At 46.0% G+C, this 71,204-nt stretch overlaps 1 protein-coding gene and 1 long non-coding RNA gene across 21 annotated transcripts; one reads left to right on the forward strand and one right to left on the reverse strand.

Moving 5' to 3' along the window:
- Window positions 1–22,566: 22,566 nt before the first annotated feature.
- TFAP2A (transcription factor AP-2 alpha) lies at window positions 22,567–45,157 on the forward strand. 20 transcript variants are annotated; one of them, XM_057493750.1, is made up of 8 exons: window positions 22,567–22,752; window positions 31,808–31,861; window positions 32,005–32,242; window positions 35,290–35,341; window positions 37,390–37,621; window positions 39,480–39,598; window positions 41,449–41,590; window positions 43,328–44,981. In XM_057493750.1, the coding sequence occupies exons 1-8, from the start codon at window positions 22,715–22,717 to the stop codon at window positions 43,614–43,616; spliced, it is 1,164 nt and encodes a 387-aa protein (XP_057349733.1). In that variant the 5' UTR covers window positions 22,567–22,714; the 3' UTR covers window positions 43,617–44,981. The 20 variants fall into 20 exon arrangements, with proteins under 20 accessions (XP_057349733.1, XP_057349732.1, XP_057349730.1 ...); XM_057493749.1 differs by lacking the exon at window positions 22,567–22,752 and adding an exon at window positions 22,759–22,906 and having other exon boundaries at window positions 31,808–31,865; XM_057493747.1 differs by lacking the exon at window positions 22,567–22,752 and adding an exon at window positions 22,759–22,906 and having other exon boundaries at window positions 32,005–32,343.
- LOC118914158 (uncharacterized) lies at window positions 26,107–28,410 on the reverse strand. Its single transcript, XR_005025501.2, has 3 exons — window positions 28,257–28,410; window positions 27,125–27,484; window positions 26,107–26,940 (listed from the first exon to the last, which is right to left on the reverse strand). It is a non-coding gene; the product is annotated as an uncharacterized LOC118914158 (long non-coding RNA).
- Window positions 45,158–71,204: the final 26,047 nt, after the last annotated feature.

The raw sequence follows: 71,204 nt of genomic DNA on the forward strand, positions 1-71,204 counted from the left end.
ATAACTGTCAAATCACTATGTTGTATACTTGAAACCAATATAATACTGTACATCAAGTAGACTTCAATTAAAAAATATTTTTTTTAAAGTTTGAGGAAAAAATACATGGCCTTGATTGGGTGTGAGGACAGAGAAGAATGGAATGAATCTGTCCTGTTTTCCTGATGTATCACAAATACCTGACACATGGTCAGTGCTAATAAATAACTTAACTTCCTGTATTTGTCAGGAGGGAAGGAAGGAAGAAGGTATGTAAGTTAGTTCATTCCTAACAGTGTGATTTAACTTACAGAGTATCAAATTTGAACCAGAAATCAGTTAAAAAAAAGAAAAATTTGAGACACCCTCGGGCGGCAGAAATCTCGCCTGATTTTCAGAGTCACCCTGCCCATTGTCCATGAGTACACCTCTCACCCTAGTAAAAGGCGTCTCTCTTGTCCACCGGGACTTCTCACACAGTAGAATTCCACTCTGTTACTAAAGAAGAAAGCCTAAGCTATTGCAAAACCAGGAAAGAACACAGCTTTAAGTGCCCAAATGTTGAACAATTGAAGAGCTTTAACTACTTGGCAGAGTCTTGACGTTACTTGCCTAGAAACCTATAAAAGGTAATAATAGGCCTTTACATTTCCAAGAAGTAATGCATTGGGAAAAGGAATGCCTGTTTACCCCACCCTCTGAGGATAACACACTTTCTATCCCGGATACCTTCCCAGTGTTAATTCAAATGCTTTGGTGGTGACACGAACATGGCACAGCTCCGTTTTCCCACCAAATGTTTGTGGCAGAGACAGAACAGACATTCAAGGATGAAAGGCCCAAGAAATAGAACAATTTCAACTCAAAGGCCTGTAAGTGAAGCTTGAGATTAGACATCATCCAACCCCGGGGAAATTGTCACTTGAAGGACTGACACAAGAATATGTTGGCATACAGAAAGGAAAATGCATAATCAAAAAAAAGAAAAAGATGGATAACACATTGTTATCATTATTTTCTATTTTCCAAGATGTCAGTGCCACCGTTTGTTCCACTTGTCTCCTGGCCAAACACCCGCATTTTAGAATAAGTCCCCTTCCCCACGTTGATACTGTTATGGTGAGGGCTCTGCCCCAGTTCAGGGCAGCACCTGTTGTCCAGACCTCCGCTCTCCCACCTTTCCATAGGTTTCAAGCATTTGGGCCTGTCGGCTACGGACCCTGGCTATGCTTTAGTGCTTCATTACAGTCCCAGTCCCGAGGTTCGGGCAGGCAGGCTCTTTTTTTATCAACACTCTAAAAGTCTTCCAAAGATTCCAATGTGCAGTCATGGTTTAGAATCCCTTGACTAGGCATTTTTTTCCCTGGGGTCCTGGACACATGGAAAGGAGCATGACCTTTGTAGGAACATATCCAGTCCCCCTCAATTTTCAGATATTCAGGACCATCTGAGCTCCGAAGCAAATCCTAGAAGGATAGCCTGCTAATGGATAGCATCTCCTCCCCAAACCCCATGAATTTTGAGAGGCCCTTGAAGCAGAATATGCCAATTATTAGCAGAACCATCTAACCATGCTCAAAGCCTCTGATGAAATAATGCTTTCTCAAAAGAGGAAGTGATGTTTTTTCCAGATTTTTACTGTGTGCCTCACAACTGAAGAAAGATCCAAATTGACAAGACAAAATACTGGTCTTAGATCTCAGTTCATATTGCCCTTTCTGATCCCCTTTCTCCTTCAAGACATCTGTTGGAATGAGATCTGACAGTGTAAAATATTTATTATTCTTTGGTGTTAGTTTTCCTTTTTAAGGTTTTCTGTAATGTTCATGTTAGGGTCACCCTTCCTTATAGCTCAGAGAGTCACTGGCTTAGGAATGTCTCATTCATTTCATTCATTCAAGAAGCTTTATTGAGGCTGGGTTATGTGTCAACTCTGGGCAAATAAACAAGAGCAATGGAAGGGCTCATAGGTGCCCACAGGTCTCCTTGCAGCCTGTCCTCCAAATCTCATGGAAGTACCTCCTAAGTGGATATGTAAGGTCACAGCCCAAGCTCTTTACTAGAACTCCTAACTCAAGATTAATTTGTCAACATTTTATCCTAAAAGCTTTTAAACATACTAAAAAGTTGAAGAAATTTTGTATGGACACCTGTATGCTCACCAGCTAGATTCAATAATTATGATTCTTCCTTTATTACATATTTATTCACCTAGCCATCCCCTTATCCACCCACCAATTCATCTTTTTGTTTTTTTGGAGGTCTTTCAAAGTAAGTCTCAGGCAACAATACCTTTCTCCCAATATACCCCAAATGCATGTCATTTATCAGAGCTCAGTTTTTGTTTGCTGTTTTCCTTTGAGGTAAAATTTGCATACAGTGCAATGCACAATTCTCATGTGCCATTCAAGTGACTTACAAGGAATGCTGTATATCTCTGCATGCAACCCCCCGTTGAGATGTAGCACATTAAGACCACTATAGAAGTTCCTGCAGACACCCTTACAGTCTGTGCCCACCCCCTTCTACCTCCCAGAGGCAACCCATTCTTAGGGATTCACCTATTCCCATCATAGATTAGTTTTGCTTGTTTAGAATTTCATATATATATTAAAACAATCTGGACTCTTGTGTAAGACTTCTTTCACGCAGCTTAATACATTTTAAATTCACCCCCACCGTTGTATGTATATCAGCAGTCCATTCCTTGTCATTGTATGTGTTTACCACAGATGATTTATCCATTCTTTTATTGATGTACAGCTGGGCTTTTCTCATTTGGGGGCTATTATTAATAAAGCTATGAATATTTTTCAAGGAGTCTCTTTAAGGGCACATGCTTTTCTGTCTCTTGGGTAAATACCTAAGATTGGAATTTCTGAGTCACAATGTAGATAAATGTTTAGTTTTACATCTTTCTATGTTGACAGATAGTAACTACACTAGTTGGGGCAAGGATTTAATAATGTGTGTAACTGTTGAACTGCTGTGTTGTATATTTGAAACGATTATAATTTTGTACATCAACTATACTTCAATAAAAGCCTAAAAATTGTTTAGTCATAAGACACTGCCAGATCCTGTTCGAGTTATTTTTAAATTGATACAACACTAAATTATATATTTAAATTAAGAAAAACCTTAACATGTAGATATAGCAATGTTAAATGTCTCAAAACTCACTATTCTTTGGGTGAATATTTACTTACATAGTGAGGAAAGAGTTAAAGAAGTTAATGGAACCTCTTTAACCACTGTCCACTGCTAGTGGGCACCTTTATTACTAAATCCACATCATTTTTTTAGGTATAATTGACATATAACATTATATTGGCTTCAGGTGTACAACATAGTGACTCGTTATCTATATGTATTATAAAATGCTCAGGACCAAATCTAGTTATCACCGATGATTACGTCTTGTGATGAGAACTTTTAAGATCTGCTCTCTTAGCAACCTTCAAATACACAATGCATTATTATTGGCCATAGTCACCGTGGTGTATGTTACCTCCAGGGACTTATAACTGGAAGTCTACACCTTTTGGCTACATAAATTTTTTAACTTGTACCCCAATGGCAACGGATATTCCTCTAAGAATGGAATGCAGTTCTATTTCTCCTTAGCACTGCCACCTTTCCTCCTATATGCCCCCAGGCTCTAGGTCATGGACGTTTTCCTTAAAAGAGAGTGTCTTTCTATCTCAGAGCCGCAGGATGACTGTCTTCCCCATCAATTTAGAGACGCCCCTGCTCTGTGATAACATTCCCTGCCGCACCGGGCAAACCCCACGCGCGCTGATGGCCCCACGTCAGCCTCTCTGGTATTCTGCCGCCTGCCATTTCAGCCTCATTTTCACGTGCCTTACCCCTCAGATTGCAAGGTTTATCTCTCAATTGCGGAATGAGAGGCTTTATCTCGTGCGAAAGGAATTTCAGGCATCAACAAGCAGGTGGGGCCACAGGCCAGTCCGGGCACATCCCGGAGGCTGCCGCGCAGTCACGTGGCCCGCCCACCCGCAGGGCCGCCCTTGCTGGACCTTCCTCCTGCTCAGCTGATGCACTGCGCAAACTTCGGGAGCTCCCCAAATCTTCCTCTTGGAGGAAAAAAAAATTGTAAGCGTTCTAATGTGTTCAGCGAACTTGAGTATTTTGTCCAGGATGTCTGATTCCAACGTTTGCATGTGTATTTTTAATTTGTAAATTATCTGTATATGTTTCAGAGGGTAGGCACACCAGAAAGGGAAAGTTAGTGATGCTGAAGAAAGTGTTTCATTTTTCCCCACTGAGTTTTTATTTGCTCTCTATTCTTGCAAATTCTTCTCAAATCTCATCACCGCTGAAAGTGAGTCAACTTCAAAGTGGGATTCCAATTCTTTTTTTCCCTGTGGTCATAAGGAAAGCACAACTAGTATTTCTCCAGGTCATTTACCCACTAACAGGGTTTCACCTCTCCTGTCCACTTTACTCCTTCTAGGAACTCTTAGTTAACAAAGCAGGTTCAGGTGTAAAATCTGCGTTGAATGTTTCTTTTTTTTTTTGAGATGTAATTGCCATATAACATTGCAGAAGTTGGAGGTATACAATGTGTAGGTTTGATCCATTTGTGTGTTGCAATACAATTACTACAGTAGTTAGCTAAACCTTTTTGGACAAAAATTTTTCCTGTAGAAAACACATGGACATACTATAAAATTAAAAAAATACAAAATGATCAGTTGCAGAAGTAGTTTCCGGCCCGTGCTTTTTGCTCAGTCATCCAGTTCCTTGCAAAGACAGTACTGCTACTACATCCTTCTGTATTTCTAGATATTATAGACTTTCCCAAGCACACACACACACACGCACGCACGCACGCACGCACGCACGCAAGCACACACACGTAAGTTATGTCCTCTTCCCACCACATAAATGTCGGCACATCACAGCAGAGACTGCAATTGCCTATCCCACAGTAATTCTCGCACTTTTTTTTAATAACAGCATGGCAAATTTATTAGAGGCTGCTCACTGCTATTCAGATAAAAAGTTGTATCTCACAGGCTTCCTTCTAGTTAATAATGTTTGCTATCTAAGGTCTAGATACTGGACTGGAAGCACAAGTGTAAGTTTCACTTCTCAAAAGTCTTCCTCCTTTATGCTGGCTGGATTTAAAACAGAAAATTGGATGGCAGATGGCAGAACAACAAGATGAAGAAAGCTGGGGTCCTGAGCATTGTGGAATTCCCTTCCAAGCCATGACTTGCCTATATCTGGATTTTCTTTTACTGGCAAGAGAAATAGCTTTAGTCACTGTTATGAGGTTACTGTTACTTGCAGCAAAATACAATTCTTAACAGGCATGTATTCTCTACAGTGTCCTGCGCCTTGCTTTTTTCCTTAATATATATTGGAAATTCATTCATTTCAGTGCCTAGAGAGCTGCCTCTTTCTTTATATGACCATAATTTATTTAAACTGTCTTACTGATGGTGTTATAGATTGTTTCCATATTTGGTTGGATACATATCACATAGAAGCCATAATCATCTTACACTCTTCCTAGTGAAGGCAGAAAATGTTGATTTATGTTCATCCTCAACAATACTTTCAAGGTACTGCATTAAGATGCCATTTGCATTTCTGTTACGAGGCTGAGCACACTTTCCCCGTCTGCCTTGTAAACCAGCTCTGAAATACTGGACCCTGCTCCTCAGAATCGGCAGTGAACATTTGTCAGCTTAAGATCTGAACCCTCATTATCCACCAGGAGGCTCCTGAGGTCAGCCTTCTTTGTGGATTAAAGGAGCCAGAGCACCAAACATGTTATAATTGGGAAATAAAACTAAAACTAATACTAATGAGATTTTTAGTTGCCTCCAAAAGCAGAGATTTTCCATCTGTGTCTTCCTGTCCACAACTTATCTTTGTCAAATTCAAGATGGATCCTGGAAGTGGGAAAAGACCAAATTTATCATGTTAGAATATTTATGTGTTTCTTAGAATACTTTTAGATTAAATTTAAAACAGAGTCATCCAATTTTACACTCACTAGAAAAAAAGTGAGCATGGCAGCATATTCTATACTGACAAAGGACAAAGTCAAACAAATAAGCTTTGAACAAGACCCCAGTAGATGGCAGTATTGGCCAACTTTTTTCTTAAAAATCAATTTTCCATTTCAAGATGCTAATTAAACCTGGTTGGGCAAATTAGATATATATATATTTTTTATTTTAAATAGGAATTAAATACATATTTTATTATATCTTGTGCTCAAAATTATAAAAATAAGAAAAACTTCCAGTGGTACTAACATAAGCAACAAGAATAGAGTAATGGAGATATGAATTAACATTTTTTAGTACAAACAAGTACCAAGGGCTTGTAATGGACTGATTTGTGTCCCCCAATGTCCCTTATCCCCAGTGGACTCCATTTGGAGATAGAGACGTTAGGGAAATAATTAAAGTTAAATGAGGTCATAGAGTGGGGCCCTAATCCACTAGGACTGGTGTCCCTGTAAGAACAGGAAGAGACACCAGAAATCGCTCTCCAAAGGCACACGGGAGAGAGGGCGCGGAGGACACAGCAAGGAGGCACAGTGTGCGTGCCAGGAAGAGCGCTCCCACCAGAAACCAACCCTGACAGTGCCTTGATCTTGGACTTCCAGCTTCTAAACTGTGAGAAAATTAACTTCACTTATTTTAAGCCACCCAGTCTGTGACATTTTGTATGTCAGTTCAAACACATCAATACAGGCTTCCTTAACATTATTATCTCTATAAGTTTCCACCACCCTGAGGGAGGGATCATTATACCTGTTTACCAGTAGAACACTGAGGATCAAAGGGATACGTAAACTTCTTAGCAGTGTCAAGATTTATGCAGTCAATCTGGCTAAACCTGGGGGTCTCCTGATGGACATGTCCCTGCTGGTTCCACCACAGACCGTGACTTCCTTGTGGCTACAGCCCAGGGTCCGCTTCCTATCTTCATCAAGTCCAACCTACTAGCATTGTTTGACACAGGTGCTCACTCCCTCTTCTGGAAATCTGGCTTCCAGACGCCATGCTCAGAGGTTTTTCTCCTCCTTGGCCTGTTCCTTTCTCAGGTGTGCTTTGTTGGTGTCCCTGCGATTCCTTGAACAACCTTGGAGAACCCAGGGCTCAGTCTTGGGCCTCCTCCTTGTTTATCTGCAAGTTCTCCCCAGGTGATCTCAACCAGGCTCATGGTAATTGCTACAGCATCCAAACTGGTTTTCCTGCTTCCACTCTTGTCTCTCTGCGGTGACACAGGAGCCAAATCATCCCTATGAAAATGAGTCATATCTTGTCATTTTTTGGCACAAACCCCTCCAAAGGCTCTCCTCTGCCCCAGAGGAAAATCTACTGTCTTTACAATGGCTTCTGAGGTCTTTCACCAGGAGCGCCTCCAGCCCCCAGGCTGCTGCCATTTTTCACTTTCTCTATGGCCTGATCAATTACTCCTGCTTCTTTTGCTCCCTCACTCACACCATCTAAGCCAGTCATGTTTCTGCCTCCTCAGGGCCTTTGCACTTGCTGATTTCTCTGCCTGGAATATTTCCCTGGTGATGCAGATGTCACCTTATCCTTGGGGGCAGCCCTATCTAAATTGCAAATCACACACTTTCCCAGTACTTCCTAACTCCCTTTATTCATGTATGTTTCCCTTTAGCTCACACCATTATCTAACATGCTATTTATTTGACTTATTTATCTTGTTTATTGTCTGTTTCCCCCCTCTAGAATATAAACTCCACAAGGGCAAGGCCTTCTGTCCTTTATTTTCACTGTGCTAGCCCCCAATCTGGAACAGTGGGTGGCACATGGAAAACAGTGAGTACATACTGGGTAATTGAAAGAACCACACAGTGTTGCCTCACCTAGAGATAATTACCAAGAATGAGAAAAGTTATTGTGCAATAAATTCCCAGCAGCTGTCTACATCTCCTACAGAGAAAACATGGAAACCACTACAGGAAGAATTAGATGGAATAAAATTATTACCAGACGTTGAGGATTTTTAAATATTGCAATAAGCTATAAAGGAAAACAACAAAACCTCAGGAGATGTCAGAAAGGAGGATAGTTCTTAAATTTGCTGGTGATGTTTACCATTGCTGTGTATAAAGGCAAAAGGAAGGACTGGCCAGCTCTTCGTGGTTTTCCAGGCCAGGTGTCTACGGCTAAAATTAATGTATTTTTTAGCTGGCTTTTATGCGTTTAAATATTCAAACGCAATATTTTTACATGCTTAGAGGACTTTGTAGACAAGAAACCACATTGTAAGAGTAATCCTGTTTCTCAAAAAAAAATACAACAGCAGACTTGCCTATAAAGATTATTATATATAATCCATTTCTAGGCTTGTATGAATCAGTCCCCTTAAGGAAATGTCATAACTTTTATGATATCCTTGAATATTATTGGCATGTATTTATATAGCTCTCTTCAGTGAAACCAATAATGTGATCAAGTGGTATATTATCTCGATGTCAGGCAGAAGTTATCTGGATTTTATGTTAGAATATAGAATGAGATGCAAATAGGTGCAAATGCTTTGTCTGATAATGATGAATCTGAAATAGAATTGACTCTCCTATGTACCGAATTGCTTACTTAAGTTTCATGTGAAGAGGATGAGAAACATTAGGCGATTCTAGTCTTCTAGTCTTGTGACTTGAGGTTTCTTAGTTGCATGTTTCATTTCTAGAACCATTGTGTCTAGGCTTTTGTTCTGGAACTCAGCTGACAGACACATGAATCTGACTTGAGGGGCCTTTAGAGCTGGAAGGGGCCTCAGAGATCATCAGGACTGACACTCTTGCTGTACAAGTCAGGAAATGTGACCTCGGAACATGAAACAACTTGCCCAATGACATCCAGGTAGCTGGGGGCTAGGCAGACTTCAGAATCCCATTCTTCCAACTCCAGTCTGGGTCTCTTTTCCTTTATCCCATGCCTACTCAGAAACCCCATCAACATTACCAAACACTGTAAATGGAGCATTGCCCTACCTGTGACAGTAGCAGTTTTTAGAAGGAAATGTATTTAAACAGATGATATGGCGTTGGGAAAGAATGGGTACAGCATGGGAATAGGGACTGGCACTTGAAAATCATGGCAGAAATGACAAAACTCTGTAACGAAGAGTGGACTGCAATTAATCCAGGCACTTTGCTCCTCCACCAGACTGAACTGTGGCTCTAAAGGTGATTACTTCACACCGGTCCCTCTTCACCTTTCTGTGAGGACACATACCACATCTGTGGCTCCCACCAGATACTTCTGATGATAGCCGGTAATAATATCTATGAATTGCATTGTTTTCTTGGTACAGAGAAAGAGTTGAATAACAGAATCATTATTTAGATAAGGGCAAATGAATATTTTCTACACCATAACTTGTTTTCTATTCAGTTACATATTAGACCATCTAGTAATGGAGAAAATGTTTGAAAATCCACCTATGTTAACCTGAACTGTTGCATTTCCTGCCTTTGGGGCTTTGAAAATTTCAGTTTCATGTTATAATAGTTGGTGATCAGTCTAAAAATAATAACTCTCTTGTACATTTGCACATGTTTAAGTGAGGGTACACGTGTGTAATTCACACAACAAGACCCATATTTTACTAACATGCCACTTATGCTTAGGAAACACAAGACCATTCAGGGTCAAGTTCCTCCAAGCAATGAAGGGTATGATGACTTATCATTGTTTTGTCAGGCATAGAATGCTAGCATATGACTATTCTAGCAGTAATATATGATATTCAAAGTAGGATTCATCAATCTGAGTATGATTTAGAATCCTGCACATCACAACCATCACTATGGCATTAATGTTCCACATGTGCAAAGAATAAGACACAAAAGAAAAGAGTTAAAGGATTTCATGTACATTAAGTGGTGATGCATACATTAATGAGAAAATGACAAGAGTTTAAAGTAAAAAAAGCCTGAAAAGCACCTCTTTAAAAGAAAAACAGAATTGAGTACAGGAGGCTTCAAACATTTCAGTGACTAAAGCTCAGTGATTGTTAAGAAACAATCAGAAAAACCTTGAAATGATGGTAAAATGTTAATGATTTATATATTCAAGGTAAGTGGCAGTAAGGTTTATATCACTAATAATCACTCAGAAGATGAAGGTAGTAATTACGACAGTTTAGGAATTGGGTCTGTATGAATTGTAAGAAAAGTCTCTTTCCCTTTTAGATTTGATCATATCCAGGTCAAATAGGAAATGTTCCACTTGTAGGCTATCTCTGCCCCAGTCCTTGTTTTATATTTTCAAATGAATAAACTGCTTTAGTTTGAAGATGGGTGTGAAAGGTAACATTCTGAAATATATCGTCACACATTTTACTGTGTAAACACATACACACCCAAACAAAATCCTACTTATATAATGTCCCTATAGAAGAGTAGTAAAATCCCATGGAATCCTGGGGTTCCACAGATGTGGTTTGAGGAACCCAATTTAAAATATGTGTATCTACTTCTTTAGAAGTATCAGCGTATCAGGATAATTTTGGCTCCAAATAAGTTACATATCTTTTATTCACATACTCACATATTAAGTCCTGAGACTGGACAGCTACAAGGTCAATTTATCAGCTTCTCAGAGACCACTAAAGATCTCAAACTCTTTCTTTCTCTCTGCTCTGCTATATCTTGCATGTTGGAGCTCCCTTCATGGTCACAAAGTAGCTGCAGAAGCTCCACACATCATATCTTATATCCTCACAAGGTAACAACCAAAACATAGATGGTAAAATAAGTACATAACCTTATCTTCTGTTCCTTTCTCAGAGTGAGAAAAGCATCCCAGATGCCCATCCCCAATCAGATTTCACCTTATAAGGCTGACAATTGTATCACGTGTTTGTTCCTAAGCCAACCATGGGAGGTGTTGAATGATCATCATTGGTTTAGATAAGTGATTCTCAACTCGGGCTGTACACTAGCATCATTTGGAGAGTTTTCAAAAACTGTAGGGCTCCCTGGAGGTGGGCCTGAGCATCAGAATTTTTTTTTTTATAGTACTCTGTGCATTTTTTTTCTTAAGGTATCATACACTCTTCTGAAGGTTTCACATGAAAAAAAAACCATTGTGGTTACTACAGTCATCCATATTATCAAGTCCTCCCCACACCCCATTGCAATCACTGTCCATCATCCTAGTAAGATGCCTCAGAGTTACTGCTTGTCTTCTTGAGCATCAGTATTTTTATAGAGCTCCCAGAAGTTTCTAACTGTGAGGGTTGATCACACCTGTCAGAATGACTATTATCAAAAAGACATGACATAACAAGTGTTGGTGAAGATGTGGAGAAAAGTGAATCCTTGTGCACCATTGGTGGGAATGTAATTTGGTGCAGTCACTATGGAAAACTGTATGGAGTGTCCTCAAAAAATTAAAAATAGAGCTACCATATGACCCAGCAACTCAGTTCTGGGTATTTACCTGAAGAAAATGAAAACACTAATTCAAAAATATATGCATCCCAGTGTTCATTACAGCATTATGGAAATAATCAAGTGTCTACTGATGGATGAGTGGATGAAGAAGATGTGGTATAGGATATTACTCAGTCATAAAGAGAAGGAAAGCTTACCATTTGTGACAACATGGATGGACCTTGAACGTATTATGTAAAGTGAAATAAGTCAGTGAGAGAAAGACAAACACAATGTGATCTCATTTATAGGTGGACAGAGAACAGATTGATAGTTGTTAAAAGGTACAAACTTCCAGTTATAAAAGAAATATGTCATGGGGAAATAACACAGCATGGTGACTGTAGTTAATAATACTGTACTGCATATTTGAAAGTTGTTATAAGAGTACATCTTAAAAGTTCTCATTAAAAGAAAAAAATTTTATAACTACATACGGTGACTGAGATAACCATGTTGCAATACATGCAAATATTGAATCATGTTGTATACCTGAAACTAATATAATATTGCATGTCAATTATACCTCAATAATAATTAAAGAAAAACTTCTGAATAAAAAACAGTGAGGTGTGAGAACCAGTGAATAGTCTAATTATTAGATGAGTTAAGATTTTCATCCCTCTAGGTAAGGGAGGGACCCAGCCTTTCTTGAAATATGTACTTGCCTGATAACTGAACAAAATCAGTGTTCTGTTATCAAGGAAGAGGGAGAGAATGGCTATGCTAAGTCAATCCTGGCATTACCAAGAAGCTTTAAGAACTAGTCAGAGCTGTGGAAGCACCTGTTACTGGTACATACTATAAACACTGAGGGTGAGTTTTATTTTGAAGTCACAAGTGGTGTACTGCATAATTGCTAGTCATTAAAGAAAATGAATTCCTTCTTGTCTCCTTAGGCTCAGAACTACTCAGACATCGAGAAGCAGGTTTGTCAAGATGACAGAGGACCAAAGTAATGGATTCCAGTGATGAAACAGGAAATTCATTCATGAGTCTTTGGCACACCTCCAAACCGACTGTTTAGCCATAAATGGAATAACTAGATTCCTACTTTCGTTTTATTATCTTCAATGAGAATGACCAAATATTAAACTAGATGGGTCTCTAGAAAAAATCTGACTCTCACACTCTCCCCATCCCACCAACCTGCAACCATTTTAATATTTGAAGAGACAGAAGCACAGAAAAGTTATATAATTACAGGAGATTACATCAGGAGTCTGTGGCAGAGTGAGCCCTTTTCTCCACCTCTCCAGTCCTATCTTTGGCACTTTCTTACAATAATTAGAGTGTTTCTCTGATTGAAGCTCTGTTTCTATTCTGTGAATACTGTTTAGGAGGTGCTAAATAAGCATCATTTACCTTTAAACTCACTTTTCTAAAGGGACACATGGGGGCAGCAAACGTTTAGGAAAAAATTCCAGTTCTAACTTGTGAAGGCTATGTATACATACATATTTGGAAAAGGAATATTTGGGGGGAGTAGTTTGCATATTTGATGGTATTAAGATTGCTTGTGATCCATATGTTTCAACATGGTATAGGGGACTTCAGAGAAAGTAGTTACTATGATAAAATTTGACTTCCAAAATGTGCCACTGCTAAGAGATTATGAAAAGCACTCCTTATACATAGGAGGTGTGTCTTCTTCAGAATGTTTGTTAATATTGAGCCATACCTTCCTTATGGAAGTTAATCAAATTTTGTGCCACTGGAATAAGTACATACAAATTCTTGGTAAAGATTTCCTTTGGCTGCTACCATAACCCCTTTTCATTGTTATGATCACTCATGAATAAAATGTTGTCTTTTGGTACTTTCTTCTATTTGTTATCCCCTACTCATTTAATGTTTTCTTTCTTGTTATCAATTGTTTCTGATCGCTCCCTATTAATTTCTGAGGGATTATTCCTGCTTTCCTCGTATCACTCATTACTAAAAGTAGAGTTCTTATATTGGAATTTTGTGCCAGAAAATATTGGGCATGTGTCTAGACAATGTTCAAAACACATTAAAGAGACAGGTAACTGCAGGCGTAATCAGACTAGAAGTTTGCCTTTGCTGGTTTTCTTGTAGCTTTCAGTGGAAATTGGGCTCATTCATGAGAAACAGTCACCAATGAAATGTCAACAGCAGAGCTACTGACCCAAAAGCTTGTTCTCTAGCATTATCTGGAATCAGGGCTTTGGAGGCCATGTCTATCAACACTGGACATCTCCCCTCTGCAATCAACAGTGAATACACTGGTTGTATTTAATTCCAGTCTCTTTAAAGCAGATTGGATGCTTAGGTTTGCATTTAGTCAAAAAGGTATTTAATTGGGCCTTAATCCTGAGCACAATCCAGGAGAAAATGTTGTGAATTAACTCAGTAGGGAGCAGGTGGATGAAGGGCAGGCCACCAGCCTGGACACATAGTTCTGAACCCCTTTAAAGGTACCAATAAGCTGAGTGGTGCTGGGCTCAGTGTACACACCTTCAGGAGGCTGCCGTACACACACCTGTGGAAGGCCATTACGATGAGAGCTGTAAGCCTCTACAATTCTGCGATTCTCATCATTTCTTCCTTCCGTTAAAACTGTGGAAAGCACTCTGAATCTGAACTCCTCCTCTTTGGGAGGTTTGAGCCAGGCTGTTGTTAAATATCGCAAGTCAGATTTTTCCTACTTGTGCTGGCACTGGGACACGCCACAACTCTCAAGGCCAATGAAATCCTATTGCTTGAAGAAGTTTTGCTTTGTTAGCTTTTCCTTCTAGCAGTAAAAGAGAAAAAATATTAAAAGATATTGTCAATATACCAGAGGTTTTGGTATAAATATGTGGACACAGCAACAATTTACAAACTGCAAATGTGTATTTTACATGTGCATGTAACTTGAATTTTATATAATGGTTGCTTGAGTGCTCTAACAATGAAAGGAGAAAATATGTATATAAACAGTTTTTAGGTATTTATCCTTTATTCAGTACACTTGAGAGGTTCACTCAAGCAGTAGTTTTACAGTTTAAAATTTTTTTAAACTGGAAATTGCAGTGGCCAAATGCTGTTGTCTGAGTCTTTGTTCAACTTAGATGACTTCACCTTTAAAAGTTCCTGAAGCAAATGAAAACCAGTTTTTCAAAACTAGAAATAAAATATTTAAGCTGAAGACCATAGTTAACTTAGTATCCTGTAACTTTGGTATTTTGAATAGTAAGTCTCAATGAGGAGTCAAGTCAGAAAGAGAACTGTGTGTATAAATCATCAGGTTCTGGTGTTTGTTCTCAATTCCCATGAGAAAACTTCCTTCTTATTCTTCTCAGCACCACACCTCAAAGGAAAATTATATAATTCCTATATCCACAACATTAGGACTAAAATTATCTAATGAGAAAGCATGTACACTTTACATTTGTTAAGACTCAGAAATAATACATTTTTTGAGTTTGGAAACAGGTGAACTGATGTGTGCCATGTCAAAATCCCAAATTTTAAAACCCCCATATACTTAATCTGGCTTTGTTAAATTGTCAACCTAAATTTTGAATGCAAGCTACTATGTTGAAATAAATAAAACCATAATGCCATTTGAACACTGTCTAAGGTTCCAGAGTCATATTAAATATTGTTTTATTTCAGAAAAAAAACCTCTCTAAACTCGAGAAGCAAAATGTAAGCATCTTTGGTTTTTGAATATGTAATTGGAAATACAGAGGTAGCTGGCCTGCTACGTTGAGGTCCTGGATGAATAATCTTGTGCAGCCTCAAACACGCACAGCAGAGCAACTCGCTGCAATGCAGCCTTTAAGCATCATATGCAAAAGCAGCCAGGCTCCGTTATTTAGGAAGTACAGGCGATTAAAGCGTTGAAATCTGACAGGTGTTTATGATAACCGAGGTTTGCTCTTTTCGAGTCTATAGTCGCCTGAAAAAACAGTGGAATCTAGTGGCTCCGGGGCCCGATGAGCACACCATCAAGGACAGAAGGGAAGAAGCGCGTGATCTCCACTTTTTGAAGTAAGGCCTTACCTCGTATTTCTCATTTAAAGTGACAGATCCTCGGGGATGTTCTAGTAGGCAACAAAGACAATCTTAAAGTGAGCGAAGCCTTATCTGTGTATCCATCACCCTGGGCCCTTCGGGCAGCGGGAATCGGGGAGAACATTCGGGGCCTGCACAGAGGGAACCAGGACCGAGCCCTCGCGGCAGCCCAGGTTTTGCACGGCAGAAAGTTTGGAGGCTTCCTTCCCAGACTTTCAGGAGACTTGCATCAATTTGGGAGACTCTCTGTCTCCACCGGCCTCCACATTCTGAATGGGAGCGAAGCCGATGCCCCCCCCGCCGGCCCCCGGCCAGCCCGGGTTTGGCGCCAGCCTCCCGAAGGAGGCCCGACCGCAGCGGGGACTGCCGGCCCGGCGGGGGCGTCCTTGCTCGGCGCGCTCCCAACCTCCCCCCGCGGCAGCGGCCCCTGCCCCGGAGCGGGCAAGGTTGGCAGCGCCGAGGGGCCGCGGCGGCGGGAGCCTGAGCGCTGCGCTCGCCTGCTGTCCCGCGCGACACCTCGGTGCAGCCTGCGAGCGACGCTCACCTGTTTGCCCCGATATAGCTACTTCCCAGGGAAGACCCTCGCAGTCTGCAGGCGACCCGGAGCACGCAGCGCCGGCCGGGCACACGCCCTCCTCTAGGTTACATGACCCGAGGGCAGCTGCGTGTGAGCCCCGAGGGCCGCCCGCGCCCGCCGGCTGCGCGAGCCTACAGCCGGCCGCTCTCTCCCTGAAGGCTCCCAGCTCGCCACCCGGGCAACACAGCGCCCTTTTACTGCGGGCGTGGAGGACCTGCCCTAGGACATGGGAATGGGTCTGGAGGGAGGACTGCAAGGGCCCTGCGGCTGGTGCGCACCGATCAGCAAACTTAACCCGAGGAGTCCTGGGCGTAGGATGGAGCGGAGAGAGGAGGGTCCACTTCCCCGGTGCACGCAGAAGTCAGCTACAGGGGGATTCGCGGTTTTCCGACTCCAGATTCAGAGGACAAGCGCGTGGCCCGAGCGTGTGAGACTGACTTGCAGAGTGGGCTCGGGGTTGGGAAGAGGGGAGAGAGAATGAGTAGAAGAGGCAACATCCGCGAAGAAAAGGAAGTCCAGAGGTCGCAATTTGAGTAAAAATTATTAACATCTGGCCTCCCAGTAAAACCCGGGTGTGGTCCTCAGGCTGTTTGCCGCGATAGCGGCCGGGGCCACAGGAGAGGCAGTGAAACGCTGAGTTAGTAGCGATGTCTTGTTTAGCAGCGATGTTGAACTTGTTCTAAAATTGGTAATTTCAATGCAGGGCAATTTGCTTGGGCGATTTACACCTCGCCAGATCTAGGACTGAGTCACGCCCACAGGAAGGACAGGTAGAGCTGGGGTCTCAAGCCTTTCACAAGGCTGAAGATGAAAATAGCTTCAGATTAAAAAAGACAAACCCAAAACTCTACCTCAGATAGAGGCACACGTTTCCCTAGGTCATTGATTCTCAAATTTCAGCATGCACTAGCATCGCTGGGAGGACTGGTTGAAATACTGATAGCTGGATCCACCCTCAGGGTTTTCAGTAGAGCTAATGTGGTGCCTGAGAATTGGCATTTCTAGTAAGATCCCAGGTGATGGGGATCCTGCTGGTCCCTGGGCCATACTTTGAGAAACTTTGAACTACTGCCGTAAGCCACTGGTTCTCAGATTTGGCTGCACATTGCCATCGGTTGGGGTACTTAAAAAATATTTATGTTTGGGTCCTACCCCTGGAAATTCCTGCTTCAATTGATGTGGGGTGCTACCTGAGCATTAGGAATTGAAAACTCTTTAGGTGATTCTAGTTCACAACCAAGTTTGAGTGCCATTGCCCTAAGTCATCCATTGCCCCAGACAGCCATGTGGGGAGAGGGGATGGAGCCCTTCTCCAGTCCTGTTGGCAATTCCGCTGGCTTTAGATCTAGCTCAGTCTTTGGGAAGGAAAACTCCCTCGTCTTACGGATGTTCTGCACAGTGACACAACAAAACATTGACTTTCTGTTTCATTAACTATACAGGAATTACAGCAGATCAAACAATTCCCCCAAGGCCTTCAAAAAACGCAAGCCATATTGTAAAGATAATTCTGTTTCTGACCAGACTCAGGATATCCCACTGGGGACCAAAGTGAACTCTTAAAAGAGTTAGTGATTGCTGACTTTTCAGGCTAGAGTTCTAGAGACCAAGAGTCGCCAGATCCAGGCTGGATCACAGGCACTTGTACCCAAATTGGCCAAATGCTGACCTGCTACATCAATGTTGGTTGCAGGAGAACTGTCGCCCTTGGCTTGGAGAGTGGGGGATGGGGGGAGCAGGACTGGATATCTAGGATTGCTCAGGCACAAACCCAAACTCTGTTTATATTAAGAAGTGAATTACTGATACCAAGAATAAAAAGGTCTTCACAGTGGATATCTGAAGGGAAATGGGTAGAAGGAAATTCATTCTCTTCTCCCTTCAGAAGGGCAACTGGAGAGGCAGAGGCATCTCTGCACCCTAGAGGAACTTTCCAGAAGCACCCCACTGTGCATTAGTTTGATTACCTGAAGGGTTTCTCTCCTCACTGAAGACAAGCCAGGACTGGAATGGAGATAACCCAAAGGGACTGGGTCCCCACCGGGATTGTTTGTAATTTCCTAGGATTTCTCCCTTTCCCCCATTTTCTGGCCACTTAGCAGATACTGCCTGGCAGGGTTTTAATCCCCTGTCCCCCAGAAACAAGTGCATGGGAGGCACATGGGGGTTAAGGGAAACAAAACCCTCTCCCACTGGTTAGGAATTCCTGCGGACTGTCTTTTGGGCCCTACACTGTCACACACACACACACATACACACACACAGAAAGAAAAGAGATCAAAAGGGACCTCGTAGTTTGCAAGAACTCATTTTTCCCTCTGCCCATCTATTTGGGGTGGGGATTGGGGATGTGAGAGAGGCTTTGGATCATCTGTGAAAACACTAGAAAAGTAGACGTGGGAGTGGGAAACTGAGATGGGCGGGTTCCAAAGAGCGGGGGTGCGGCGCGGGGTGCGGCGCAAGGGGAGAGAGAGTGACTGGGCGCTCTGTCCCGCCAAGTCCCAGGCTGGACTCCCCTGTCACACGCCCGTGCCAGCGCTCCGGCTACCCTCTCTGTTTCCTGCCTGGAGGGACCCAGCGTGTCCAAGCTATTTACTCTGGAGGAGATTTAGGACTGAGTTTCCCCTTTCCTGCCCCCGCCCCTGCACGCGCGCGGGTGCGCACACACAAACTCCGCGCGGTTCTTCGCTGGGGTTTCCCTCCGGGGCAGATTACTTTATGACAGGGTGTGATAAGTGGTGATTTTGTTCCTCTTTTGATGGCAGGATTGCTTTGTAAACAGAAGCGCAAACTCGTTCCGATAGTGGTTCCGCACCAGTGCTCGGCGGCCGCCCTGGCACAGCGGGCGGCCGAGGCTGCTACTGCACCTGTCGCCTGGGGACTAGAAGGACAGGACCGCGCGTGGAGAGGGTGCACCGAGTGGGAGTCTTATGGCCTCCAGGGCGTCAGTAGGGTTTCCCGGCCTGCTGCACACCTCGGACCTTCTGTACCCATTGCCCCAAGAACTCCCCGTTGAAATTTCCTGCCTAGGCGGCGCAGCAGTTGCACCCGTCAGGGTCGCCGGCCTGCCTTCTGCATTCTCCCTGAGCACCTTTGACAAGCGGTTTGGCTTCTTCTTCCTGTCCTTACTGGCTCTTCCTTTGCCCTAATCCAGTCGGAGAGTCGAGCGGGCTTTTGCGCGCTGGAGGAATCGCTCCAGGTGAAGGCCTCCGGTTCTGGCTGCAAGACACCGCCCAGCGTCCTTTCCCTTTCACCTTGAGTGGCCAAACCTTTCTCGTCCTAGTTCCGAACCTGGGGGCCAGTTTTCCGCTCTGAGGGGCCCAAGGAAGACCCAAAGTTGACAGGTTCTCTTAGGCCCAAGGCCGGGAGGGCTGAGCCACGGCAGGGCAACACCCCCAGGTGCAGTGAGGGGTCACACCAACTGCCCCAATAACTCCCAACTCCAACAAGGGGAAAGCCAAGCCGAGGCCAACACAGGAGTAAACTTCCGATTTACCCCCATTGCCCAGATTTAGGTCTACACAAATGCCTTTAAGAGCTTGGAAAGGGGGCGCTGCGGGTTTGGCATTTGATGAATGAAGAGATGGGGAAGAGTCTGAGAGGTTCCGGGGTGGGGGAATGCGACTCAAGCAGAGCTTTTCCCAAAGAGAAGATTGTTCCCGAGACTTTGGGGCTGGTGGACCTGGAAAGCGGGTAAATAGGAGTAAATTCCACACGGATATCTCAGACACCAGGGGCCTCAGAGCGCCCGAGCCCTGCACCCTCTGGAGCCTGACAGGGTCTTCCCGCTCCTGCCCACAACCAGGGCTGCTAGCACTGAGCGCCACACAGAAAACTTTGCGACAGGCCCAGAGTCCCAGGGCCCATTAGCTGGGGAACCTGCTTTGTGGTGGCAGTGCAGCGCCCCAGGGGGACATGGGGTGGTCCTGTTGACTGCTACCCCTAACCCGGTTACCAAAAAAAGCCGCAGTTTTCTCTGATCCTCAAGAGGCCCAGGGGCAGCAGTTCTAGAGGCTGCTTGGGTGCTGAGGCGTGTCGCCAAGAGCGGCTAGTGGCCTTGGGCCTGCCCTCATACTGGGCGCAGGGGGCTCACTCGGGTGGCTGACTGGAGCCTGGGCGCAGGTGAGGCTGGGAGGTCCCCTGCAGTCTCTGCAGGGCTTCTGCCTGGAGGAGGCAGGCAGGCTGGTGCGGAGTAGTTAGTGAGGCCATCCAGGTGGCGGAAGGTCCTGAGGGAAGAAGCCTGCGTCTGGGGAGCCTGGCTGAGGTCTGAGGAGGGTGTTGCTGTTGACCACGATGTCCGACTGCGCCCCCTAAGGAAGCAGCTGTGGAGTTGCCAGCATCTGGAATTGAACCCGTCTTGGGTGCCGTGAGGGTGCGGGTGGGGCAGCGTAGACCTCGACCGCCTCAGCAGTCTTTCTTGAGCGTGCAGCGTAAGCCAGGACGTGCTAAGCGTTTGGCGCACATCCTCCTAGTGAACTTTCACAAGTTACCCATTTTCCAAGCGATTAAATTGAGGTTCAGACAAGTTCAGTAACTTGCTCCAGATCACTCAGCCCGTGAATGCAAATGACAGAGCTGAGTTTGGACCCCAAGTGGTGGTGCTCTAAAGCTAAATTCTAGCTCCCAGCTGTCCCTGGTTTCCTCGCGTCCCTCCTCCTTTCTCGCCTCTCCTCCCACACCACCCGGCCCCCAGCCCGAGCATCTGAACCGACACCAAGGGTCCTCGTGCCCAGGCCTGGGCTACTTCGCTTCCAAATATTCCCGTCTGCTTGCATCCAGCCCTGCGCGGCGTCTTGGCTTCGCACTGAACCACTCGGGCAGCTTCTCCCTCTCCTTGCCGCACTCTTTCCCCGCCACCAAAAGTACCAAAGTTGGAGTTGGCACTCTTCGCGCCCGAACCGGGCTCTAGCGCACGTCCGCCTGTCCTTCCGGGGCTCGGCCTGGCCCAGCCAGCCAGGTATCAGGTCCGTCCAGCCCTTGCTCCCCGGAGTGCAAGACCCGCGAGGCTGCCAGAGCCTGAAACCGTGCTAAGAGGGCGCAGCACCCTCAGCTGGCAACTCGAAGACCTACAGGCGAGTCCTCCGCGTTTTGGACTTCGACGAATTCGGTGTTCACCAGCCTATTTGGACAGTATGGAAAAAGCTAGGAAAGTGAAGTGTAGACGCTTATAGGTTAAAATTTCAGTTATTTAAAATTATTGCAAGGGAAAAAACCACCCACAAACAAAACCCAAACTTGTTGAGCAAGGTTCTAAGGCAGGTCCAAAAAGTTTAAAATCAACAAGAGAATCAGTGCCAGGATGAAAGTCCCGCAGCCCAGGGATGATTAAAATGCCTAGGCGACAGGGGACTCCTCGAAGAGCAACCACCACACCAACCCTGGCAATGCCTGGAGCGTGTAGGGCCGTCTGGGCAGGCCCTGGGGGATGAAGGCTGGAGTGTAAGGTTAGAGAGGGGACGTTTGGGTATAGGAACAAGTCTTCTCCACTGCTCAGCGCAGAGCTGACCTTTTACATATATTTCCTTGCCCTGTCAGATAAGAGGATTTTAAACCGGTTCTTTGTTCATCTCTCTGTCCTCGCGACGGCAGCCGGGAGGGAAACTGGGCCTGTCTCAGGAGTATCAGTCCTAAGCCCTGGACACTCAGATCGCCGGATCTCGTCTCGTTGCTGCGGGAATGAGGCTGGCAAGGTGGCTGGGAGAGGGCGGCCGGAGGCTAAGCTCCTCAAGCTCGTCCCTCACCCCCACCCTGCCCGCTAGGTGTGGTTCCTGACGGGAGAGGTGAGCTACTCGGGAGCCCAAAATCCTGTGGCTTCTTTTAAAGCTCCCTTCTAATTAGAAGCAGCGGTGAAATCACTTGAGTGATTTTATCTGTCGTGGGAAAGCAAACCCCGACCCAAACCTCAGTTGCCCATCCCAGAACCGCGAACGCCCCCAAACTCTCTTTAGAAAGTTTTTATTGGAAAAGATAAAAAGCTGGGAAGCCATCGAGGAGGGGGCGGGGAGTCGCGAAAGTATGAAGGGAGGGTGACCTTAAACAGAAGCGTAAGTGTATGAGTGTGCAAGCGTGTTTGTGTGTTTGGCTCTCTGCGGTGGGAGGAGACTAAACCAGAAGCCAGAAGTGAAAGAGAATCGTGAACGTCTTCACCTATTGAGAAACACTTTGATCTGAGATCCGACGCTGAAGCAGCCCTAGGGGTTGCAAACAGACTGATCCGCGAGGGCCGGGAGTGTCCTGAACCTCATGGGCGGATGGGGAGGCCCTGGCGGGGATCGGGCTCCACAGCGTCCATCCAGGTGCACGGGACCTATCGGGTCTGGACCCGGCTCCAGGCCTTGCCCTTCCCCCACTCCACACCCGCCGGGGTGGAGACTCTTCCAGCCGCCAAGTTCCGAGGGGAGGAGAGCCACAGGAAAAGCGCCTAGATGCCCCCATTGCCTGAGTGTGAAAACGCACCCACTCCCGCTCGCATCGCGCCCCGCACACCTCAGCAGGCTGTCTGCCTTGGTTACCCGGCTCAGGGACTGACCGGGAAAGCGGGTTGGGGCTGTTGGGAAAAGCCGGAGCTGATGGCGAGATTGCCGCGGCTATAAATCCATCACTTCCCAGGTCAGCTCCGCGAGGCGCTGAGACTAGGGCTGGCAGAGCGAATTCCTGGGCTAGCGCGCATGCGTCGGCAGGTAGCAACCCAGCTCTTTATGACCAGGTGAGATGTTGGTGAGCAGGTAAAAAAGGAGGATTTGCCTAAGCGATTCCAGGGAGCGGGCCCGGCCGAGCCCTACAGCCCATGCCCGGCGGGGACCCGTCGCCAGGAGCTCCGAGCCGCGATGTCCATACTTGCCAAAATGGGGGACTGGCAGGTACGGGGGTTTGCCTTGGCTGGGGCTGAAGTGGGCGGAGGTGGAGCGGGGAGGGGGCCGGGAGGGGGAGGCGGAGAGGAAGAGCCGTGGCCCAGGGCTGGAGAGTCGTAGGTGAGGTGCGCCTAGCAGCGCCCGGGAGTGTTCCCAGGAGAGCAAAGGGGCTGGAAAAACGTTCGCTGCTGGCGGGCCGGCGCTGGGGAAAGTCCGGCGCACGCTCCACAGGTGGCCCTGGGGGTCACTGGTGGTTTGCGCTACAGAGGTCCCCCCCTCCAAGTATACACAGGGGTGGATGACTAATCCCGGGGAGGGGGGAAGGGCGCAGGGCGGGGGTTGCCGCCCGCGTTGAGGAAGGTTCTCAGCTGACTACGCCTTAAGTTTTGCTCTAGACCCCAGGGCTGCCCGTGAGGTGGGGTTTTGGTGCACCTATCTATCTTTGTGCCTCCAAGTCTGGGGGACCTAGGGGTGTGGAGAATGGGTAGGGGTCCAGATGGCGGGGTCGCGCCGGCAAGCAGGTTCTTCTGGGAAATATTTAAGAGTTTGTGCAAAGTTTGCAGCTCTCTCCATCTGCTTCCTGAAGCCAGTTCTTGCCTCTTGGGCAGCAGATGGGGATGACTGGATGAGGGGTGAATGATGGGTAAAGAGGCAGAAGGATTCTGACGAAACCAATGCCTGCCACGCTTGGCCCTGTTAGGCCGCGGGCACCACCATACCAACCAGTCTCTGGATCATGGCCTCCCTGAGCCCCAGACTGACCCCCGCCCTGAGTGCATTAGTCCCTTGCCCTCCTGACTTCCAGACATTTCCCCTGCGGGAACCAGGGTGTCCCTAGACAGAATAGTTTTGAAGGTAGCAGGCTCTCCTCTGTGCTGATTTCAAAATAGGAACCGCGGGGCCCTCTTTTTGCCCAGCCAGGTGAGGCCTGGTTAGGGCGAGCTTCTGTGTGCCTAAAAGCCTTCAGGGTGATTCCAACCGAATGCGAGGAACTTCCAAAGAAAAGTCGAGGCCCTGTTTCTTCTGGGGTTTGTTCTTTTACTTGTTTCAGATTTAGGCCACTGGAAGTAAAGTTTGGAGAAGTCCCGTCTTCACTACATTCCCTGGAGTTGAGGAATGGAAGTGGTCTTGCAGTATTTCTTTCTTTCCTTGCCCTTGTTTGTATCGACCTTGAGCTGTTTTATACCACTTCCCTTGGTTAAACCTCACTAAATATAATTTCATCCCCAAAGTTAGACTGTGTGGTTTAAGGATGCACATCCCACGTTAAACACAAATCCTGGGAATCCACACCTTTCCCTCTAGCCCCTGTCAGCCTCAAGGCCCTTCTGTATTTTCTTCTCTGGAGGGTGTAGACTGGGGGAATTCTTGGGCGGCAGTCTTTGGTGTTTTCTCCTCAAGCTGGTGGAACTTTGCTGCAAAATTCCTAGGCGTTGAGAAGGACCCCATAGCACAGGCTCGGCCTGGGTCTGGGCCACAGGTGGGCCTAGGGTTCAAAACAGCGAGATTTGCGCCTGAAGGAGAAAGAAGTGAATCTTGGGCCTGGCTCCTGCGGGCTCACAGTTTGACATATGGTGGGAACCCTAAATCGCGGGTGGAGCATGCGGATTTGGGGCCTGGAAGGGCGGAATATTCCAGGCTTGGCCTGTTGGTCTCCTGGGTCCCACTGGGTGGTGACTACAAGAGAAAATAGAGTCATTCTGGCTCCTCGCTCTCGGTGTTTCTCTTGGTGTTACTCTCACACAGATACTCACTGTTTCTCTGACTCCCTCTCCACTCCCCAATAACAGGCCTGGACTCCCGACTCCTACCCCCAGGCCTGGCGCTACTGTCCCAGGGTCCCTGCGAGGCCGAGCATTGACATGCAATGAAGGGACTTGTCGTGGTAATGACGCTCACACTAAACCGGCTCTTCTGGCTCCAGGGGAGACAGGGGCGCCCGCCCGGGCCTTTCTTCAGCACCCACAACGCAGCGGTGGCGTAGAGCCCGCGGGCCCCAATCTACACCTCAAAGGCCCCCTCGGCGGGAATACGACAACGGTTTAGCAGCCCGGGCGGGAGCGGAGCCGGAGATCTGCGGGGCGCGGGTCAGCAAGGGGGTGGGTGGAGAAGATAAGGGCCTTAAGCGCCATCCCCAGCCAGCAAACATGAAGAAAGAAAGCGAATTTAGAGATTCCTTAGCCACGACGTCTGGGGGTGTAAAACCCCATGCTTGCTGGCCTAGGATTCGGCCTACTGGATCACGCTCTGCGGCTGCGGCCGCTGCGAAGGTGTCACGCTCCCGGAGGCCCAGTTCCCGATTTCAAGCTGCTGCTTCGGGCCGTGGGCCCTGGGGCAGCCCCGCGGGGTGCGTAGTGCTAGCACTGGAAGCTGACCATTTTCTGGGCGGAGTGCAGAGCTGAGCCGCAGGCTGGGTTCCGCCAAGGGACCGTAGTGAGTGTTGAGGTGGAGAAAGTGAGTGCGGAGAGCGCCCAGGATGTTGGGAGGGCGTCATTCCAGCTCTAAATCCCCCTTCTAGCTCCAGTCTTCTGAACTTTGGGGGGAACTGAGGCGGGGGTGGGGGCTGTGGCCTGCTGTGCCTGGCTTGAGGAATTTGCTGTGGTTTTCTGTGGGGGAGAATTGACTTTCTGCAGCGTTGGGGCAGGAATCCTCCCTCTTCTTGCCCTCCTTCCACCTGTTAAACGCTCGGATTTGCAGCAGCCTCTCCCCCTTTGCGAGTACGCAGTGTGAAAACCCGGGAGACCTGGAGATTTGCAAGAAACAGGCCCAGATGGAATCAGAGGTCGTTGCTAGAGCAACTCTGAGGCAAGACTTACTGTTGAGTTTGTAGTGTTCAAGGGGGAGAAAGAAACTTTTTTTATTGAGGACAAACGAGGAAGCTCAACCAGGGAAATTACTGTGTATTTCCAAGGACCATATCACGTCTTTCTTTCTCTTTATTCCTTAAAATTATTTGCTAAAACAGAAAAGAAAAAGAAAGAAGAGCCCGGGTGGGGCGAGCAGGCCGCTGTGTGGAGTGGCAGAGCCAACCTGGACGAGGGGGTGGCTCCCAGGCCTCCGGGTTCCCAGTCAGCTGGGCACTGCGCTGCGACAGCGCCCGCATTAGTAACATCACCAAATCATGAAGGAACTCTCCGTGCTTTAATTAAAAAGGGGAATCTTGGGAAAACTGGAGCAGATTAGCACAGCGAATATTTGGTTCCCAGCGATTTATTTTGATGCATGCATGACATGGCGCACACATGTCGGCATTTCGGCTCAGCTCCAGAAGTGACTGTGAGTCTCCATAGAAGTTCTATGTTTTTGTCCACATTAGTACCTAAGAAACCCTTAGCCCCAACACCACGTTGAATTTTCAGTCGGTCGTAGCTTCATACAAGACGAGAGGAAAATCATTTAACCCCTGGAGCTGTCAAATAACCTCTTTAGGGTACAATTTTTATTTTACACGCGGCAATTAAAGGATCACAAACCCCAGTCGAACGACTGGAGTCTGGCAAAATCTCCAACCTTGGCGGGAAGCGCAAAGCCAATAAAACTCCCAAGGCGCTGCGGCCCGAGGTGGCGGCTTCCGCGAGCGGAGGCGATCTCTTGTAGGGCAAAAATCCTGAAGTGTCTTTGCCAGTCTTGGTTTGGTGATTATATTTAACTGCTAAAGGGATAATAATTTCCAATAAAATTGGTCGGGCCTGAAAGGACAGCGCGGTTAGTGGCGGCAGGGGTGGGGGAAAGGTGCTGAAAGCCGGGCCCCAGGCGCGGCCGCTGGGACCCGCGCAGGCCGAGTCGTTGCGGAGGACATCTCCCGGGAGGAGGCCACGGAGAGGAAGAGGAGTGGGGGCGGAGGAAGGGGGGGCGCCTGCGGCGGCTGGTCTCGGGGGGGTGATTCCGTTTGCTCGCAGGCCGGCGTGCGCTCTAGGAGCAAGTTCGCGGCTCGGAGAGGCCTTTATACCTGCGTCGGAGCGGCCGGCCGCGGACTGCGGTGCAGGCGAGCAATTGGACTATTGTTGATATGCTAATGAGGCGGTTAGGCGGTTGGTAAAGAGCTGGAAAAGGGAAAAGTTCCTACCATTAGAGGGAGATCTCCGAGCGCGCACGGGAGCTCCTTCCCTCCTCGCCGCCGCCGCCGCCGCCGCCTCCTCCTCCTCGCCCTCCTCGCCCTCCTCTCCCTCCTCCTCTCCCTCCTCCTCCTCCTGCGCTCACCGCCGGCAGCCGGCACTCTGCGCTTACCCAGAGAGTGGCTCCACTTGGGTGCAAGGCGGAGAGGGGGCGAATCCATTCACGCCGATCCATGAAAATGCTTTGGAAACTGACGGATAATATCAAGTACGAGGACTGCGAGGTAAGCGCGGCGCTCGCCGCCCGCAGGCTCCGAGCTCTACCCTCCCGCCCCGCTCCTCCTCTGCTCGCAGCCGGCTGCGAAATGCGGGTGGGACAAACTTTCCCCAGCGCAGCGCCCGCCCCTCCGATTCGCCCGAGGAACGCAGGGGAGAAGCTGGAGAGGCAGGATGTGGACGCTCCCTTCTTTCATTCCCCTCCTTCGAAGCCGTGTCCCACTTTCCCCCTTTTTCTGACCAATTTTGGCTGTGCCTAAGAGTGGAGCGAAAAGATGAGCTTGAGTTTTTGAAGCAATTGCTGGCAGTTGGGCACAGCCTGGGCGCTCTGTGTGTCTGGAGCGAGATTCTGGGGTCTCAGGTTACCAGAAAGAGAAAGGAAAAACCCTTTTCCCTCTTTAATTTCCTTTCTGATCTTTAATAATTCCTTCTTTTATTTATTCTCTCTTTCCTTTCTTCCAACCTGCACCCCCCTTCTAAAAAGGCTCTTCTCTGTTTGGAGAAGGGGCCGCACACTACCGCGCTCTGAGGTGGGTTGCACCTCCCTCCCAGTTAGCGGGTTCTGTTCGGGAACACACATTTCCCAAATTGCTGCGGGGCTCGCTCCAGGTACTCTCTAATTCAAGAAGTTCTAAGCAGCTTCTCCCTCTAAAACATTTGGTCCTTGCATCCCTAGGGTGGAGGTGGGGGTGCCGCGCAGCACAGAGCTGGCGGGCGGCTGGGTGTCCACGCACCGGCCCCTGCAGCCTCCCGACACTGCTGCATGACCCTGGGAATCCTGACAGGGCTGCACGCGACCTCTGCTGCCGAGAGCCTGTGGGGCCGACAGAGCGCGCCGCCTTGGAGCCCGTTTTAAAGCCCAGGGTTCCCGGAGCTCGGCTTCCCGGGGAAGCCCCAGCACAACTGGTCTGCCCGCGGGAGGCCTGGGAACGGGCCTGGCGGCCGCAGCCCCAAACTCCCTTACAGCCCCAGCTGGAAAGAGGGGATGAGTCACGGGAGGGAAAGAGGGAGGCGCGGTCGGAGATTACCTAAATAGGTGGTAGTCTCAGCTTTTGCTTTTTTTTTTTTTCTTTCTTTTCGGCTTTTGGAGCTGGGCATGTCTGGCGTAGAGGTCTGTGCGGGCGCAGCGGTGGGGGGCCTTCCTCTCTTCGCTTGAAACCAGAACCTGGGTTTATGTGAACGAGGTGTCACGCGTCCCCTTCCCCCTCTTTCTGTAGACTATTTTAAATCTTCCTCCTTTCCCGTGTTCTCTCTTTTCGCCTCCCCCTACCCCACCCCATAGGGCACAGGGTGACATCCCACGGGAATGGGCGCTTCTCTGGGGGCTCCCGTCGTGTGCGGTGCCGAGAGCAGATACCCCATGTCAGACCAGCCGCTTTGTTTTTAGGGTTGGAGGATCCTTTGCGAGCGGGTCGGGTGAAATCGAGACCCTCAGTCTCCTAGGGTGCATGGTCCGGGTCAGGGCCGTGGCCGAAGCTCGGGCATTTCACTTTCGTGGAGGCCGAGCCCCATCCGGAGCGCCAAGTCCCAAGGCGAGCGGGGTCCGAACCTCCGCGCGGCGCTAGGAGCCTAGGGGCCCTAGTGGGGGCGATGAACTTGCACCCCCACAGGGCTCCTGTGGAGGCGCGTGTGAATGTGTGTGAGGCAAGCGATGAGAAACGAGAGCAATAGGCGAATAAAGAAGGAAGGCTGTTGCAACAACTTTGACTGCGGTGGGCGAGCTCCGGAGCAGGGATTTCGGGTTTCCGAGCCGGCGTGGGGCTGTCTAATTATGTCGGGGCTCTGCAGGGACACGCAGGAGGCGAGGTGCCGCTTGTTCTGACAACCCAGCCGGCAGACTGGCAGCGGCGGCAGCCTCGCCGCGCTTGGGTAGATCGAGCAGTGTCATGGGGTGGGGGGCGGGGGGGAGTGGCCCAGCAAGTCGGACGGGTTTACGCCGGGAGCCGGAGCCCGTGCCTGCGGCGCCCGGGCTGGGCCGCCTCGCGTCTCTGCGCGCCCCGGGCCGCGTCCCGAATCCCCTCCCCGAACCCCTGCCCTGGGAGCCGAGGGCGGGGCTGCAGCTGCCGCGGAGCGTAGGCCCCCGGTGTCCGAGGGAAGCTCGAGCGGCGGCCCCAGCGAGGGCTGGCGGAACGGGCGGGCCCGTCCCGGGCGGAGCGCGGGGCCATGGAGGAGCTGCGCGGAGGCGGGCCGCCGAATCCAGAGTCCCAGGCCCAGCTGCGGAACGGAGGAGCCCGCGGCCGGAGAGGGCCGGGCAGCACCTCCGGGGCAGAGGGCCCGGTGAACGCCCGGACGCGGTCCCCGGCAGCTCCTGCCCGCGACGCGCGGCCCGCACGGTATCCCGAGGTCTGCCCCAGCCCTTTAGGTCTGATTGTCCTCGCTCGTCTTCTCTCTCCTCCCCTCCCCCGCGGCCTCCCCCTCCTCGCGCTCGGGCTCGGCCCCCTCCCCTCCCTCCCTCCTCCTGGAGGGCTCTCCCTCCTTCCTCCCTCCCCTCTCCCCACTCCGGGCTCCTCGCCCTCGCCCACACTTTCTTTCTCACACACGCACGCAGACACATTCTCCCTCTCCGCGCTCTCTCCCTCGGTTCCCGTCTCTCCCTCTTTCTCTTTCACTTTTGCATGCCCTGCAACCTTTTAAAATGTTGCCCCTTCCCTGTGATTCGCCAGACGCCGCGCCGCGGCCCCCTGCGCACTCGCCCGCTCCCTCTCTCGCCCGCTTTTTGTCTCTCGCGCTCCCTCTCCCCACCTCCGATTTGCTACACTGAGGCTCCCGTCAATGGACTGCATTGAGAGCCGGCTCCGGCGCGAGTTGCCTCTCCGCTTCACGCTCCATTTCCAGGCATTCTTCCCTTATTAAGTATTCGTGTAATATTAATAGTCATGAATATCTGCTATTAGGAGGCTCCAGGAACGCTGCCCAGCGCGGTTATTAGAAGCTCAAGCGAAGCCGCCGCTAAGAAAAGAGAGGGAGACACGGATTAAGGAACACGCACACGCACACAGACACACACACTTTTTGCTTTTTCCGTTTTTTGGGGTTTTTCATTTTTTAAGGAACTTTGAATCATAACCGATCACGGCAGGATAGAGATCGTGGGTTCGACCAGCTGAAGGCGCCGTTCAAATCGGTGGTTCAAGTTCGGATGGACCAGAGCGGGGCTCCAGCGCTCAGGCGAGCGGCTGCGCCGTGACTGGAGTCCTGGGTGGCGCGGGGCTCTCGGCGCCTTTTGTGTGGGGCGCGCTCGGGCGGCGGGGCAGCCGGGCTCTCCAGGCTTGCTTGTTTTTTTCCACCCTGACTCGTTACCCCAGACTCTGCGCAGATGTTAGTTCACAGTTTTTCAGCTATGGTGAGTCCCATCCCAACCCCATCCCTGTTTCCTTAGGAATTCTGTTCCGGAAACCTGGTGCTGCGGAATTGCCCGCAACCTCGGGTTTCACGCCCAGGTTTTCTTCAGGGCTCCCTTTTGCATTTGCGTTTACCTGTTACCTCTTTTCCCTCGCTCTTTTCCATTCTTAAATCGGATTCATTACCCCCTCGCCCCTGCTCCACCTCTCCCGGGCCGCAGACCCACCTCGCTGCTACTTCCGAAGGCGTGTTTCTCCGCACGTTCTTTCTTTCTTTGACTCTTCACTTGTTCCTGAGATGTCCTAAACATTGGATGCTTAATCCGTCCGCTGGAGAGGCGCGGGCAGAGGTGCCCCATACCCCCGGGGGCCGGGGTGTGAACCTCTGAGGGTTCGCATTCCCTGGAATCAACTCTGTTCCCTTGTTTTGCAAGCGAATTGCAATTAGAGGAACGTAAAGTCAGGCGTTTCTTCTGCCCTTTGGGGCTGATGTGGAAGGGGCGGGGGCCTCCGCCCCGGGGTACACCTTTCTCTTTTAAACCCAGTAAGGCCAAATCTTTATTTTTTAAACCTTGCCTTGACGTCCTCCTCTCCCCATCGTATCATAATCGACCCTGTCGAGAAAAAGGCCCCTAAATGAGGAAGCGGAAAAGACAGACCCCCATCCTGCAGTTAAAACCTTTAAGCTGGTAATTCAAACGTGTACTTTCATTACAGCCCCCTGCGAAATGTTTCTATTTAAATAGTCATGAAATGGTAATAGTCTTTGAAAACGTGTATGATTTTTTTTCCCTTCAAATAAATGGAACAGGAAAAACAATAACGCAGTGCCAGGCAGGTTCAAATCCAGGGGAAAAAGGAAAGGCCGCTTCTGCTGTTAGCAGAATTTCTGTTTAGCAGAAATTTTAATTTTACTTGAGGGAGGTTCATGCTGCAGCTTAATGGGCTGTATTCTGGGCTGTCCTTTTTTTGTCTTTTGCCCCGCTTTGGAAAAAAACGCCCAAGGAAAGTCTCTTATGCCTCCACATTTGCACAATCGAATTCCCTGAGCTTTTGCAAGAGCCCGTTTCACTGCCGGGGTATTTTCCGAAATGAACAACTTAGAGCTCATTTCTTTCCGCGGCCTGCGACGGGAACGGGCGGTTTCCCATGCAGTCTTGCGGAGTGGGTTTAGTATGGGCAGCCGTAACTCGACGTCTGATTTCTCTTTCTTTCCCCTTCCTCTTGCTCTCTTGTAGGACCGTCACGACGGCACCAGCAACGGGACTGCACGGTTGCCCCAGCTGGGCACTGTAGGTCAATCTCCCTACACGAGCGCCCCGCCGCTGTCCCACACCCCCAATGCTGACTTCCAGCCCCCCTACTTCCCCCCTCCCTACCAGCCTATCTACCCCCAGTCGCAAGATCCTTACTCCCACGTCAACGACCCCTACAGCCTGAACCCCCTGCACGCCCAGCCGCAGCCGCAGCACCCGGGCTGGCCCGGCCAGAGGCAAAGCCAGGAGTCTGGGCTCCTGCACACGCACCGGGGGCTGCCCCACCAGCTGTCGGGCCTGGATCCTCGCAGGGACTACCGGCGGCACGAGGACCTCCTTCATGGCCCACACGGGCTTGGCTCAGGACTCGGAGACCTCCCGATTCACTCCTTACCTCACGCCATCGAGGACGTCCCGGTAAGAGGCCGCGCGAGCGGAGAGGGGATGAAGCCACTTTCCACCCACCCCCAGAGAAGATGCCGGGACACACAGCCGGTGGCCCCGGGTTTTCCTCCATGGTATTCACTTTTTCAAAATTTCATTGTATTTTTGAGGACCCAGACAGACCACGGAATTAAAAAATAAAAAAGTAGTTGAGAGTTCTGACCCTAGAACAATGGCACCTGGGGCTCCTTCAGACAATGCCTGTATCACCATTTCCACAATACAGAAATACATCAGACGAGTGTCACCATTAACAATCTTTTCCCCTCTCGACGACTGTCAACTGTTTCGATTTTGGTCTAATTCCACCGCTGTGTGTGGCGTGGGGATTTCTCCCTGTCCTGAAAAAGATGTTAAATTCAACTGAAAGGGCTCATTAAATGCCCTACCAATTTAAGAGTGTAAAAGATATACTAGAAACACTATTTTTACTAGATTTTATAAGCATTTATGATATCTAAAAGTTATGTGCATACCCTACCCTGATTAAAGAATAATAAGTAGCAAATCCGAGCAGAGGGACATTAAAATGCAGCCTTCTTCTCTTCCTAGGGGTGCTAAATGCTGACCTCATAAATCATTAGCCCGGTTCCCAGCGCCTCTCAGAACCTGCTACACCCATATTAAATTAAATGTTTTGAGACTATTGGGTAATACATTATTTGAGTTCTAATTCAGTTTATCAATAAATGCAATTTAAAATGACTTCTAAATAAGCATGGTATTAGCACATTTAGTATTTACAATGTAAACCAGGCTATTGATAATTTGAAAAAACTTTCTAAAATTAAATTTAAACCAGCATCTCTGCTTCAATTCTACATATTTATGGTTTCCTCACAACCTTCCTGAAATGGAATTACAACAAGCCAATAATTTTATTAAAGCTGTAAAGGCTCTGTTAATGCTGCTTTTCTTTGGAGAGGAAATGTATCTGGATGTGATTTTTGCTAAAATGCTATTTCAAATTATTGCATCAAATATTGCAGCAATATGTCCGCTGACAGTTTAATGATTACTGCATTAGATTGCAAAGAGAATGGTCAGATGAACTTACCTGGTTGCTTGGTGAATTTAAAACCTTATTTAAGTTACACAGAAAAATAGAAAATTTATTACATCTCTCATTTGGACCAGTTAATCACTGAAATTTGTTGGTTATGTTTAGCAGCCTTGCATAGAAAGCAGGAAAATAGGCACTTGATCCAATGTGGGGTTTAGTAAGCATTGTGTGTGTGTGTTCACAAATGTTTCAGAAACATACTAAACAGTGCATTTCTTGGGAAGTAAAATGAGAGGAGCACTAGTTGAGAAAAGAGCAATTGAAAAACAAACCTGGAAGTTGTGATCCTTTTAGACCCTCTTCCCAGAGTCTCTGAGTGCTTTTCCTAGCCTGCTCTTTGGAAGTATTTGAATTGCAAAATAACGTAGTAAGCTTTTGAGTACTGTGAATTAGAATTGCTCTACTTTGTAAAAATCCCAACGTGGCTGGGGTGAATTCTTAACACCTGTGTAGTCACTCTTAGTGGTGGAATTGGCCAGTAGGCAAAATTAACCAAAAGATCAAATAAAAACAAGGAAACCCAGTTGCTGCTCTTCCCCACCCTCCCCCACCTTTTAAGAAAAAAAAATCCTTCAAAGGAATTTGGGTCAGGAAAAGGGTTGTTTTCAATTTTCCCATTGCTGCAACAGTTAACCTTTAGTAAGAATGACTGCTAAATATTTAAGAAAATCAAACTGATGGTGAAAATTATTTAATCATTAATATCTCAGTGGGGCTTTAAACTTAACAGTCTTCCCTGTATGAACAAGGTCTAGAAATAACACAAATAAAAGTATTATGCCACACTACATTTAGTTTATGGGTTTAGGGTGCATGCATAAAGGGATCATATTTCCCCATATAGTTAAAACACAAGAACTGCAGCAGTAGTCATTTCTGAACATTTCTCAATTTAATTATACTTAAATCCAGAAGCACTTTAGGCAAGTTACAAATGAGAGCATTGAGTATAATAAAACCTGTAATAAAGCAACTTAGTACCATCCACCCGGAATCATTGCGATCAGGCACAATTAACAGGAGCATAAATCCAAGACAGAATGGAAAATGTTCGAATCAGTATTATTGTTGGACAAAGACTAGAGAAGGAAGTAATAGTTTTTTAAATGGTAATGCCTGTGTTTGGTAACGATTGCGAAATCTTCTATCTCAGCAGCCCTGGTGCTAATTTGTAAACACAGCCAGACATTATATTGCCTGTCAGTTTCTGCATTAGAAAACATGATTTCATTTTACTTTCTAATCACGTTTTGACTCTAGCACACACGTATACCATTCATCTGTAAAAAAAAAAAAAAGAAGGGAAAAAAAGAGAGACACACACTAACAAATCTGCTGGGGGACAACAGGAAAACAGCCTCAAAGGTCTTTTTTTTTTTTATAATTGTTTTCATATTTCTATCTGATACCAGTTTAGGCGTACTCCTTTTTTAAAAAAATATTTACAGTTTTCTGTAAGCGAAGGTGTGTATATGGGTTTCCTCTTTATCTACCTAAAACGTTTCCACCACTCTCCTGTTACTCCCGCCTCTGTCATTTCTATTGTTTCTCTCTGGCTTTTGATGCCTGAAAAGTGGAATCGCCAAAGTCCGAAGCCGCTGAGGTGCCAAACTAAAGCTCGGTGCATTTTAAAAGGTTGAACTGACTGTGAGAAAGATTTGGTGCTCCAAAACTTCATTTAATTTCTGAAGAAAGTTTTATTCTCCACCCTCACCTCCTTCAAACAAGGATTATTTGCTGGGGGAGGAGAAATTGGCTGTGGGTGTGCTGTGAAACCTCTTGAGTTGCAAAGCCCAAATTCCAGTAAGCCAAGATGAGATGTTCGTTATATAAATGTCACTATATGAGAGGGGGAAATTTTGGTCCTATACTTTTCCCTCCCTCCATATTGTGCAGAATATTCATTTCCTTTTGTTTTGATTATACACTTACATCCATGTGTATCCTTTTGTTGCAGCATGTAGAAGACCCGGGTATTAACATCCCAGATCAAACTGTAATTAAGAAAGGTAAGCCATTTCCTTCTGCATTCCAATCATGTCCTTACAAGCATAGAGCTATTTAAAAGAACTTGCAGAGCTGTATTTATTTTCTCAAATAGGATTTCCTAAAGGCTCAGAATTAGCAAATAGATAGGCATAGAACAGCAATGCTTAAATGATTTGGCTTTCAGTATGTTAGTACTGGCAACAGGCAAGCTTTGTCCTGATTCATGATTTGGCCATTTGATTTAGTTTAGTGATATCTGGACAAATACATGAAATGTGTAGTAGTTGAACTGATTTGGAAGTGGCATTTCAATTTTGAAACGGTTTAATAGTTTAGTTAATCCACTGTGTGAGTGACTCGGAGTGTTAAGAAGTATATAATGCTAAAACAGTGCAAATAACTTATTACTGTAAAGGCAGATGATAAAAAGACATAATAGTCCATGGCAGAGAGGAAAAAAAAACCTTTCATGTTCTTCAATTTAATTTCTCATTAGCTGTTTAAGGGTTTTAAACTTTGTGAATTAGGTTAACAAAAATTTGGCTTTTGGTTAAAATTAGCATCTTGAAGATCTCAGGATTATTAGCATAATTGTTCAGAGCAGAAACTGTTCTTAAAAAGTGCCAAGTGATTTGGATGGATTTGTAATTTGTATTGTGTTTAGTGAGTAGAAATAAAGTTTTCTGGAGTAAATGCTATTTACAGCAGCCCTTTTTTTGTTATGGTGGCAATGTTACATTTCAGGATTCTAGGCACCACCAGAGGATGATGCTATATAAAACTGTTCTCATTTCTAACCCCAATCAGTATATTGTTGGCTAGTTTAGAGTTTCATTTTTGCATCTGTGAAGTCGTTGTCACGTCAAATTAGATGTGCAAGGGATAAATCTTAAGAGATGCTCCTTCCAAGTCGACATGATAATTGGCTCTTTTATTAGTAATCTCTCAAGAGTTCGTTTAACTCCTATTGTCTCTATTAGCCTCCCCAGAGCTATTAATGTCACAAGTGATCTATCCAAACCTAGTGCCCCCCACCTCCCCATACGTATAGAAGAGCCCCATTAAAGAGGAGGAAGTATTGTGATGAGAATGTATGCATATATTTGCCTCCTTGAGTAATTTAAAAATACAAATGCATACTGTACTTAAATGGTTGTGGATTCTTCTGCATGACATTGGTGTCAAGAAACGTTAGTACACTTTCTGCTCGCCTTGAATTTTTTTCTAACTTTGGTGGATTCGGCAACGAAGAGCTTATGATTTTAACTGGCAAGACTATATGCGCCCCCCGCCCCGCCCCCCGCCGCCCCGCCCCTGAAGATGCTTCATCAGAGAACTATTAAATATTTGCTCTACAAAAGGACACACTACTAGTATTCTATCGTAGGCCTGTTTATCTTTCTTCCTCCCAGCTCAAAACGGGACTTGAGATGGATTTCCAAAACTTGAGTCTTTTTTGAAACTCAATATAGGAAAGGGCTTATTTATCACAAGGATGGGGGCACGGTTGATGTGTGACAACGGAATCCACCACTTCCCAGCATGGTTCCTCAACTGAAACTCTCATTTAGAGCTGCTTTAGCCATCTAAACTCTGGGCTGATTTTAATGATAGGTCTTCGAAGCAATTTCTCCCTAACACCAAGCCCCCGACCCCACAAAACTCCACGAAGTACATATAGCCTGCCCTTGGCTTGCGAACGTAACTTCTCCCCCTGCACCCTCATCTGGGGCCCACTGTCCTCGGATGCTGAGGGCCGACAGGGTCACAATTTCACCACTATCTCCACACAACACCCTTGTGGCCGAAAGGCTCCAGGCAGAAGCACAGGACTGACTGGCGGGACGGGTACGCCTCGGCGACCGAGGAGGGGCAGAGAGGCTCGGTCCCAGGACGGGAATAAGACAGGAGGTGGAAGAATGAGCCACAGAATTTTCCGGGAAGGAAGGAAAGCGGGGCTGCGGAGCAAGCCTAGGCACCTCGCCCGGCCGGGACGAGGGGTTGGGGTCGGGCAGGACTCGGGAGGTATCCTCGACATCCACACGCGCCTCCGGGTCTGTCTCCACAGGCCCCGTGTCCCTGTCCAAGTCCAACAGCAACGCCGTCTCCGCCATCCCCATAAACAAGGACAACCTCTTTGGTGGCGTCGTGAACCCCAACGAAGTCTTCTGTTCAGTTCCGGGTCGCCTCTCGCTCCTCAGCTCCACCTCGAAGTACAAGGTCACGGTGGCGGAAGTACAGCGGCGCCTCTCACCGCCCGAGTGTCTCAACGCTTCGCTGCTGGGCGGAGTGCTGCGGAGGTGAGGCCCGGCGCGCCCCTGCTATCGCCCCGCTGCCGGGCAGCACTGCGCCTGCGCCAGGGCGGCGACGCAAATGGACCTAGCCCCACGGCCCTCCCTTCGCGGGAAAAGAAAGGGGCGGGAAGAAACGCGTAGAGCCGGTGGGTGGGGTCTGGGGGCGGGGCGAGACGGCGCGCCTGCGCTCTTCGCCGCCCTCTGCGCGCGCCCGCGTGCGCCTCCGCGACGCGCTCCCCGGGCTCTCCGCCCCCCTGCCCTTCCCGCGCGCACGCGCAAGCCGCTCCTTGGCTGGTTCAGTCCCAGCCACTGCAGCCACGGGGCGCCGTGCAGCCGCCTTTTTCCTCCTAGTGCACACCTTGCAAGCCCTGAAAACTTCCACTCGGGCTCCCCCCTTTGCCTTACTTCCGTGTAGGGTCTACGACGGTAACCCGCCGTCTCTTGAATAGCGCTTTAAGTAGAAGACAGTGGCTTTCTTATGAGTCCGCGCGCCACGCTCTCCGGCCGCTGCCAACTGCGGCCAGACAGCGACTTCCAGTGCCCAAGGCTTTCGCGTTAATCGTTCGGATGTCCGGTGGCCGGGTGTGTGCCAGGCGGCGTGCAAGGGACGTTTACGTGCATTAGGTGTAGTCGCTCTGATGAATGCATGTGACACTCGTGGCCAGGGATTCTAATCTCACCTCCCGCCCCGAGGCCGGAATGACTCATTTGGTAGAAAAGATTTTATAAGGGTCAGCGAAGTGAAAGCACCTTCCCATGGGTAGGTTTCTACCTCTTGTGGGGTTTTTCCTCCTAGAGTTCCACCTAACGTTGTGAGTGGTAGGTCTTGGGTTAAACTTTCCAAGATAATATTTCCTTATTCTTTTTTAAAAAATAGAAAGTAGACCGCGAACTTAATTTTTTGACATTTATTCATTTATCTCTTTATGGACCACAATTCCACTCTGATGGGTATATCCCGTACAAAGCCTGTAAAACTGATTTTGGAAGATTTTAACATCAGCTCTTCTAATCTTTTCTCCCTCCTTCACAGTCATTTGGCTGTCCCTTTGTAATCTTTCACTGACACTAATACGAAACGCCCCCTCTGCCTTTTCCTTCCCTTCCCCCATCCCCGATATTGGAGACTGTTTACCTAGGGGAACATAATCTAATCCACACAATTAAAGAGCACTTGAGTAGGGAATAAAATCTGAAATTAATTAATTTGCTGTTTTATTTAAACAATTTATCTTAACCACTTTCTGATTATGGGAGTCTATTTAGACATCTATTTAGAATCCCCTCCATTGTCTCTGAAATCAGTGAAAATTTTAAAGGCCATACCAGCTTTTGACATTTCCAGTTAGGCTGGTGACATGGCTTGTAAACAATTGGTGAAATGAATTTCCCATTGGGGCTAAAGCCAGAGCAAGAAATCTGAGAGTGATGATAACTTTGGTTACTCTGAACAACTTAACAGCAGTTCTTGCAAAGACAATTTAAGGACCCCTTTGGGATTTGTGTGATTGTAACAACAGGGAAAATATCCTGTAATCAGTTGAGCTAAAAAATACTTCAAACCTTAGAGATGAGAATTGTGTTTGTGGTTCTTCTTTAGAGAGTTGGGAAATAAAATCTTCCAACCTGCCACAATAATTGCAATAATAACTGAACACAGGGGGTACTTTACAGTTTAACAAGCATTTATTTCCTCTGATGTTTCTGTACCATTTCTTCCTAGGTTTCCCTCCTTTGAATATCTTGGGCCAAAAATCTTAATTTTTAAAAGTACATTTTAGGCAGTTGTCAACATGACTACAATGTGATGGAGAGGCAACCCAATGTTTTCTAAATCCTTTTCTTGCATGTATTTGTGAAACAGGGCGAAGTCTAAAAATGGAGGAAGATCTTTAAGAGAAAAACTGGACAAAATAGGATTAAATCTGCCAGCAGGGAGACGTAAAGCTGCCAACGTCACCCTGCTCACATCACTAGTGGAGGGTAAGCGAGTCCACTTGCTAACAAGAAAGGAGCTGTCTTCTGGGAAAATGGATAATACTTAGCGTCCAGATATTTTGTGTCATTTGGGCAGTTTCATTTTTTTCCAGAGAATACAGTTAGAAATGCAATTAAAATAATACTTGTATTTACTCTTCTCCTCTCCTCCTTACCTCTACCACAAAATTACACCCCTCTAGTATAATTCTGACCTAAACAATGTGAAAATTTAAGAACTGCATATTCTCCAAGTTCCTGTCTCCTTTATAGAGCTCAGCAGTAAGTCACTTAAGCTATTCTGACATCTGCGTTTGAGAAATACGTGACCATTACTTCCTGAATTAATTTGGGAATCTTTGACCTGCATCCTGATTTAAGACTGTCTGAAAGCTCAGGGTTATATGCCCTTTTAGATTTTTGTTTTCCAAACATATTATCCCTTAACTCTCATTTAATTGTGCTTCTCTACTGGAAAGGAAGAAAAGTGAGCAATTTTAGACTTTGAATCGTTTGAATAGGAAAAGAAAAAATATATAAGCATTGCAAAAAGTTTCTCCTGGCAGTTTTTAACACACACACACACACACACACACACACACACACACACACACTTTTAAACTCCTTTAAACAAAAGCTAACCTTGTCCTCACTCCATGCCCCAGATACACTGTTACCAGAATCCACTCACATTCCTGCTTCCTCTAGATTCCTGTTAAATTTTTCTGATACTAAATTGAGCTTAAGTTTGAGTGTGTATAGCACTCTTGCATTTTCCTTTGTGTTCTGCTCAAAATATCTTATGCCAATAAGAAAAAACATAGTTGAATTACAAGGTAGATTTCAAAACTACCATTTATGTTTAAAGTAGGCATTTTATCATATTTACCTCTTGTATTTGAGGAGATATAGTACAATTGACTTCGAGTACTAGCTTTGTAAATAACTAATGAAACTTTAAAACCATAAATTTAAGGAGGAATCCTACAAACCATTTGTTAATGGTATCCAAGATTATACCAATACAACTGTTAAGTAATAAGCAATTGTTCAGTGCCAGTACAAAGAGACCCCACTGTCCATACCCCAAAAGAATTCTATGCAAAGAAAATGGTAATAAGTGGCTTTGGGTGTAGTGTGAGAGTATATATGGATTTGAGGGTTGAGTCCTGTAGCAGGGAGGCAGTTTCTGGAGAACTGTTATTGTTTGTGATCCGCTCCATTTTATGGAAACAAGCTCTGCGGAGAGGGCTTTGATGCTCTAATTGGCGCATGCGTTCTTCCGGAGCTGGAGCTAATGGCAGGAAGCCCTGCAGTAAAAACCAACTGGTTCAGGAAATTAAAACCAAAGATTCGAAAATCAACAACACAGACTGACTCAGTGGAGTGACCCTCAAATCCTCCTGGTTAATCGGTTTGGATGAACAGATAATTATATACGATCACGTTAAAATGTAAGCCCTTAGTTGTTCCCTTGCAGAAAAACTCAAAGAGTAATTATGAATATCATTTATAAATGTGTTGCTAGGTGTGAGACTGGAATACAAGAAACATTTTAAAGAGAAGTTGGGAAAATGCCATCAGGGTGGGGGACGGGATTGGAGGGTGGGGGCGCAGTGGTGGGGTTTACATTTTCAAATCATCTTGGCTTTCTAGGACAAGTGACCTTTTTTTTTTTTTTCTGAGAAATTCATCCACCAGAGCCTACAGAGAAGGAAATAAATGCTGAAATGAGAAAACAAGTAGTTTGTGTTTTCTTCAACATCTGGGTTAAGAAAGTAAGGGAGTTGGGAAGAAGTTTTGTAATCAACTCTCCATTCTCTGGCGCTCACCTCCCTTTTCCCACCTCTTGCCAGGAGAAGCAGTCCACCTAGCCAGGGACTTTGGGTACGTGTGCGAAACCGAATTTCCTGCCAAAGCAGTAGCTGAATTTCTCAACCGACAACATTCCGATCCCAATGAGCAAGTGACAAGAAAAAACATGCTCCTGGCTACAAAGTAAGGCATTTACCTCTTCAGGGTCTCTGTGTCTCATTGTCGAGAGAAGCGAAAACCAAAATCGTTTTTGCTCTCACTTTTCTCCTGTTTTCCTTTTCTGTCCATCCACTTTGTTGTTGTAAATATTAAAGTTACAGCACAATCTTAGAAACTGTAACCTATTTTGAAGGGGAAATACAAGTAGGATTGTTAATGTGCTTCTGTCTTTTCCCTCTCTCCTGCCCCACCTTATTTTTTTAAAATTAATATGTAAGCGGGAGGGTATAGTAGGGATTTGATGGAAGCTGAGTGTGGATTTGTGACTGTTGTTTCAGAAATACCAGAATCAAGTCCTTAAAGGGGCAACAGACTTGCTTATATCTGTTACTGTCTTCTGTCAATATGTCTTCAAGAGAAAGGATTAAGCAGTGGCCTGCAAAATATGCAAGCCAGAAATTGCCCTAGTTTCAATCCTAATCTCACTTCTTGCCTGGCTTTTTCTTCCCTCCTGGGAAGTCTCTGTCTCTGTCTCTGTCTCTGTCTCTGTCTCTGTCTCTCTCTCTCTCTCTCTCTCTGTCTCTCACACACACACACACACACACACACACACACACACACACACAGCCCAGAAGTTCAGAAGTTTAGCCTACAGGCGACATGTCAAATAGGTTTCAAAATGGCCTGAGTTCTATTCCCATCGGTGTTTGGACTCAATAGGCTTCTCCAGGTGGCGTGTGAAAAGAAAATTACTGTTTTGATATGTTTTCTGGAAATTAAAAGGCCTGTTTGGAAGCCCTTAATTATCAAAGTCGATGTCACAGGAGGGCATGGAACCAGAGGGCAGAGGCTGAGGCCTCAGGCAGGACAGTTTCTGGCCTGGGGATGTCAGCTGGCCTCAGAGAAGGCCCCGGTTAGTCTTTGCTTCCCAGAATCACAGAAAGAGCTTGCAGTGTGCCAGCCTCATCTATCTGTATTTCTGACTTTTCAAGACCCTTTCTGAAAATTCAACTTTTCCCCTTCCCTTATACACCCATTTTCACAATTACCCTAGAGAATTGTGTGTGAGAGAGAAAAGAGGTGAAATGGGAAATTGAAATGTCTATTTCTTCTTCCCCAAAACCAGTCTGAATTACCCAGAAGTAACATTTTTTGTGCCTTTTTAAAAAAGGCAAACTAATCCCAAGAAAAGTTTTGCCTTTTGTGGCCTCTGATCTGATTTGAAGGTGAATGAGTGGGGATTTCATCCCATAAACTGCTGCTGAGTTCTCTGTAGAAGAGCAGGAAGAGGGTCTCTGGAGTGTTTTGAACAGGACAGCTGATAGCAGTATGCTGTTGCCTCTTGGTGAGGTGCTCCTGTTTCTGACTCTTCATCCCTTGTACTCTCTTTTGTTTCTCTTCTAAATGCATGACATGTTTTCCTGTGTCCAGAATGTTTGGTGTGAGTGAGAAAGGAAGGGATTAGAAGTTTTGGTGTACCTGAGAGAAGAGAGAGACAGGGAGGGACAGAGACAGAGACGGGCAGGCATCTGAAAGCAGGAAGGGTGTGCATTTAAGAAGGAGAAGGGTTTTAGGGAACACTGAGAGGTGACTATTTTCCCAACATGTGGCCATCCCCAAGCCTGTCTCTGGGGCCTGGGGTCAGGCCAGGTGTCCACTGGATGCGGGCGGAGGTGACTACAGGGAGAAAGTTTGTCCCTGCAGCTTGTGCTGCTCACAGGGGAGCCTCATCTCTCTCTCTCTGCTCCCCTTGTGTTGCAGACAGATATGCAAAGAGTTCACCGACCTACTGGCTCAGGACAGATCTCCCCTGGGGAACTCCAGGCCCAACCCCATCCTGGAGCCAGGCATCCAGAGCTGCTTGACCCACTTCAACCTCATCTCCCATGGCTTCGGCAGCCCTGCGGTGTGCGCCGCGGTCACCGCCCTGCAGAACTATCTCACTGAGGCCCTCAAGGCCATGGACAAAATGTACCTCAGCAACAACCCCAACAGCCACACGGACAACAGCGCCAAAAGTAGTGACAAAGAGGAGAAACACAGAAAGTGAGGCTCTTCTCCCGCCCTGGGCCTCCACGCCTCCCCAGCGCCTCTACCCCCTTTGGCGTCCCCTCACCTACCACCTCGGGCAGGTGACAGCTCCGGGGTCTGCAAGCCCCACTGCTGTGGCCGTCACCGCCAGTCCTCTGGAGCTGGGGGGCTGCTCTCTGCTGCCAGGAGGCAGCCCCTGCGGACTCAGGCCCCTGCCTCAACTTCCCCCCATCCACAGCGACTCCCCTTTGCCCTCATGTGGAGCCTAAGAGAACAGAACAGGCCGCGAAGCCAGCAAAGAAAAAGTTCTGTCCGACTTTGTGAACCTTTTTTAAAAAAAAAACAAACAACAAATCAACAACAACAAAAAATTAAAAACTTTTTTCTAAAAAAATAAAGTAAAAATTCTAAAAAAATTATATGAGCTTCATGGGACTGAATCACCACCTTCCCTTACATATTTCAGTTCAGATTGTAGCCATACTTAAAAATAAAAAAAGGCAAAAAGGATAATGACATTTTTATCAGTATTGTGAATAAACTTGAACACAAATACACGAAGTTCCATGTCATGTCTTCAGTTCTAGAAGTTTATCCTCTTCAATGTAAAGCGACCAACTTGAACTTTCTCTGGCAACACGATTCACAGTTATATAAGGGAATCAGTGTTCACATCTCTGTATATATTTATTTATGTGTAATTTAATGGGAATTGTAAATATGGTGAGTCTGTTTTAAGCCCCTCCCTTTTTTTTTTTAATTTATCTGGTGATTTCGTTTACCTCTTGTTTAGTGGGTTTTGATTCCTCCCTATTATTTCTTCATGTGGCTCATGGTACTTATTTAGAAATTCAAGGTTTGGGGGATTTTTTTTTTCCTCTGGAATTCATGAATTTAGCCCTGCTGTAGCATGTTAAAGATGACAATGAAAGAGCTGAACAACAACAACAAAAAGTAAAATAAAATTTTATATATAATTAGCATTACCTTTAGCTTTTCATTGAACTGAAAGAAAAAAGTGATATTGGACCCTGGAAAGATTTTTAAACTTGAGTGGTTTATAACCCTTCTATGTATTGTGGGGAGAAAAAAAGTTTATTTTATTCCACTGTCCTCCCTTAAAAGCATCATTTGAGCAATAAATGAGTATTGTCTTTAAACCTAGGGTAAGGGATTTTCCTTCTCTTTCTTTATCTCTCTCTCTTTTTGTTCAAAGAACTTCAAACATTTGGGACCACCTGGTATTCTGTATTTTCACTGGCCATTTTGGAAGCAGTTCTAGTTGTATTGTATTGAGTTGTGCTGGCAGTAGTTTCCATGCCTGTCAATGTATCATAGTCCTTTGTTGCCCAGATAAATAAATATTTGATACGCTTTATGTCGATTTTTTTTTATTCAGTGGCTGTCTTTACCCAGGCGTATTTTTGTTCTTGGCAGTATTTTTTATTCAGTATGGTTACAGTAATTGAGTTTAACTCTCCCTTGGCAATTGCTCCTTGCAATAAGCAGCTGAACCCATTGTTTCCCTCAAGTATAATAAAAACTTACTTTCAACTTGGAGTTCAGAGTAGGGTATCATTTAGATATTCCACTGAGTCTGTATTCAGACAAATGACACAATAAAACCCAATGTATTCTTTTGGATAAAAGATTGTTTGTACTGCTACAGGAATGACATAGTATCTTTTCCTTACTAGAAACGTTAATTTTATTATTAAAAATAACATTTTATTTATTTATGTTGATCCTTTAGGTTTTCATTTGTGTTTTGGAAACCAAAATACAAAGCCTTCGGAACCAATATTAAGGATGACAAGGAAGATGGACAACCGAACAGAAGACCGCCCCCCCTTTCCCCATAAGTACTTTAGAATCTGTCTCAGAGGATAACTGAAATTTAAATTGTTTGTTCATTAGCACAAAGGAAATACCCACTTCAACCTTCACTTGCTAGCCTAGGCTTCTCAGTGGCTAAGACATGTAAATGAGCTAAAACTAGCTCTGGTTTTCTGGGGAGAAAAGGAATAGTGGCAGAAATGTCTGTGGAACAGAGAAAGAGGGCAAGTTGTTTCCTTTTTATTTAATATTTTATATAGAGATGAATTCACTACTGTGCTGTTCTTAGTATCTCTTGAGGTTGCAGAGGGGGAGTGGGAAATTACGTTGATGCCCAGAATCTTTGCTGCCTGCCTCCTAAATGCTGACCCACCCCTTCCTATCACCAGGGGGCTCCTCCTAGGACCTTTGAGGAATATGAAACGTTCTCTGAGGTGGGCTGGAGAGGATGGGGGAGGGCTGTGCATCCTTCCTGTGCAGACCTTTCCTATCTGTCTTCCACGATAAGAGGACTCTGTGCTCAGCTCTTACAGAAGGAAGGACTTCCTGTGCATAAAAATGGCGATTTCAGACCTTTAGTAAAGTGATTTGGAAAGTCTTTGCTTAGAAAGTGAGGAGGATTTTTAACGGTGTTTAAGAAGAGATAAGAGGTGGTTAACTGGAAGGTTTTGGGAGAGGTCATAGAAAAAGTGTCTAGGTATACACACTGGAGGAGATTTCGCATTTGTTCATCTGGGTTGGCATTCCGAAGGACTAAAGAAGCAAAGCATTAGTGTCCATTTTGCAGCATTTTGCTTTCTAATCTCTTTATGGAAGGCGGAGTAAAATCAATCCCGACAGACGAACGAGAGTTGGTGGAGTCTAAATTCTATTTTCCAAAGCCAGAGAATTCATAACAATGGTGGGTTTTCTTTTTTTTTTTTTTTTTAATTTCAAATTGAAAGTGTATCCTCAGAACGCAGCGCGGCAATTGTTTTTTAAAGCGGTTATTTATTATTTCCTAGAGAGACTGGTTAACTGTAGCGTAGATGTAACAAAATAATGAGGCGAATGAACCCTAACTGTACATACTCTTGACAGAAATGAAATGCACACAGCATTGTAGCAGGTGAAGTGAAGCATTGTCTATCAGGGCTGTTTTTCTTGGCTGCATCTCAGATTGTGTGGGGGATCCTAACCTCAGGCACAATAGCATTCATAAACAGCCATACATTGCTGCTCTTTCTCCAACGACACATAAATACTCATTTTAAAACGAAAACAATCTTATTAAATACCATTCATTCATATCTGGATTTACAGATGCTTGTTATGTCGGAAAACCTGAACCCAATATAATCTTTGCATCCTGAGAAAGATAGAAAGGAAATAGTGGGTTAGAATATTACAAGGTCATAATAAACAATGGTTTCCAAATACATAGAATTAGTTATTTCTATTCTGTAGTTGGACATTTTGAGATTGTGATATTGCCAATTTGCCAATGCCTTTCTCTTTCCTTTTCTTTAAACAAACAAAAGCAAAAAAAAAAGCTGAAAGAAGTTATATGTATTTTTAATGAGTGGGAGGATTAGAAGGGTTATTATTAAAAATAATTTTTGTGGGACTAACCAAATGCTGTATGGATTTTGGCTTTTTCTGCTGGGACCAATGGGTATTTTCTAAAACACATGGTGATTACTTGACAGGTCACATGTTTGTATACTAACAACAGTGATTCTCTTTGGATTAAATCAAATTAAGGTACATACTTGAATTGTAAGGATGCTTGCTAGGCTGTGCTAATTACCACACCCACATGGAACCACAATGCTCCTTCATTACCCCTTCTGCTCTCCAACACCCTCTAAAATCACAATCCAATCCATTCCTCCCCAAAATCGAATATTAATATAATTTGAGCTCTTGATGGAACTACCATCAGGACTGCAATGCCCCGCAGCTGAAATAATATTTAAAATAGAAGGGATTTGACATTTGAGAAGTCAGTGGCTTGAAATACCCAGTTGTACTTAGCTAATTCAGTCCTTAACCTCTGGTTTCAAATAAATCAATTACAGTCGATTCCACTTCAGTTCAGAAGTGCACAGGGTTTTAGTTAATTGAATACATTTTATTCACTTGCTAGGAATATTCATTTATCAAAATCCCAAATTTAGTGTACATTTCTTCACAACTCAGGTTATGTCAGACTGTACACTCAGATCAAATTTGCTCTGGTTTCCTGAAATCCTGCTTAAAATCTAAATTTCACCACTCTTTATGAAACAATGTCTCCCCATTCCTTTCCCAATCTAAAGTTAATTCATAATAATTCCATATCAGGCAGGAGAGCTGCTTTCCCCCATAAAGGAAAATCATATATGGTATTCAGTCTTACGTTAAGTTTAAATAGGTTAAGAACAGAGCTGGATTAATTAAGTTTTTAAAAAGTATTGACCTGAAATTAAAAAAAAAAATCATGCATGGTTTCCATTAGAGCTTAACTTTGCTGCAGCTGACAGGTATGACAGCATTTTGTGGTCTTAAAGCCCCATGCCCCTCTTCTTAACCCTCTCTCTTCCTCTGCCTCCCCCCTCTGGCTTTTGGAGAAATGCTTGAATAAATAGTGAAATTGTTAACTGAAAGCCGTATGGTTAAATGCGCCCAAATGAAGTTGTGCTTTAAACAGATATTGATGTATGCAGTGTTTTATATTTATTGTTTGTAGCATCCTGCTGGCAGCAGTTTACTGTTTGGAAAGGAAAGGGGTTAATTAGCGTCATTATCAATCACTAATGCTTGCCTAACGTGTCCAAAGAATAATCAAGTTAGAGGACGGCATGAAGCCAACAGCTGCTTCATCCCAGTTACAGATCTCCTCCTAAGCCATTCAGTTATGGGGTGGGGGGAGGTGAAGTGAGGTGAAGAATCCTCATTGCTTGGATAAAAGGGCTATAAAAATCGGGTCAACTCACTAGAGATCCAAGAGGCAGAAAGTACGGCATAAATAACCAGCGTTTTCATTCTTTGAGTTACAGGTGCAGAGATGGCAGTGATCCTAAGGGTCGGAATACTGATATTTGTTCTTTAATTTGCTTGATTATCCAAGTTGAGCATTTGAAGAAGCACATCCATGTTTCCCTACCACTTAGTGCTATGTGGTAAAAAGAAATGTTAAATGCAAGGACAAAGAGAACGAAGGAGGCTGAGGAGGAGGAGAAGGAAGGAAGAAGAAGAAACCCTACGCATACCACAGACAAACCCAAGTCAACTCCTAACATCACCCAACCGCTAGTCTTAGAAGAATGAATCCACACAACGCACCCCGTAATAGCTGTTCTCACACCTCTGCATCACCTCTTAGGCTACTTAAGGATATTTTTCCTTGTGAATTTCAATGAACAATTCTTTATTATATTAACTTGGTTGCCGCACAGGTATGCCATCAACCTCCCTCTGTTATTACTACTTTTCAAGCTACTGTCCTGTGACACACTTTGGGAGAGAAACTGAAAAAATTTGAACCTGTATAGGTTTCTCTTAGAAGCTTGTCTTTAAGAACATCATTTGCCAAGTCAACTTCGAGTCAGAGCTAAAGACCCCATTAACCATCAGCGTTTACTCAACTGTTTTTCTGAAGGCAGGGATGAATTAGCTCGAGGTAGAATATTTATAAACAGAGCGCAGTTGTATGATTGAACAAGACACTGATTTCTTTCCACAAAAGCAGTAGCCCAAACTCATCTTTGCCCATGTGGACACAGATGAGAAACATTCTCAGTCAAATCATGAACATAAGTTACATCTTCTGCCAGAGAAGTAACTGGTGTTTTCCATTGAGGGTAGCAAAGTAGCCATCAGAGTGGGAAGAGAGAAGGATAAAAGATATTTCAGGCTGAATTTGGGGGCTTTTAACTAAACTTTAAGTGCTACTTGTGTATAAAACTGTATTTCTTTTTCATCTTGGGTGCCTGAAAAGGACAGTGCACAACCAACTTTGCTTTCACAGAGAGATTTATTTCTAAACAAAGAGCAACATTTGGCATATTGCTGGAAAGATCTGCCGCAGAGAAGAGGGAAGTGCAGGGGAGATGACCTTTCCTTAGCGGATACTTGGAACAGGGACCTCCCTCCCTCGCTGCTTTCCTTTTTCTCTCTCTCCCCCCTCCCTTCTCTCTCTCTTCCGCCTCCCTTCTCTCTCTCCCTTCCCCCTTTCCTCCCTCCCTCCCTCCCTCTCTCTTTCTCTCTCTCTCTCTCTCCCTCCCTCCCTCCCTCCCCCTCTCCTGCCTTTTCCTTCCTTCCTTTACTGTCTACTTTCAGCGCGAGAATGAGCCTGACGTTCTTTGGGGGAACTTGGTAGAATTAGTTTGACTTTCCATACTAACGTGCATTTAGAATTGGAAATACTTCCAACAGTAGGGTGGGGATATGTTTTTTTAAGTGGTCCAATTCCATGGTGTGCTTTCGCAGCAGTGATTTTTTCCTATGGCAATAAAGATTATATGCACTAAATTCCAGTAACAATCCTAAACACAGACCACACGCTTTAGGTGGAGTTTCGTGGCCCAGCTTCTGTGCGATTTGTGGCCTGCTGGTCGGTTGTCCATCACAACTGTCAACTTTTGCAAGTCAAAAGGCCCGGCTTTTGTCTCCGAGCTCCCTCTTCTCCAAGTTGTTCTTCCTCATCTCCCTTTAAAAATTCAGCCTATCCTGGGAAATATACACATATGTATATGTATTTATTGATGTTTACATTCAAAGTGTTTGGTCAAACAAAATTTAGCTAATATAGCCTAAAGAATTTTTTTTCCTGAGGCGCTGAGTTAATGCTAGGATCAAATTTCCGTTTGCTTTGTAAGCTACCAAATCCTATTTCAGGATCCCCCTTGTCTTTCTTGGAGCCCCCAAGTCTGGGCTGCGCCTTTGTCCACAGCGTGGAGTCGGTCCCCAGCGCCTGATCTCGGCTCCGGGCGCCAGCACCCCCTCCCAGGTGGAGGCGGCGCGGGCCACACGGCCTTCAAGCGTCCCGCCCTGTCCACCCCAGACCCGCCCCGGGCGCAGTCGTAGCTGAATCCCCTCCCTACCAAATCCCGCCGCGTGCCCCTTCGGCTTAGAAGAAATTCGCAACTTGATTTTGATAGTCTGGCGTTGGAGGTGGGGAGGAGACTGCGGTGAAGGTGCAATGGGGGACGTGGGTTCGAGCCCAGCCTGGGATGGGACGGAGGCCGGGTGGGGGGGTGCAGGGCTGGGAGCGGCAGCCTGGGAAGGGGGTGTAGGCGGCTTGGGCGGCGGCCACTGGCGCTCACATCCGGGTTAGACCCAATTAAGCTGCAGTAAAACCCTGAGAAAGAGGCTGGAGACTGCGCCGCCGGCCTCCCTTCTCGCGCTTGCCGGTGCAGTGAGGGAGAGCCGGGAGGCTCCAGGTCACAGTTCTAGGGGCCTTTTTCACCGGAACAGCGCTTTAATTAATATTGGAGGCAGGATCTGGGAAACTTTCTGGCTGCACGACTCCCAAGGCAGAGCGAAGTTTCAGCATCCCTGGCCTGGGTCCCTAAGCAGGTAGAGCTGCGTGGGGCTTCGACTCCCGGCTCCCACACCCCTTCTCCCCGACCAGGCCTCTGCGAGCTCTTCACTCTACCTCGCTTCACCACACATATAACTATGGACACCTCTTCCAAGGCCTTCCCATCGCTTGGGACCCAGGCGCCCCTGGGAACCGCGTCGCCCGCCCAGCGCCTGCCGCCCGCCGGGACACTAACCATTGGCCACTTGAATCTTTAAGGTCATTAAGACCTTGCTTTATTGCAACGATTCTGTTGACCTTCCATTACCTTAGGAGCGAACATCCTGGACCGAACTACTTTAGCAGTGGGAAATTCTATGTGGGAGCATTTATGGGACCCCCCCATCCCCGCCCGCCCCACTCTGGGTCTCAACACCCAAGCGTGGACCGATCTCTCACTAGCATGACCCGAGAGGAAAAGCCCTGGGCGGCGCTTCTCGCCAATCCCGGGCCCATTAGCACCCTGGGGCTTCCCCTCCTCCTGCCCCTTCTCGCAATCTTCCCAGCCCTCTCCTCCCCCTCCTCTTTGTAGAAACGCGCTCCGACTTTTGGGGCGGGGCGGGGGAACGGATGGGCTGGGCTGGGGAGGGGGGCTTCGCAGATAGTTGATATTCCGGGTCCAGCCGCTCTCCTCGCTCCCATTCTCTAAGCTCAGCCGGGGGGAAGTGTCGCCCCGGGCCAAACATATGCTTCTTTCCAGCGTGCTAATCCACCTTCAGCGTGGAGGCATAATTGCTCGAGTGTCCATGGATCCGCGGCGCTTTGTCCCTTGCTGGCTCCCATCAGCCCTGGCACACGCCATTTCAATCAAATCTTTTCAGAAAACGGTCTCCTTTTATCAAGTCCCAGCCCCTGCGAACGACGGGAGCATTTAACAAAACACCCTCCGCGTTCCTGCCCGCCTCCCTGGGTCCAGGCGGAGCAGGGAGCTGGGATTATTGCAGCAACTTTTCATTGAGTTCGGCCTGGGAGAAGGCAGAGAGAGAAACAGGGAGGGTGCAGAAAGGGGGTGGGGAGAGAGAGAGAGAGAGAGAGAGAGAGAGAGAGAGAGAGAGAGAGAGAACAACAAAAAAGCAACATCAGCATCCCAAACCCAAACAGGTCTTTCTGTAAAGCCCTTGGTGTCAGGTGTATTGGAAAGGGAAGGTCAAAGGCCACCCTCAAAGAGAAAGCATGTTTCATCACAGTTAATTTTTTCCTTGAAATTACAGAAATCCACCGCCTCTGTGGAGTGTTTGGGCAGTTCAGTGGGTTAAAAAAGACGGGCAGAAAGCAGCTCAGTGAAATGGGCAGAGACCAGCAGGGACCCTGTCTCAAGGCTATTGCTGGTAGTCTCTTTATCAAAAAGCTGCCTCCCAAGTACCTATCTAAGTCTCTTTTGTTGCCGGTGAGGGGGTAAATAAAAGTTGAATCTGAAGATCTCTGCTTGGTGATAACGCCCTCTTAGTAAAAAGATAGAAGGAAGTCTTACACACTCCCGAGGTAGTATTTTGACTGGACCACTAGCTTCAGGAGTTAAAAAGCTTATACTGACCAGTAGTAAAAGAAAGTGGGAATGACAGAATGAAAAGATGAACTCTGGAAAAGATCTTTGAAGCAGATGTGAAAAGTATTTCTGATGCTGTAGAAAATAATAATGAAGCCAAATGCAAAAGATGAAGCTTGAGGTTTGATTTTGTGTAGCAATTATTATGCAAATACACACAAACAGAAGATATTGTAGTTCTATTATAGGAACACAGCTTTGCTGCTTGTTTATAAAATGAGAACGTCAGAGTAATGAAACAGTTTTCTTCAAATCCCGAATCACCTTATATTGAGACTGATTTTGGGGACTTATGTAGTTTTCCTTTGGCAGCAATTTATTTCATTGTGATCCAGGAGGAGAAAGACAATGCCAGCGGGCATGCCACTTGCTCTTGCCTTAGAATAGAGCAGGCCTTTAAGGCATGAAACCCTATGGGGCTTTCTGGTGATTCTCCTTACTTCTCAAATGCCCAGACTAAAGAAGACTATGAGGTACGTGGATGTGTTAAGTTCTTACTGCTCACATGGATCCTTCAGTTACAGCCCCACCGGCTTTGGCCCACTTCTGGAGTCAGATGAAATTCTCAAGGTCTCCTTGATTAACCCAGTAGATGAGCCAGCTTTGCTATTAATGTCATGGTCTATGTGTTTAAGTCAGACCGCTGTGACCACAGTTTTAATAGGTGATTGGAAATGTGCTGCCTTAAGTCCTGTGACATGTTTGGGCTGTGGGATGGGAAGTGATAGGACTTTGGAGAGAAGGCTGTTCTGACTCATCCTGGAAACTGGAAAATGAGCCACATTTCTTAGCTAAGTAGCTTCATATCTTGAGAAGAATAAATTGCTTTGTTATGGTTGTAAAACACTAAAGAATGGTTAAAGTACTTCAACACCTAAGCCACAAGGATTGCCAGGGGAAAGGGGAGAGTGATTTTTAAAGTTTGTTTCATTCATTTGCTTATATTATGATCTTTTTGTGATTAAAGAGCAAAAGGAAGGAGTAGTAACACCAAGACCTCCCCTGACCCTCTTTTCATCCCTGCAGGAAAATGGGAGGAAGGAAGGGGAATTCAGAAGGAAGCTATCATCCTGGGAAGGAGAAAAACGTTAAATACTAAATGCCAGGCTGGCAAGGACTGTGAGAATGCTCAAAAGGGGGAGACCATGCTCCGGAACCTCAGTTGTTGGATAGTCTCTGTTTCTCACCCACACTCTCCATAGCCAGCTGAATGGAAGGACCCAAGATAATTGATTCCACGGAGGGAAACTGTTTCCTGGAATTTCAGGGAGCATGAGAGTGATGAGTTCTACCCTTGCTGATACTTCTCCAAGTCAAAATGGTCTTTTGAAGATTCCCATGAAGTCCTAGAGGCTGGTAACTGGAGCAAGCTTCTCCTCTTGTATTATGAGACATAAGCTGGTAGCTCTGGCTTCTGGGTCCCCTGAAATAAGGTGGGGGCAGGAGAGACCCATTATGAAGGGATAGTGAATTCCAGGGAGATTTTAGACATCCCTGGAACTATGCCTATTAAAGCTCCAGGAACAACAGAACAGAGGAAAGTTCTGATGAGGAAAACTAAACCTAAAGCATTCTTAGAGGGGGTTTTCTTTTTCAAACATTCAAAGAGATAGGGATCTCTCTAAACCTCACCTACACCACTGTTACCTAACTCTGTACAAGGCAGAGCAGCATCTTGCTGGTTTGGCTCAGGGAAGCCAGGGAGAGGGTTGGCAGGAATGCCTGGACTGGCACCACCCATACAAGCTCGAGGAAAGGCTAGTATTCCTCAGTGACATGGCTTTATAAGGAGGATAATTCAACTGCCTGTTTCTGAAATTGCCTTTTGCTACTAACTCAATCAGGAGTTCTTAGAGGGAGGCTGGAGCTGACTGAGCAGGGAGGTGCCTCAGAGAATCTTGGGACTGGAAAATTCTTCTTTACCCCCTAGAATAACTCCGAGCTCCTGGAAGTTCGGATGGAGGCTGGGAACTGCCTCATCAAGAGAATTAAGTCGCTGGTCTCTAAGTAACTGCATGATGCTAGACTACTTAGGAAAACTACCTCAATGAATGTTAGTAACTTTGGAGGAAGCTCTTCTAAGGAAAGGAATCTAGAAGGAAAGAAGAGTTCAGAGAATCATCTTGAGTTTCCCTCCCACTTATGTTCTTCCCTTCTTTCCCCACTGAGCATTTGGCTGAACTTAGTGTTTCTTTGTATTTCCCTCCTTTGCTGAGAAACTTATAGATTTAACCACAACCCTTACTGAATCTGGCTTATGAAAACCAGACTTCCCTAAGAGACGGGTCTTCTGGCAGCAATTAGTCTGACTTTTCTTTAACAAAATTCTTTGTAATGCCATTCAGAAAACGGGTTGGGAGGAGTTTTGTGTATGTGTGTGTGTGTGTGTGTGTGTGTGTGTCTGTGTGTGTGTGTGTGTGTGTGAGTGAGGTGTGTGTGGGGTGGTGTGGGAGGGTTGGCTGGGCTGGGGGATGGTGTTACAGAAGGCCAATTTGTATCATTTGCTAGGGAAAAAAAATTCCAGTGTTAGCACATTAACTCTGGGAGCTGTGAAATATTTAATTAGTGCACCGGCTCTATTTCTGAAGACTGCCCTGAAAATCTGCTCGTTCCCGTCCTGGGTGCAGAGTATAAACCAGCAGTGCCGTCTCACCTTGCCACTGAATTATTCCAGTTTACGAAAGTAATTTTTCTTTAAAAGCAGGACTGCCTGAAGCAAATGAAAGAAAAAGCCAGTTAGTGAATATCTGAGGGTAGAGGATTCTAGGTGGCTATGAGGGAAGAGTGGAGAGCCTGGATGTACAAGGGAACAATAGCCTGTCACCATCCCTGCAGCAATTTAGACTTCTCTGTTTCTGACTGGCGGGGCAGCAACACCATCCTCCATATGCCTCCCTATTGCCCTCCTCCCCTACAGGGATTAAAACCCAGCCCCACAACACACACACACACACACACACACACACACACACCCCAAACAAGAGACCTATTCATTGAGTCTGCAAAGCCACCTTCTTCTCCTGGTTATGCAAATAGTAAATTGAATCAACTGGCTTTAGCATCCAGCTCATTGCTGAAATATGATAGAAAAAAAAGTTGAGTATTCCAAGAAAATTGATTCCAACAGTTCATTTTCAGTGGGTACGGATGTCTGTGTCTGAAGGTGGAGTCACAAATACATCTTGTTAAAGTTGTGGCTGCCTTTTTGAGAGGCAGTCTGCAGTTTGAGATCCCGCCTCCCCGTCTGTTGGTGAGATAAGAATTTGAGCCACTTAAGATGCGATGCAGAAAACTCTGGGCAGCCCGGCCCTGGGGGGAGAATACTGTTCTCTGAACTCCCTCTGGTCCTGGTTCCCCCGCCGTTGACAGCACCCGAGGTCCGAAGCACCAATTTAACTGAGAGTCCTTCCCAGACTGGAAAGCGGTCAGCTTGGTGCCTGCGGTCCTGCCCGGAGTTAGGACCGCGGGGACGGCTGGACAGCCCGCTGGGAGCAAACGCACGCTCCTCTTTCCCTTCAGACCTGGGGCTCAAGGATTTTCTTTAGGCCATCAACACACCTGGGTCTTGTTCCTGAGAACCAGGGGGCACGTTGTCCGCTCCTTCTCTCAAGGCCCCCGGAGGCTCTGACTTCGCGAACTTTTGCACAGCCAGGCCTGTGGTACCTCAGTTTCCCTAATGTACTGACCAAAGCGAGAACTTTCTGAGGGGCCCGGGGACAGGAGTTCTTCGGAAGATCAAGGTGGGGCTGACAGGAGGTAGGGGATCTGCCTCTTTCTGTAGTCTGTGTTCCCCCTGCCCGGGACCCTGGGCAGAGCCCCAGGAACCCAACCTCAGCCCAGAACAATCGCGGCGAGCCGCAGCGCTGGTTCTCCGCCACCATCTCCACCGTACAAAAAGAAAAGAAAAAAAAAACCCAATCTTTCTGAACACCCAATACATCACTTCAATAAGAATGACTTCACTTTAATAAAGATTTAATACGTTAAATCTGTCTTTGTCGCTGATTGATGCTTCTTTGTCTTGAAAACGATTTGGGTCTTACTGATCAAGAATTCTGGGGGAAATGCTGTAATTCCGAGTCGAGGTTGTTATTATTGTTTGCAAACACTTCCAGAGGAGGAGAAAGCCCGCGTGCGCACTGACACACGCGCACCCGCTCACTCAGGCAGGCTGGCGGCTGCTCCCCGGGTCCCCAGCGTGGAAACCTGGAAAACTGTCCTGCCCGGCCCGGGACGTGGGGGAAGGGGCGCGCGCCGAGGGGCGGAGGCGCCGCCGGCAGGGGCGGGCTGCGCAGCCCAGCGTCTGTCGGAGGATCATTTGCCCTGAATCACACATTTTCACGGCTTAAAAAGAAAAGGTAAAGCTAATGTCTGGCTCAATTAATAAACATGGTAATTTCACACCCGGAGAAGGACATAATTCCATCCGAGCGCTATCGGCGCCATCACAAAGGGTCAGGGCGCAGCTGCGGCGAACCCGGGTCATTACGGAGTCGCCGAGCGGCTCCCGCGCCCCGGCCCAGCGCGCGCCTCGAGGCGAAGGATGGCTGCGGGCGAGGCCGGGCCTTCCCCCGATAAAGGACTTACCCACCGTGCGGGAAATGGAGCCGCTTTCAGACGAGGAGTAATCAGCTTGCAGGCGTAGCGCCTGCCCCCGCCCCTGCACCCTCCCCGCCATTTACTTTTTAAAAATGAAAGATGAAACAAGCAAATACCCTCTCCTCCTCATCTCAGTTTTTTTCTCTTCCCTTCTTCGGTTCTTCTATAAGAAAATCACGACCAGTACAATATAGAAACACACACCTCTTTTTATTCTTTAGAGGTTGTCTTTGATTCGTTGTCAGTAGAGACATACTATATCTGTAAATTTCAGGACAGTTGTAGTTGATAAATTTCTGGTGTCAAGATTTGGGGCCAGGAGCTGGGAGACAAGATATTAGCTTCAATCTCATAATCTTTTAATCACATTACACTATAAGTGAGCATGTGTAATTTCACCCATCAATGATTTATTTAAGCATTTGGAGCACACTTGTCTCATACACAAATACTGACTGGAGCATTGTTTCCTAGAAAGAAACCCTCAGATTTAGGAAGAAGGACCTATCTTTTCCGTTTCATTACGAGTCCCACCTCGGAATCAAAATTCATCGGTAATCGAGAACCACAGGGGCAGTTTCCTAAAAGGAAGGGGCGACAGAAGCAGATCCACCTGAACCACAAGGGGGGCGCCCCTCCCCCCTTTTCTGGGTTTAGATTTTTAAGCAGATCTTCAAAGCTAAAATAACTGGCCATTAAATAGCCGCATGCAAATAGGATGGAGCCGGGCATCTAAACACAAAGCCCATCTCACACAAAACAAAAGCATGATTGATGGCAATCCGGATGCTCGTGTGTTTGGAAAAAATATTGTACTTGTCCAGTCTCTCAGGTGTCTAAATTATTGAAGGCGATGAGCATATTTCAAAGGAAGGTGGCGGAGGTTAGGGACCAACGGTCGGCGCCGCGAATGCCACAGAGTGGTGTATTTGGGTCTGGGAAGCCTCCCGTGAAAAGAATTTTTAACACATTCTTCTCTGAACGACCGAGGAGGCAGCGCTAACCTGACAGCTCTCCTGCAAATGGTTAGAGGAAAGCCGAGCTTTCCTCGGCTGGGGACCCCACTTCCCGGCCTTGGGCAGCCGGTCCCTCTGCAAGGCTGACCGCTCGGTTCCGCGTGCCTCGCAGGCCGCAGAGGACGGCGGGCAGGACCTGGGGCGGCTGCGCTGCCGGGAGGCTCTCGCGCAGCCCAGCCCAGCCATGAACTTCCGTCTTTGCGAAGTGGTTGGGGGCCTCCCAGGCCGAGCTCAGCCCCCAAATAGGACTCCCGGGGACCAGGGAGCTCGGCCACTGCGGGAGGAGCTCGAGGCGTCAGTTCTTTGTTGTGGAGCTTTGGGGGGCTTCTGACGGTCGCCCCGTCGGGTGGCGGGTGTGGACTCCGAGGTCCGGGTTCTGGGCGGGAGACACGGCTGGGCAAAGTGGTCTTAGGACCCGGCGGCCGCTGGAGGAGGGTGGGGGGTATTTCCAAAGCTGGGCGTGGTAAAAGAAGTGGGGAAAGGAGGGAACTTTCCGGTATCTCATTTTAAATCTAGGAGGGAAACAGTTGAAAAGAAGCAAGCATCTCTCTCTGTGTGAACGTCCTGCCTTGTCTGTTAACTTTGTAAGTCAATCTCTCTGGTCTCTCCTCCCTTTTTCCTGTCCTCAAGTCTCCAGCCCGTCTCTCCCCCAGTTTCTCTATCTTCTTTTCTCCCTCCCTGCCTCCTTCTTTATAAATATTTAGAAGAGAAAAAAGACAACAGTTTCTGCTCACAGAGAGTGGGTCTGACGTGTGGAGATGGAGCTCCACCGCCTCTTAACAACCAGGGAACAAGGCGCCCTGTTTCGTGCTGGGCTGGTGAGGGAGAGGCGCGTGGGCCCAGCGTCCTCTGCCCACCGTCCGAAGTCAGTAATTCCCACGCATCGAATTCTACTCCCAAACTTAGATCCATCTTGTTACTCGAGTCAGGCCCGGCGGATTCATAATAGCGATGACAAAGAGTAATTACATGTTAGAAAACAAAACAATAATTACACCACCAAGTTGACACACCAGTCAGCAAAGCACAGTCGCCTGGGTTGGAAACAGCAAAGCCCGCAGCGCCTGCAGCTGACTCAGCAAATCGGAAAAGCCTGGGGATCGGGTCCACACGGGCGGATTCGCAGAACCTGTCCTGAAGCTGGACAGCAGATGTTCTTCTTCCTGTGCCCTGTCACCTGCTAACAGGTCTTAGAGGTCACAAGATCTGATTTGGGAGCTGCCTGGCAGAAAAACATATCACAAGTACAAAACACCCAGTTGCTTGGAGAGCTGTTTTGATTTTTAATCAAGGAGGACCCACAGATTCTTGAGCTTGCACTGTTGTTTTACATTTTTACATGTGAAATAGAGAAAAGCGGTTCTTACATGTCAGTTTTCCCCAGCACCTGTCACCTGCTCCTCCGTTACTTTACAGCGCCCCCAGGCCGTGCGTCTTCGGGTGTCCGCTTTACCCCCCGAAGTTAAGGCCGCCGAGCCCTTCTCACTTCTTCCCCTGGACTTGGAGGCAGGCTACAGGGCCCAGCGTGGGACAGAGAGCGCCGCTAACCGAGGCCCAGCGCGACCGCTGCCGTGTTCCCCGGTGCCTTGGCCCAGCCACTGGGAGCCTCCTCTCTCGGCCATTGCTCCCCTTCCCCTTCAGAGGCTCCAGCGCGTCCTCTGCTGCGTCCCGGGGCCCAGGCCCGCAGCGTGGACGCGGGACGTGAGGGCGGCCGGGGAGTGGAGGCGTGCGAAGCCCCGCAGCCGGCTGCCTACCGAGGCCGGCTCCGGCTGCAGGCCCGGCGTGCGGACACACAATCTGGGCCCGCAGACCGTGGTCACACGATACAGCTAAGCTTGGAGCCCCGGGAAGGGCTTGGGCTTTACAAAGGCTGAGCCGGATCCTCCACACGGGTCTCTCCTGCCACTCCCCCCAGGCCTTTCTTCCCGGGGTGGGCGCCTGCCTCAAAGGCGAGGGGGCTTGGGTGGAGGTCCAGCGCGCTCGGGCAGGGGGGGCGTCAGAGGGAGAGCCGAGCTGGGGGCAGGCCTCGCCAGGCCCTGGGACGCCGCGCACCTCGGCCTCGGGGGAAGCCCCGGGCAGCCTCCTAGGCCCCAGGTGTGAGCTGCATTCAGGCCTAGGACCACCTGCCCGCTCGCCTAAGCCAGGCGACACCCTCCGCGGCGGTAATGGAGTCAGACCTGGCCAAGAAGGGCAAAGGCCGTAGCGACAAGAGTGAGTACGTGGGATTCGCGGTGTCTGAAAAGCGGGCGGGAAAGCCAGGCGGAAGCGAGCCAGAAGTCCGCGCCCGGTCTAGCGCCCTCTACAGGGCTCCCTACCCGCCGAGGGTGGACGGCTCTCCTTTCATCCCCCAGGGCTTCGGGAAGGACAAAGGACCTATAAAAATAATCCAACAACAAAAAAAATATATCAGCTTGACCCCCAAAAGAACACTGTTTAATGAGGTGGAAAATTCTTCCACACAAATTGCTTTTTCTACTACTTTATGAGAGTTCATAAATGTTAATGAAATCCAGTTACCAAAAAGTAACATACATCATTGCAGCTGAAGGGAGGCAGAGGAAGGAAGGTGGTAGTTAACGTACAATCATAATTAAAATAACAGCAGCAGCGACAATGCGGCCTATGGCTAATGTGGTTGGAGCCCCAGTCCAGCGTCGCACCATTACATCCGATCTGGTTGGTCACTGGTGTTGCCCTGGACAGGAACAGCTACGGTGTAACCGCGGCCGCGACGCGACCAGAAATGTAGAGGTGCAGAAGCTGGTGGATCAGAGTGAAGATAAAATCGAAAGGCTCCTCTGTCTCTTTCTTTTTGCAGGAGAATGCTCCTTATTGGCTCAAACATCTTCAAAATGTATGCAGAGAAAGGAGCCCGGTGGAAATGCCTAGGGGAGGAGGAAGGAAAACGGCAAGTTCATTGTCTTCCTCAGCCTGCAGGACATGATTGTTTTTCCTTTCTCTCTAAGCATCATATTGCAAGCTCCTGGAGCAAGTGATCTTATTCTGGTATTTATATCCTCAGCACCCAACCCAGTATTTGGCACACAGTAGGGGCTTACTAAATGTGAGCTGAATGAGTGATGAATGAACCAGTAACCGAAGGTTAAATAACGAAGTTAAATAACAAAACAATAAAGTCCATTTGAAGATGGACTGAGATGTTCAAAGCACTCAATATTTCAATATTCAACAGATATTTTTTGATAACTTACTACGTGCAAGAACTGTTCTTAGCTCTGGGGATACAGCAAGCAAACAAAACAGAAAAAAATCCCTCCCCTCATGAAGCTTATATTTTGATTCAGGATGTTTTGATAGATGTAGTGTTTTGCATGGCTAGGCAAAGAGCTTCCTGTCTAACTTTGGGAAAATGCTTTAATTTTCACCTTCCAGATTCCTCTATATTAAATGGAGTTCAGGAGAAGAGTTGAGATCTACTGTTGAAAGTCATTATATAAAGAGTATGTTTTCTTTTCTTCCAGCTTTATTGAAATGTAATTGACAAATAGAAATTATATGTATTTAAGGTGGACAACTTGATGTTTTGATATATATATGAATTATGAAATGATCACCACACTCAAGCTAGTTAGCATATCCATCACCCCATATACTTGCTTTTTTTTGGTAACAATACTTAAGATCTACCCTCTTAGCAAACTTCAAGTATATGGTAAGGTATTGTCAACTGCAGTCACCATACTGTACATTAGATGGCCAGATCTCATTCATCCCGCATAACTGAAACTGTACCTTTTGACTAACATCTCATCATTTCCCCTCCTCCCACCTCCTAACAACCACCACTTTACTCTCTGCTTCTATGAGTTGGACTATTTTATATTTCATATTTAAGTGAGGTTATCAATTTTTGTCTTTCTGTGTCTGTATGCTATTTCCCTTAGCATAACAATCTCTAAGCTCATCTGTATTGTTGCAAATGACAAGATTTCCTTCTTTTTTAAGGTTAAATAATATTCTTTTTTTTAGTTAATATTGTTTATTGAGATGTAATTGACATACAACATTGTATTACTTAAAGGTATACAACATAATGATTTGACATATGTATATGTGGGAAATAATTACAAGAATAAGTTTAGTTAGCATCCATCATTACAGTTACAAATTTTTTTTGTGATGAGAACTTTTAAGATCCACTCTCTTAGCAACTTTCAGATATACAATACAGTGTGGTTTAACTATAGTCCCCATCCTTTAGGACTTATTTAGCTTATAATTGGGAATTTGTGCTTTTTGACCACCTTCACCCATTTCAGGATCCTCTGACCCCACAAATATATATATTTACCAACTGTAATATATTTATTTACAGCTGATTTCTTTGAATCACCATCCAAAAAGTGCCACAGGTTACACTGTTGGATAAGTCTCTTACATCTTAAGGTTAAATAATATTCTTTTGCAAGTATGTATATACACACATTTTTAAAGAATACATTCCAGAGGAAGATGTTTTTTATTTCTTTAATGAGATCATTTTGTCTTCTGGCTTTATTTCTTCTGAAAAAAAATTATTTATTTTTTGTAAATACCTAGGACAATTTGGATAGTATCCTGCACTCTTTGAGAGTTGCTGAAATCAAGTCATTTTGGCTTTGTGCAAATATTAATTGCTTAATATTTCATGTCCTCTAAATATGCGTGCAAATGCTAATAATTATCTTTTTTTTAACCCCTAATCTTTTGCCAATTACTGTGCTCAGTGACTTATAGGCTTTACCTCATTCAAACACCCCTTTGAGACAGATGCTCTTGTTGGTATCCTTATTTTTAAAATGTGGGAAACAAGGCTGAAAGAGGGCAAGTAATGTATCTTAAGCCACCAGTGAGTCACTGGCATACGTGATCAGAAACCCAGGACACTAGGAGAGTGCACTGTTGTAGGACTGTCAGCCATTGTGATCCAGGGCAAGCCATGTGCCCTTAGCTTTCTGATTTCTAAAATGCAGCTAACACCTGTCTAAGTTTATATTGTACAGTGTGGGGAAGATATAATTTGATTCATTTATGGAAACACTTTGTAAATGCCAAAGTGCTATGTCAATATACTGCAGGTTTTGTTATTAATATTTTATGTTCTTTCTAATACATAATTGCTAGTAGCTCCAATAGCCTACTCTGTAACAAGAAGCACTGAGATTGACTGAATTTTGGCTGAGTGATTGTTTTGGGTGTGGGCAGTGATGGCTCTGGTAAGAAAGGCGTAGAGAGACTGTGCTGGTAAATGGAGGAAACACCACTGGAGGTGCCTGGCTCTTCCTGAGGAGTTTTCCTGTACCCTGAGATCTCTGGGTCTGGCAAGAGTGGTGTCTGAGGCCCCGCCCACCCTCCACAGTCTTTCTTAGGGATATCCTCCCATCTAATTGTAGGGTGTTCTGTTCCACTTTGCCCAGGCCATTAACCCTGCTGTCGGCCATCACTCTTAGCAGTCAGTACAGGCACAAGAGTGGGAAAGGTTAAGTTTTCATTTTTGCAAGTAAATTTGCAAGACTGCTTTGAGACAGCATAATTACTACCTTCCACATCTTATTGTGTCTGGTGGAGAAATGGTCACAAAGACATCAAACAAGCATCCAGTCTCTGTCACCACCTACCACACCTGCCATCCTCTAAAAAGTGGGCAAGACCTTGTGGGTGTTTGAAAACCTTTGGTGCCTTTTCACACTAGTTATTTGTCTGGACCGATGTCTGGAGAAACTCACATCAGTTAGTCCAGGAATGAGGAGGCAGAGCTATTAAGGACATACTTTAGTTGTAGTGATCAGTCTTTATAGTTAATTCATTCATTTGCTCATTCACTTATTCAACACTGTCCAGCTCTTTTCTGGGAATTCAGAAATTTCACTGAGAAGCTTCCAGGATGGTGGGAGGGAGTTTTAATAGATTTGCATACATAAACTGGGGCTGGAGCAGTTAATCATTTTGACATATGGAATTGGGTGAAAGCATGCATTCTCCGTTGTGGTGATATTGCCCTCAAATGGACAAAGATTCATTCTTGGGGGCCAAAATCTTAGACATTACAATGGTATGTGGCCCTCCAAGCATCACCCTGCTTCACAAAACCTTATTCTTTTGTATTGAATTTCTCTTGTTAGATAGGCTTTACATTTATTTTTTTCTCTTTGGCAGTCATAATAATGAAGAGAGGAAAAAAAAAGCTGGTAACCACTGAACTAGATAGATGAATTTAACTATTTCAGGCGGTCTGCCTAAGATTACCAGGTAGGCTAGGGTGGCTGTCTTGCCCAGTTAGTTAAAAAGCAGCAATTCCTTTGGCTGCTCTGTCCAAATATTTGTCATTCTTTAACTGATTAAAAAAAAAAAATCCTCCTGATTCATGGCTTATTATAGACAGACACCCTCAAGTCTCATAAAATAGGAAAGTGAATTCTCAAATATTCCTCTAGCTCCCTCAGAAATTAGTTAACTCTGGAGAAGAATGGAAAACCCACTTTTGGCTTCAGTTTCCATGCTGCAAAATGAAGCTGCTAGGTGAAATGTTGATAACTTAAGAAGGGAGAAGTTTCAGATCAATGATAGTCCATGTTATTAATTACCAATAGATGATTGGTGAATTTGTACAGGTTTCCTTCTATTCATGTACAGGGTAAGATACCAAATTTTAATAAGCAGAGAAAGCAATAAAATCCCTCCATGAGATGGTAAGTATTTTATTTTTTTGGTTTGCAGTTTTTATCCTTTGAGCTAACTGTAATTACCACTCCTATATCTTGTCCAAAGCTTAATCTAAGAAATTGCTGAGCCCAATGTCTGACATCTTTGGAGACAGCTTGGGAAGAAATTTTTCACTGTATAAAGACATATAACTTGTCTTGAGTAGTAGAACATAAGACAAGTTGGAAAATGTACCAATAGTTGGACTGGAACAATCAGGAAAGCAGAAATGATGATAATTACGGAGCAACCTGAGTGAAAGAGGAGGAAGAAAGGTGGCCTGAGGGGCAAAGAGGGATGAAAATGGTTACAAAAATGACTTTACCTGAAAGGGCCTCATTTTAAAAGAATAATAGAACTTCCTCTTCCCCCTCCTACTGAAGTTTAAGAAAATAAAAAGCGCTACCACCCACAAAACCGTCCTGGGTAGCCCCTAAGGAGTCAATGAACACATTAAGGGGGTACCAGCAGAAACCTAGGCAGGACTCACTGCCAACGAAGGACCCAGCATGTCAGCTGGAGTTAGTGACATCCCCAAACAGGGCCAGGCGGGGAGGGGGTGAGCCCACACAGTGCTGCTCAAACGGCATTTCAATTCATCTGGGCCAGGAGCTACTGTAGATATAAACCTTTATGTATAATCCCTTCTTGTGTGAAATAGCTCCTTGTCCCGTCACATGCCATAGTCACACAGACAGGGACACAAAAGCCATTTGTTAATGCTTCAGACAAGGCTGAAGGGGAGGCATGAGAAGGTTGATCCACATTCCTATGAGAATGTAGCAAACAATTCTTCTCATTCACACCATATTAGTATTGACTATTTTATTATAGCCTTGTTATTATGGCTCTTAGCTCTTTAATGCCACCGTTCTCAAAAGTTTAAAAGTTGACTGCTAACGTTTGCTTCACTTTAAATCTTGGTGGTAAAGTTTTTTTTTTTGTGTGTGTGTGTGTGTTCCCACACAAGGATGACCAAAGGAACAATTTTATTTAATGGAAACTAGTTTTTAAACTCCCAGATATTTCCACCTTTACATCTAAAACACTAGGTATCTCAGTAACTGTCACTGTAAAATAAAGGTGGACATATCTGGAGTTGGCTGTGGTTTTTTGGAAAGAGAAGAAGATTTGGAGGCAGAAGAATGGGCTGTTTTTTCCTGTGGGCAAACTACTTAATGTGGATAGGCTTTCATTTCCTCTTCTGTGAAATGGGCACAATAATATGTATCTCATAGGAATCTTGGGTGGATTAGGTAAACTAATGGATGTTATAAAACTGTAAAGTGCTTTGAAAATGGAAGGTGCCTTTATAACTAGCCTGGGAATGAGCTAACACCAACACGTCCCCTCTGAGATCCTCATACCCCTTCCCTGTGGTTCATCTGCTACACTGGATTAATGCTGAGTATTTTATTGTAGCTTTGAGTTATAATCCTAACCATTGGTCTAATTATATTAATCTTCCCTCCACAAAACTGCAACAGTTCCCCTTTCTTAAAGATTAACTCCTAAAACTCTTAGCCTGTCAGATAAGGTATTCCTTGCTCCAATCCCAAACTGATCTTCCAGACTTTTGTTTGTTAAGTGCTTCCAGACACCCCATGCTCTGGCTGCCCCAGTCCTCTTGCCTTGATTTGAATAGATCAGGAACTTGCAGGACTCCACCCGGCCTTTGCTCAGCCTAAATGCCATTCCTCCAACTCAGAAGATGAAGAGAAATTCTTTTCTTTTCAATCCCCGCTCACAAATTTATCTCAGAAGGCATCTTTAATCTCCCTAATCAGATGCGAGTGTCTCTTCTCCTGACTTCTTACAGCATAATTCTTGTAACTTTATGTAACTCTGCTTTAATTTGATTTAAACCCCCTTGCGGTGAACCTCTGATAATCACCATTATTTATTGAGCACCCTCTATTTTTATAAGGCTAATACATGTAGTGCTGCACCTGCTTCGGGTACCATGAGCTTCTGTTTAATAAGCCTGTGGACTCTCCTCATTCTACTTTGTGTTTGGTTAGTTGCTTGCATCTGTTTCTTCACCAGGTGACAAGTATACGAGGGCAGGGCCCATGTTTTATTTGTACCTGTGCTCTCCATAGTGATTGGCAAAGAGCTTTGTGTGTATTAGTAACAAAACTAATGTTAGGTTGATAAGCTACGTATAATTTAGGTTTAGATCTTTTGGGGTGAAAATGTTAAACCAGAGGCAATAACCAAATATGATTTGGAAATGGGTATTTTTCCAGAGAAGATGTATTCCTGAAAATATATGACTACATTGGATTTCTTTGCATGTGAAAATCGGCCCTGATTTTTCAATTAAATGGGAGACCTTTTTAAAGATTCCCGCGTTAACTTCTTTCGTTAAGGACTGTGCTGTTTCCGTGTGGGTTTTCTGTGAGCAGAGAGTACTCATAGTTAGCCTTCCCATCTCCCTCCTACAACTCTGAATTGTTGCCAGCAAACACTTTTAACTGCTTTTTCATTTTGACAAACGAACTCCTCCAGGATATTGCAGTTGAAATATCAGCTGCTGCGTGGCCCATGGCCTTTTGGCTGCTGAAATTTCCTATGGCTTTCTAGTGAATGGGTGTCATCTGAATTAATGATGAAGCCATTCGATTTTATTGGGTAATTAATAAATGCTGGGGAGGGGGTCCTGGGTGATACATATTTGCCTTTTCCTGTATTTACAGGAGAGGCACGTAAACCAAAAATGAAGTGTACTTTGAGCGACTTACACTAAAGCGATTTGGGGCCGGTGGGGTCCCACTATGACTGCACCAAGGTCATGAAAAGATCAAGGGCCTCCAAGGGCTTGTGTGAACATGCATCCATTTCCCTAGCATATATTTTTTACTTTCCTTTTAGCATGCTGGGGAAAAAAAGCCCAAACAAACCAATCCTCAAGTAAATGCAAGTGCAGGTAAAGCTCTCAGACAGTGAGATTTCAGAATCCAGTCCGATGGAGAACACCCCTTTCCAACAGGACATGGGGTTGTGTGTAATGTAGCCTTTGAAATGTTATGTGTTTCTCTTTTGCTCATGTTATGAAAAAATAAAGCAGTATGAAAGGAGACACTGTGAAAATTTCTCCCCATCCCATCTGTTATGCGTTGTATGATATCCCCTCAAAAGACATGTTGGGGTCCTAACCCCACCTCAGAATATGAGCTAATTTGGAAATAGAGTCACTGCAGATGTAATTAGTGAAACTGAGGTCATACTGGAGTCGGGAAGACGCTTAATGCATTGATTGGGGTCCTCATAGGAGAAGGGAAATTTGGACACAGACGCAGAGAAGGAGATGCCACGTGATGACAGACGCAGAGATTGGAGTGAGGCAGCTGAAACCATGGAACCGTAAGGATCGATGGCCACCTCCAGAAGTGAGCAAGAGACAAGCGAGGATCAACCCAGAGTTTTGGAGGGAGCAAGCCCCTGCTGACACTTGGGTTTTGGTCACTGAGCCTCCTAAGAGAATAAATTTCTATTGTTCTAAGCCATCTGGTTTGTGATACTTTGTTTCAGCAGTCCTAGGAAACTAATACACCATTTTTCTGCCTTTTGGTTTCTCTGTCCAGAGGTAATCAATGTTAACACTTCTGATGGTAATACTTTATTTTAATTAAAAAATCAATGTGTTTGATTTTTGAATAGATAGTACATTCATGTGGGTCAAAAAAAATACACACAAAGTTATACAGTAAAGAAATTCCTCTTATTCCATCCCTCATCTGCCCATTACCCATCTAGCTCTACACTATTTCTACACCACAGTCATTCATGTTATTAGCTATTTATACACATACATATAATAGATTTTTATCTCCCTTTTACATAATAAGAATCTATTATTATGCCCCTGTTCTTCACGTTCTCTATATTTTGTTTCTGAGAAGATAAGCACTTTCCAATCAGTAGTTCTCTGGCATGGAAAGTGATGAATACTATTACTGCTACACCGTTAAGGAGAGAGGAAACTGGACTTACTTAAGGTCACCACCTTCCATCTCAGACCCTAATTGGACTGACTTGCTAGTGTCTGCACTTCTGAGCTCAAAAGTAGAAGACATATGTCAGTCAAAGCTGGAGTGCCTAGAACACTGCTCCTCACTTTGGAAGTTAAAGATTCCGGGAAATGAGAATAGCCTGAGACTTAAGCTTCCAGCCCCAGGCAGCCCCTTGGGGTTGGAGGCAGTGAATGGAGTGAGCATGAAGGAGTCGGCCTTCTGTGTTTCTGTTGTCTCCTGGGAGTCTTCAGGTGGGATGCTTTGAGAGAGCCAGGCTTCCAAATCTCTGCCATTCGGTTATGGTAGGCACCAGATTTTCTGATTTGAGGAGGAAGGGGGCAGTGGAGCATGGGGTTCATTAGGAGCACTGACTTTGGAATCAGATGAGTGGATATGAGTTCCTATGACCAGCTGAGTGACATGGCTTAGTTACTTAATTTCTCTGTATTTCAGATTCATCATGTGTTAAATGAGAATTGTTGTAAGGAGAAAAGGAGATCATTGTCATGAGTGTGAACACTCTGCCTGATGCTTTAAGGTCAAGATGGCGATGAGGAGATGCAGGGGAGGCCAGAGATGTTGGACACAGCAGTGCTGCAGAGAGAGCCACTGTCTTAGCTGGGCCCTGGACAGCTTTTGTTTCTGAATGGGTTAGACTCAGCAGAGGCTGGAGGGAACTGGACGTGGACAATGTGAAAATAAACTGGCAGGGGGGATTTCTGTTTATTTAGACTTCAATTAACTTATAAAACATAAAAGAAATCATATACAAATAAGTGCCAATTATCTTCTGACATGATCGTTGGTCATTTTTGCGATCTTGACATCCACATTATGCTGGGTCACTTGAACTTTGATGTCCCACATTGAGCCATCACCTCCAATCCATTTTGTATCCATGTCCACTAACAACTTAGCCAACTGAGGTGACTGCCTTCGCATTTATTCTTTGTTCAGATCCTGACTGCCCTTGCAAACTTCCTTATTGCCTAGACTTGGCAATATAGTACTTCATAAGCTCATAGAAATGTTGCCCGTTAACGTCATCAGCCAAGTGACCAGGGAGCTATTGAGGTCAGAGTGGGTCCCTTTTACAGATTTTCAAAGCGTCTTTTGGGGCTTCCATGCACAGTCCCCAGTAGAGTTAAATGTAATTGGAGCTTCAACCTTCAAAAATCCTTATACAGCAGTTCTCCTTAGATCTCTTTTAGGGTAAGAGTCCTCTTAGTTCAGATATTTTGGAAAAATCATCTTAGGGAAATAACTTCAGCAGTTCAAGCAGAACACCGTTTGCTCGTTGGAGCACTGGTTCGCTGATAGCTCATGTGTGCTAGGCTTCTCAGGAATGAGGGCAAGGCTACTGGCATCTTGAGAAATATAATATATTTATAGAATATGTTGTTAAAACAAACACACTTTTATATTAAGCAGCATTTCATGTTGTCAAAGTAATATGCTTCCGTCCCATTATAGGGTCAGTTATCCACAACTTAGGTCCTAAGGCTTTGGGTACTAGAAGCATTTTTATTCAACTTTATCACATGAGGTGAAAGCATCTATGAATGGGGTGTCAGACAACTTGGACAAGAGTTGAACCAAGCAGCCTCCTCCTGGACAATAATGGTGAGCCCAGAAGAGAGGCTAGGCAGCAGCCCCCAGCCTTATGCATATCCGAGGACATCTACCTGCTGGAAGCAAGTATTCTTGCATAAAGTTTGACTAAGTTTGATCCATCTAGAACAGTATTATCATCCAGCTTACATTTCTCCATCAACACCACAGGGGTAAATGCGATTTTTTCACACACTTTGAAAAAGTGAAGGTGTTGCTGTTGAAAATACTCTTTAGATTGGTAATGTGACATGAAAGGGAATGAACTCTCTTGGGTGCTGTTAGTGAACCCTTACTGATTTGCCATGATTTTATCTTCTTTTTCTTGTGTTCACAAGGTTCTCTACCCCTCCACTCCTGTGTTTACTTTTCTAGAATTTTGCAGTGAAAGATGTCACATTCACTGATCTAAAATTTGCAGAATATCATGCTTTGTAAAAACCCCAACTATATTTTGATCTGATCTTCCAGAATTTCACCTGATCTCCAGCACTCTTCAAAGGCTATCATCCAACCTTCTCATGGATTTTTTTTTTTACTTGTTTTAATTGTTGAAGTTTAATTTCTTTGCTTTATACCACAAAACAGATCTCCTCAATGTTTTCCTTATACAGAAAATTTTTTTATCACAAATATCATTCTCTCGGGTATGAGTATTTTGGAAAACCATCAGATAAATAGGTTTCAAACTCTTCTAATAAATCATTATCTTTTGGATCAACAGCCTTGACCTAAA

The sequence above is a fragment of the Manis pentadactyla genome, chromosome 16 (genome assembly GCF_030020395.1).
Source record: "Manis pentadactyla isolate mManPen7 chromosome 16, mManPen7.hap1, whole genome shotgun sequence".
NCBI classification, from domain to species: domain Eukaryota; kingdom Metazoa; phylum Chordata; class Mammalia; order Pholidota; family Manidae; genus Manis; species Manis pentadactyla.

What these genes read in the sequence shown, in the direction of transcription:
- TFAP2A (XM_036888723.2), top strand. Translation starts at nt 29,115, where the DNA reads ATGGGGTGGGGGGCGGGGGGGAGTGGCCCAGCAAGTCGGACGGGTTTA. An exon ending in ACGCCATCGAGGACGTCCCG is followed by an intron (nt 32,243 to 35,289) that starts GTAAGAGGCCGC and finishes CTTTTGTTGCAG; the next exon opens with CATGTAGAAGACCCGGGTAT. An exon ending in TCAAACTGTAATTAAGAAAG is followed by an intron (nt 35,342 to 37,389) that starts GTAAGCCATTTC and finishes CTGTCTCCACAG; the next exon opens with GCCCCGTGTCCCTGTCCAAG.